Below are 72,089 nucleotides of genomic sequence, written 5' to 3'. Positions count from 1 at the left end.
TTCTTCATATTGCATGAGTCTATCCCTCTACATCATGTCATCTTGCTTAAGGTGTTACTCTATTTTCAACTTAATACTCTAGATGCATGCTGGATAGCGGTCAATGAGTGGAGTAATAGTAGTAGATGCAGGCAGGAGTCGGTCTACTTGTCTCGGACGTCATGCCTATATACATGATCATACCTAGATATTATCATAACTATGCTCAATTCTGTAAATTGCTCAACAGTAATTTGTTCACCCACCGTAGAATACTTATGCTCTCGAGAGAAGCCACTAGTGAAACCTATGGCCCCCGGGTCTATCTTCATCATATTATTCTCCTACTACTTAGTTATTTCCTTTGCTATTTACCTTTCCTTTACTTTCACTTTGCATCTTTATCATAAAAATACCAAAAATATTATCTTATCATATCTATCAGATCTCACTCTCGTAAGTGGCCTTATAGGGATTGACAACCCCTATTTGCGTTGGTTGCGAGGATTTATTTGTTTTGTGCAGGTACGAGGGACTCGCGCGTAGCCTCCTACTGGATTGATACCTTGTTTCTCAAAAGCTGAGGGAAATACTTACACTACTTTGTTGCATCATCCCTTCCTCTTCAGGGAAAACCAACGCAGTGCTCAAGAGGTAGCAAGAAGGATTTCTAGCGCCGTTGCCGGGAAGGTCTACGCAAAAGCCAACATACCAAGTACCCATCACATGCCCTTATCTCCTGCATTACATTATTTGCCATTTGCCTCTCGTTTTCTTATCCCCCACTTCACCCTCGACGTTTTATTTGCCCTCTTTCTCTCTATCCTCCCTCTCTTTTTCTATTTGCCTCCTTTTGCCCGCTTGCTTTTTTTTGCTTGTGTGTTAGTTTGCTTGCTTGTCACGATGGCTCAAGATAATACTAAATTGTGTGACTTCACCAATACCAACAACAATGATTTTATTAGCACTCCGATTGCTCCTCTTACCGATGCTGAATCTTGTGAAATTAATACTGCTTTGCTGAATCTTGTCATGAAAGATCCGTTTTCCGGCCTTCCTAGTGAAGATGTCCCTACCCATCTAAATAGCTTCATTGATTTGTGTGATATGCAAAAGAAGAAAGATGTGGATAATGATATTGTTAAATTGAAGCTATTTCCTTTTTCTCTTAGATATCATGCTAAAGCTTGGTTTTCGTCTTTGCCTAAAAATAGTATTAATTCATGGAATAAGTGCAAAGATGCTTTTATCTTTAAGTATTTTCCTCCCGCCAATATCATCTCTCTTAGAAACGATATTATGAATTTTAAGCAACTTGATCATGAACATGTTGCACAAGCTTGGGAGAGAATGAAATTAATGATACGTAATTGCCCCACTCATGGTTTAAATTTGTGGATGATTATTTAGAATTTTTATGCCGGATTGAATCTTGCTTCTAGAAATCTTTTAGATTCGGCCGCGGGAGGCACTTTTATGGAAAATCACTTTAGGAGAAGCTACTAAACTCCTAGATAATATTATGGTTAATTATTCTCAATGGCATACTGAAAGATATATTAATAAAAAGGTGCATGTGATAGAAGAAATTAATGTTTTGAGTGGAAAGATGGATGAACTTATGAAATTATTTGCTAATAAGAGTGTTTGTTCTGATCCTAATGATATGCCCTTGTCTACTTTGATTGAGAATAATAATTAATCTATGGATGTGAATTTTGTTGGTAGGAACAATTTTGGTAACAACGCGTATAGAGGAAATTTTAATCCTAGGCCTTATCCTAGTAATCCCTCTAATAATTATGGTAATTCCTACAACAATTCTTATCGAAATTATAATAAGATGCCCTCTGATTTTGAATATAATATTAAAGAATTTATTACTTCGCAAAAGAATTTTAATGCTAAGTTGAAGAAAAATTGCTTAAGATTGATGATTTGGCTAGGAACGTTGATAGAATTGCTCTTGATGTTGATTCTTTGAAACTTAGATCTATTCCACCTAAGCATGATATTAATGAGTCTCTCAAAGCCATGAGAATTTCCATTGATGAGTGCAAAGAAAGAACCGCTAGGATGCATGATAAGAAAGATGCCTTTATAAGAGCGTGTTCTTCTAGTTCCTATGAAAATAAAGATGAAGATCTAAAAGTTATTGATGTGTCCCCTATTAAATCTTTGTTTTTCAATATGAATCTTGATAATGATGGGACTGAATATGATCCACCTTTACCTAGAAGGTGTTCTAAGAATTCGGAATTTTTTGATCTTGATGCTAAATTTGATAAAAGTGGGATTGAAGAAATTAAAACCCTAGATGTTGTAAACCCACTATTATGAATTTCAAGGAATTTAACTATGAAAATTTCTCTTTGATTGATTGTATTTCCTTGTTGCAATCCGTGCTAAATTCTCCTCACGCTTACAGTCAAAATAAAGCGTTTACTAAACATATCATTGATGCCTTGATGCAATCTTATGAAGAAAAACTTGAATTGGAAGTTTCTATCCCTAGAAAACTTTATGATGAGTGGGAACCAACTATTAAAATTAAAATTAAATATCATGAATGCTATGCTTTATGTGATTTGGGTGCTAGTGTTTCCACGATTCCAAAGACTTTGTGTGATTTGTTAGGTTTCCGTGATTTTGATGATTGTTCTCTAAATTTGCACCTTATGGATTCCACTATTAAGAAACATATGGGAAGAATTAATGATGTTCTTATTATTGCAAATAGGAATAATGTGCCCGTAGATTTTATTGTTCTTGACATAGATTGCAATCCTTCATGTCCTATTATTCTTGGTAGACCTTTCCTTAAAACGATTGGTGCAATTATTGATATGAAGGAAGGAAATATTAGATTCCAATTTCCATTAAGGAAAGGCATGGAAAACTTTCATAGAAATAAAATTAAATTACCTTATGAATCCATTATGAGAGCCACTTATGGATTGCCTACCAAAGATGGCAATACCTAGATCTATTATTGCTTGTTATGCCTAGCTAGGGGCGTTAAACGATAGCGTTTGTTGGGAGGCAACCCAATTTTATTTTTATTCCTTGATTTTTGCTCCTATTTAGTAATAAATAATTTATCTAGCCTCTGTTTTGGTTGTGTTTTTTTGTTTAATTAGTGTTTGTGCCAGGTAGAACCGTTGTGAAGACTTGGGGAAAGTCTTGTTGAACTTGCTGTAAAAAACAGAAACTTTAGCGCTCACGAGAACTGCTGTCATTTTTATTTGAAGAGTAATATTTAGTTAATTATTTTTTAAGATGATTAATATATAAATTCCTCACGTCCATCAATTTATTTTATAATTTTTTGGGTTCCAGATCGTGCGCTAGCTACATATTCCTACAGACTGTTCTGTTTTTGAAAGATTCTGTTTTTCGTGTGTTGTTTGCTTATTTTGATGAATCTATGGCTAGTAAAATAGTTTATAAACCATAGAGAAGTTGGAATAAGTAGGTATAACACCAATATAAATAAAGAATGAGTTAATTACAGTACCTTGAAGTGGTCTTTTATTTTCTTTCGCTAACGGAGCTCACGAGATTTTCTACTTTAAGTTTTGTGTTGTGAAGTTTTCAAGTTTTGGGTAAAGATTTGATGGATTATGGAACAAGGAGTGGCAAGATCCTAATCTTGGGGATGCCCATGGCACCCCCAAGATAATCTAAGGACACCTAAAAGCCAAAGCTTGGGGATGCCCCGGAAGGCATCCCCTCTTTCATCTACTTCTATCGGTAACTTTACTTGGAGCTATATTTTTATTCGCCACATGATATGTGTTTTGCTTGGAGCGTCTTGTATGATTTGAGTATTTGCTTTTTAGTTTACCACAATCATCCTTGCTGTACACACCTTTTGATACAGCCATACATGATTTGGAATTTGTTAGAATACTCTATGTGCTTCGCTTATATCTTTTGAGTTATATAGTTTTGCTCTAGTACTTCACTTATATCTTTTAGAGCATGGTGGTGGATTTGTTTTATAGAAACTATTGATCTCTCATGCTTCACTTAGATTATTTTGAGAGTCTTAATAGCATGGTAATTTGCTTAAAAATCCTAATATGCTAGGTGTTCAAGATTAGTAAAATTTTCCTAAGAGTGTTTTGAATACTAAGAGAAGTTTGATGCTTGATGATTGTTTTGAGATATGGAGGTAATAATATCAAAGTCGTGCTAGTCGAGTGGTTGTGAAATTGAGAAATGCTTGTGTTGAAGTTTTCAAGTCCCGTAGCATGCACGTATGGTGAACGTTATGCAACAAATTTGAAACATGAGGTGTTATTTGATTGTCTTCCTTATGAGTGGCGGTCGGGGACGAGCGATGGTCTTTTCCTACCAATCTATCCCCCTAGGAGCATGCGCGTAGTACCAAGGTTTTTGATGACTTGTAGATTTTTGCAATAAGTATGTGAGTTCTTTATGACTAATGTTGAGTCCATGGATTATACGCACTCTCACCCTTCCATCCTTGCTATCATCTTCGGTACCATGCATTGCCCTTTCTCACATTGAGAGTTGGTGCAAACTTCGCCGGTGCATCCAAACCCCATGATATGATACGCTCTTTCACACATAAACCTCCTTATATCTTCCTCAAAACAGCCACCATACCTACCTATTATGGCATTTCCATAGCCATTCCGAGATATATTGCCATGCAACTTTCCATCATTCCGTTCATCATGACACATTCATTATTGTCATATTGCTTAGCATGATCATGTAGTTGACATAGTATTTGTGGCAAAGCCACCGTTCATAATTCTTTCATACATGTCACTCTTAGTCCATTGCATATCCCGGTACACCGCCGGAGGCATTCATATAGAGTCATCTTTTGTTCTAGTATCGAGTTGTAATCATTGAGTTGTAAATAAATAGAAGTGTGATGATCATCATTTTCTAGAGCATTGTCCCAAGTGAGGAATAAAAAAAAGAGAAAGGCCATAAAAAATAGAAGGCCCAAAAAAATGAGAGAAAAAGAGAGAAGGGACAATGTTACTATCCTTTGCCACACTTGTGCTTCAAAGTAGCACCGTAATCTTCATGATAGAGAGTCTCTTGTTTTGTCACTTTCATATACTAGTGGGAATTTTTCATTATAGAACTTGGCTTGCATATTACAACAATGGGCCTCCTCAAGTGCCCTAGGTCTTCATGAGCAAGCAAGTTGGATGCACACCCACTAGTTTCTTTTGTTGAGCTTTCATACATTTATAGCTCTAGTGCATCCGTTGCATGGCAATCCCTACTCCTTGCATTAACATCAATCGGTGGGCATCTCCATATCCCATTGATTAGCCTCATTGATGTGAGACTTTCTCCTTTTTTTTTCTTCTCCACATAACCCCCCTCATTATATTATATTCCACCCATAGTGCTATGTCCATGGCTCGCGCTCATATATTGCGTGAAAGTTTATAGGTTTGAGATTACTAAAGTATGAAACAATTGCTTGGCTTGTCATCGGGGTTGTGCATGATGAGAGCATTCTTGTGTGAAGAAAATGAAACATGACTAAACCATATGATTTTGTAGGGATGAACTTTCTTTGGCCATGTTATTTTGAGAAGACATAATTGCTTAGTTAGTATGCTTGAAGTATTATAATTTTTATGTCAATATGAACTTTTGTCTTGAATCTTTCGGATCTGAATATTCATACCACAATTAAGAAGAATTACATTAAAATTATGCCAAGTAGCACTCTGCATCAAAAATTCTGTTTTTATCATTTACCTACTCGAGGACGAGCATGAATTAAGCTTGGGGATGCTTGATACGTCTCCAATGTATCTATAATTTTTGATTGCTCCATGCTATATTATCTACTGTTTTGGACATTATTGGGCTTTATTATCCACTTTTATATTATTTTTGGGACTAACCTATTAACCGGAGGCCCAACCCAGAATTGCTGTTTTTTGCCTGTTTCAGGGTTTCAAAGAAAAGGAATATCAAACGGAGTCCAAACGGAATGAAACCTTCGGGAACGTGATTTTCTCAACGAACAAGACCCGGGATACTTGGACCCTACGTCAAGAAAGGAAACAGGAGGCCATGAGGTAGGGGGGCGCGCCTACCCCCCCCCCCCACCCAGGCGCGCCCTCCACCCTCGTGGGCCCCCTGTTGCTCCACCGACGTACTCCTTCCTCCTATATATATCCACGTACCCCCAAATGATCAGATACGGAGCCAAAAACCTAATTCCACCGCCGCAACTTTCTGTATCCACGAGATCCCATCTTGGGGCCTGTTCCGGAGCTCCGCCGGAGGGGGCATCGATCATGGAGGGCTTCTACATCAACACCATAGCCCCTCCGATGAAGTGTGAGTAGTTTACTTCAGACCTACGGGTCCATAGTTAGTAGCTAGATGGCTTCTTCTCTCTTTTTGGATCTCAATACAATGTTCTCCCCCTCTCTTGTGGAGATTTATTCGATGTAATGTTCTTTTTGCGGTGTGTTTGTTGAGACCGATGAATTGTGGGTTTATGATCAAGTCTATCTATGAACAATATTTGAATCTTCTCTGAATTCTTTTATGTATGATTGGTTATCTTTGCAAGTCTCTTCGAATTATCAGTTTGGTTTGGCCTACTAGATTGATCTTTCTTGCAATGGGAGAAGTGCTTAGCTTTGGGTTCAATCTTGCGGTGTCCTTTCCCAGTGACAGTAGGGGCAGCAAGGCACGTATTGTATTGTTGCCATTGAGGATAACAAGATGGGGTTTTCTTCATATTGCATGAGTCTATCCCTCTACATCATGTCATCTTGCTTAAGGTGTTACTCTATTTTCAACTTAATACTCTAGATGCATGCTGGATAGCGGTCAATGAGTGGAGTAATAGTAGTAGATGCAGGCAGGAGTCGGTCTACTTGTCTCGGACGTCATGCCTATATACATGATCATACCTAGATATTATCATAACTATGCTCAATTCTGTAAATTGCTCAACAGTAATTTGTTCACCCACCGTAGAATACTTATGCTCTCGAGAGAAGCCACTAGTGAAACCTATGGCCCCCGGGTCTATCTTCATCATATTATTCTCCTACTACTTAGTTATTTCCTTTGCTATTTACCTTTCCTTTACTTTCACTTTGCATCTTAATCATAAAAATATCAAAAATATTATCTTATCATATCTATTAGATCTCACTCTCGTAAGTGGCCTTATAGGGATTGAGAACCCATATTTGCGTTGGTTGTGAGGATTTATTTGTTTTGTGCAGGTACGAGGGACTCGTGCATAGCCTCCTACTGGATTGATATCTTGGATCTCAAAAACCGAGGGAAATACTTCTTATGCTACTTTGCTGCATCATCCCTTCCTCTTCGGGGAAAACCAACACAGTGTTCAAGAGGTAGCAAACTCCTACTCCCCGGCTTGCTGGCCCAACGATTCCACATCTAGACTCGACGAACCCAAAGAACGAGAGACACAACGATTTATCCTGGTTCGGGCCACCTTGTGGTGTAATACCCTACTCCAGCTTTGTGGCGGATTGCTGTAGGATCAAAAGTATGTCTAGAGGGGGGGGGGTGATTAGACTACTTGACAAAATAAAAATCTATCCTCTTCTCAATTTTAGTCTTTGGCAGATTTTACCTATCTTAGCACAAGTCAAGCAATCTTAACACAATTCAAGAAAGCATGCAAAGAGTCTATGAGCAGCGGAAAATAAAGCATGCAACTTGCAAGAATGTAAAGGGAAGGGTTTGGTGAATTCAAACGCAATTGGAGACACGGATGTTTTTGTCATGGTTCCGATAGGTGGTGCTATCGTACATCCACGTTGATGGAGACTTCAACCCATAGAGGGTAACGGTTGCGCGAGTCCACAGAGGGCTCCCCCCACGAAAGGTCCATGAAGAAGCAACCTTGTCTATCCCATCATGGCCATCTCCCACGAAGGACTGCCTCACTAGCGGTAGATCTTCACGAAGTAGGCGATCTCCTTGCCCTTACAAACCCCTTGGTTCAACTCCACAATCTTTGTCGGAGGCTCCCAAGTGACACCTAGCCAATCTAGGAGACACCACTCTCCAAGAAGTAACAAATGGTGTGTTGATGATGAACTCCTTGCTCTTGTGCTTCAAATGATAGTCTCTGCAACACTCAACTCACTCTCACAGGATGTGGATTTGGTGGAAAGAAGGTTTGAGTGGAAAGCAACTTGGGGAAGGCTAGAGATCAAGATTCATATGGTAGGAATGGAATATCTTGGCCTCAACACATGAGTAGGTGGTTCTCTCTCAGAAAATGTGTATTGGAAGTGTAGGTATGTTCTGATGGCTCTCTCCACGAATGAAGAGTGGGTGGAGGGGTATATATAGCCTCCACACAAAATCTAACTGTTACACACAATTTACCAATCTCGGTGAGACCGAATAGAGAAACTCGGTCAGACCGATTCAGCAAACCTAGTGACCGTTAGGATTTTTGGTGGGACTGAGATGCAACTCGGTAGGACCGATATGGTTAGGGTTAGGGCATAACGTAATCTCGGTGTGACCGATTACACAAACTCGGTGGGACCGATTTTGGTAATAAGCTAACCAGAGAGTTGGCCAGGTAAACTCGGTGGGACCGACAGCTCATTTCGGTGGGACCGAAATGTTACGAAAGAGAAACATAGAGTGTACATTGCAATCTCGGTGGGACCGATCGCTCATATCGGTAGGACCAAAACATTACGAAGGAAAACCAAGAGATTACAACCCCATCACGGTGTGACCGAGATCCCTATTGGTGAGACCGATTTGCCTAGGGTTTGTGGCAGTGGCTATGACATTTGAAACTCGGTGGCACCGGATAGAAAGAATAGGTAGGGCCGAGTTTGACTTTTGGTTCAGGTCATATGTGGATGTGGGAAGGTAGTTGAGGGTTTTGGAGCATATCACTAAGCACTATGAAGCAAGAACCTCATTAAACAACACCTCATCCCTCCTTGATAGTATTGGCTTTTCCTATAGACTCAATGTGATCTTGGATCACTAAAATATAAAATGTAGAGTCTTGAGCTTTGAGCTTGAGCCAATCTTTTTGTCCTTAATATTTTGAGGGGTCCACTTTCCTCATCCATGCCATGCCATTCATTGAGGTTTTCCTGAAATACTAATCTTGGAATAGCATTAGCTCAATGAGCTATATGTTGTTAGGAATTACCAAAACCACCTAGGGATAGTTGCACTTTCAATCTCCCCATTTTTGGTAATTGATGACAACATATAGATCAAAGCTTCACAAATGATAATAAGAGTGAAAAACATTATTGCTTTGAGAAGTATGTGAAAAGCAAGAGCTCCCCCTGAATTTGTGCATAGATTATGATTTGCTTTGGACTGCAAATGCACAGAGAATTAGGCTCATGGGTTACTCTTCCATGTCACATACATCTTGGTGGAGCGCTCAAAATGATAATGATAATAATTAAATACATGCACTTATCACCAAGAAAATTGAATGATCATATAGGGATAAAATGATAATGTCATCCAACAAGCATTAATGTAGCATATGGTCAAACACATGATAATCCAAGTATCACGTAGACAAAAAGTATCTCAAACAAGCAAAGCAAATAAAGTTCAACCACCAAAGCAAGAGAGAATAAAAAGCAACGCTCTCTCTCGAAGCCTATGATCTATACATTTTTCTCCCCCTTTGGCAACAAGTTACCAAAAAGTTCCTAGAAAATGCATAGCACTAAATCGTCTCTCAGGCTTGGTATTCAGGTGGTTGTGTCCGGATAACTCCAAGAACGAAGGCTTCAGTCAAAGTAGATGGAGCTGATGGAGTAGGTGCTGGAGCTGGTGGCACTGAAGCTGTAGCTGGTGCAGATGAAGTGGCTATGGTGTCTGGATCAGGCACTGCAGCAAACCTCTGAGCTCTAGGCACTCTGGCAAATGCATCAGTGGTTGTCTTGCCCTTCCTCTCCTGCATATCATCCTGAAGTTGCTCCACAACAGACTGGTACTCAGTTACCTTCACATCCAAGTCATAGAACTTTTGCTCCACGATCCTCTCCAAGCTCTCCTGGTTTTGAGTCAGGGTGGCCAGTCCCTTCTCAATCCTCAGAGTGGAGGCAGTCAAGTAGCCAAGCTGATCTTGCTTGCTCTTCAGAAGATACTGAGATGCTTCTTAAGTAGTTGGCATCCTTGCAGCCTTTTCAGCTTTTGCCTTCTCCTTCTTGGCTTGTGCGTGCACATAAGATGGTTCATCCTCATTCATAACCACAGTGTTGTCCTCGAAGTCTGGATGGATAGGCATGTGCTCCTTGTCTAGCAGATATGTACCAGTGCCCATCTTGGAGTTGATCAGCTCCTGAATCTATGGGGCATACCCACAACTCCTCTTTTGATCTGCATCTGTCCTCTTGATAGTTTCAAATATTAGGCTCATGACTTTGAACTTCTGTGGGACATCAAAGATATGAAGCAAGTTTATTGCATGGCCTCTGATAATCTTGTGATCACCTGACTTTGGCAAGAGAGTGTGCCTGAGGATCCAGTTGATAGTAGGCAGGCCTGACAGAAGGTAATATACAGATCCAAACTTATGTGTCTCAAGAGTAGCATCTGGGATCTCCTTGTACATGTGTGCCATGGTGTTGTGATCCTTCTTTTTGTTGGCATAGACATCCAAGTCATCTTCACTCTATTTTGGGGCATTGATCAACTTCGCCCATTCAACAACCGTGGACTGGTACCTTGTACCTTCAGACATCTAGACAATCCTTCCATCTGGGTAGAAATGACCTGTGGAGTAGAACTGCATGATGAGCTCATCATTCCATTTTGCGAGCTTCTGAGCCGCAAACTCATCGACTCCACAAGCCTTGAAACTGTCATGTACACCTGGATAGTGATCCTCATTCTCCTTGATGTAGTCCCAGTCGACCCATCTTATGTCACACACTATGGGCTTCTTGTCAAGCAAGACTGTCTCATACAAGTCCTGATGTTCCTTTGTATGGAACCTGTAGTCCACAGCAGTCCTTCTCTTGGTGGCATATGGATCCGACTCTCTCCATAGCGTTAGACCTGAGTCCTTCCTGATCTTCATGTTCTCAGCAACTGGATGAGCATCATTGTGATCTGGGATTTTTGGCTTCAACTTCCTCAAGACATGTGACTCGTCATCTTCTTCTTTCATTTCAGCTTCAGGCACTGGGGCCTTGTTCTTTTCCTCAGCAGGGATGTTCCTGGTGCTCCTCTTCGGTTTTGGCTTTGGAGCTGGAGTTGCAGCCTTTGGAGCAGTCTTAGGCTTAGATGGAACAGCCCCTTCCCTGATGGCATCACCCATAAGATTCTGAGCTTTGGGTGCTGGTGCAACATCTTCTTCCTCTTCCTCTTCAGAATCTCTCATGATAGAGGATCTCCCAAGCACTATGGCAGTGGTCTTCTTGACCCTCTCTTTCCTCTTCTTCTCTGCCACAACCTGCTCTTTGGGTGCAGATTCCAAAGTCTCTTGAGTAGATGCTCTGGCCTTAGACATTGGAATTCTCTTGGCAGGAACCTTTTGCTTCATGCCTGGCTTGGTGGCACCAGCTGTGCCATATTCCTTCTTCAGGACTTTTCTCTTTGAGATGGTTTCTTCTTCCTCAGCCACATAGTCCTCATCCTCTGACTCTGAAGTTCTTTTCTTGCTGGCCCTGGTGGTAGCTTTGGGTAAGTTGCTTGGGGTGCTCCTGCTGCCATCATCTGAGCTGCTAGAGGGACTAGTGCCCTCACTCAAGTGAACCTGCTCCTCTGACCTGTTCTGGCTGTCACTCTGATCGGACATATTGCAAACACTGACAGCAGACCCTGTGAATAGATATAGATGAGATAGAGTGGATGAGCATCACAAAATGTAGAGGTTTTTGCAAAAGAATGAGTCAAAAACTTAGTTTTAGTTTTCCACAGAAAGCATTTCAGATCAACCGATTTGTAAACTCGGTGATACCGAAGCAGCTGTTGGAACCTAAACTAGTGAACTCGGTCAGACTGAGTCACATTTTGATGGCACCGAGACTGCTAGGGTTTCACAAAATCCTGAACTCGGTCACCCCGATTTGCAATTCTCGGTCAGACCGAAAATTACATGTGCAATGGCCTGAGCCAAATCGGTGGTACCGAGTTCCACAACTCGGTGGGTCCGAGATGGTTTCGACGGAAACCTAGCCCTAAATTTTCAATTCACGACTAAACTATGGAGTGTTTTCGATGGATAGAATGGTTTCAATCGTGGCAAGATACATGGCAAAGCAATGTGCTGGGGAATCGGAGATAGAACAGCACAACGATCGAGTTCATACCCTAGTTCGGCGATGAACTCGCTACGGCGGCAACGGCGGGGTTGATTCCCATCAACAGCGGGGGAGACCAGCGGCAGGAGGCGGCTGGCAATGAGGAAGACGATCCGGAGACCCTGGAGGCAGAGCGGGCTAAGCGCGGGTCGAGGAGGTTTGGAAATTTTTCCAAAATTTGACCCGTGGATATATATAGCCCAACCCTGTCAGTGTGACCGAGTGGAACAACTCGGTGGCACCGAGATTCATAACTGCAAGTAGTTACTGATACTCGGTGTGACTGAAAAGTTCGAATCGGTTGCACCGAAGTTGAAAACCTAGATCGACTTAGTGATCTCGGTATGACCAAAATGGGTGAATCGGTCAGACCGAAACACACAAAGAAGTTTTGGAAGTTTAAGTCTATGACGAATCGGGGACTCCGAGTGCTCCTCACACGGAGTGGTTCGAATCTGACTTGATCAAATTTTGTGATGCAGCATGAATGGAGTTTGAGACAAGAAAATCATAGATAGCTAGAGAAGGTTCTTAGGCATTCTTGTCCATCCACTTGGCCAAAATAAAAGGAAACCAATCAATCAAAACAACAAGTGGATGTCCTCGAATGAGTAAATTATGCAACCAACATGCTCACACAATAAGATGGAAAATGAAATATGTGGCAAGGCATGCACAAGCAATTCTAGCATCTATCAAGCAATTGGCGATGACTAGGTCATCTATATATGAGTATATTGACTTAGGAGTCAAATGAGAACATTTGATCATAGGTCATACTCATTGTTTAAGCACAAGTGGGGTTACCACTTTTACATAAAGCGTTGTTGTGTTCACACCATTAGAGTTGCTTTAACTCAATTGTTAGAGTAAAGCTACCCCTAGATGTGAGATCCCCCCTAAGAGGGATGAACTAACCTTGGGTTTTGTCGATGATGACTTCATGTAGGTGTTGAAGATGTGGATGCTCTATGTTGATGTAGATCATTTGGAGCTATCCTTTGGAGTGAGTTGCACTTTCAATACCTACACGGGTTAGTCCCACAAGGAACAAACTAGAGTATCCATAGACATAGAGTGATGCACACACAAGATGATGCCTATGAAAGCTTTAGGTTACCTTGTCCCTTGTCTTACCAACAAGAGGGTTTGTGACTCCTTGAACTAGTGCAAGATGTGGAATTTGATTGCACTTGTTCTTGCCAAAATGATAAGAGTGAAGTATATTGGCGGAGTCACCCTCAAGAACTCTAGTTCTTCTTCTTCGGGATCCACACCATCTTGATGGGCATCCTCGGAGTTGTAGTTGTACTTGATGAAGTGGAACTTGATGTAGTCTTGGGAACCCACTTGACCAAGGCCTTAGGAGCTTCTTCAAATGCATCAATTTCCTCTTGAAGCTTGTCCTTGCCTTTTTGCTTGTGGCCTTGTGGTGGAAGATCATCTTGAGCATGTGTCCCTTTGGATGAAGTAGGATCATACTTCTCTTGTTTAGGAACAAACTTCGTCTTGGGGTATTGATATTCTTCCCACTCAACTCCATTGGCATTGAACTTTCGTTCAAAACCAATACCTTGATTCTTCCGGTGCCTTCCTTGCTTGCGTACAATTTCCTCGAATTGCTTACTCCCAGCAAGGCTCTTGTAAACACCTTTCTCTATAGTTCCCTTCAATAAGCTATTTTCTTGCTCAAGTGTAACTTGGCTAAGAGAATCATTAGTGGAATCAAGAGAACTACTAGAAGCAACAACATTGGATTTAGCATGATTATTGTTACTACTAGAGGAAGAATCTTTTTTGTTCTTGTTACTAGACTTGACTTGAGGCATGTAAGTGGATAAGAGTAAACGATTGGCAATGTAAGAAGAACTTTTCTTGCGAAGATCATCATTGATTGCCTTTAAGAACTCATGCTCTTGCTCATGGTTGAGCTTTTCAAAACGTAATTTCTCATGAGTCCTTAAAAGTTCTCGATGATCTCCTAAGATAGTTTCATGAGCTAACTTAAGAGTGTTTAGTTCTTTAGTTAGAGACTCAATCTTCTCCTTATCATTGTCATTCGTTTCATCATAGTATTCATCACTATAGTTGTCAACAAGTAACTCATCATCACCTAACAAGTCATCTTCATCACTATTGAAATCAACATACTCGGGGTGTGATACCTTGGGACCTTTGGCCATGAAGCATCTTCCAATTCCTTCATTTGGTGAATCAAATATGTCGTAGGAGTTGGTTGACACAAGTGCTAGTCCGGCAACACCTTCATCTTGAGTATATTCGGAGTCGGGGTGATAGCTTCTCTCGGAGTCATTGTCGGAGTCGGAGCCGGATACCCATTCACCAACATGAGCTTGATGTCTTCATTTTGTGTAGCTCCTTGATGACTTGTCCTTCCTTTCCGAATCCTTACTTCTCTGAGGGTGTCTTTGTTCATATCGATCATCCCTACTCCTTCTCTCCCTTGATGGTGATTCTTCTCTTCTACTTCTTCTTTTGGGAGAATCTTCTCTTCTCTTGTGGGGAGCTGTACACTCATTGGAGTAGTGCCCGGGTCTTCCACAATTGTAGCAGTTTCGCTCTCTACTAGAAGATCTTTTGTCATTGTAGGACCTTGACTTGGAACTTCTTTCCTTGCTTCTACTACTGTAGAACTTGTTGAAGTTCTTCACCATTAGGCTCAATTCTTCATTGAAGGTTTGTTTCTCACTTGATGATGTGGGAGATTCACATGAGGCTTTGTAAGCACCACTTGACTTGTTATGGAGCTCCTCCTTATCCTTGAGTGACATCTCATGAGCAACAATTCTTCCAATGACTTCCGTTGGCTTGAGATCTTTGTAATTTGGCATCATTTGGATCAATGTGCATACGGTATCGTATTTTCCATCCAAGGCTCTTAGGATCTTCTTGATGATGAATTTGTCAGTCATCTCTTCACTTCCTAAGCCGGCAATCTCATTTGTGATAAGAGCAAGCCTAGAGTACATTTCAACGACACCTTCACCATCCTTCATTTTGAACTTGTCAAGTTGACTTTGAAGCACATCCAACTTGGATTCCTTGACGGAGTCGGTACCTTCGTGCATGTCAATCAAAGTATCCCAAATTTCCTTTGCATTCTCAAGACAGCTGATTTTGTTGAATTCTTCGGGGCACAATCCGTTGAAGAGGATATCACAAGCTTGAGCATTGTACTGTAGCATCTTCAACTCATCTGCGGTAGCTTCACGATTCGGTTCTCTCCCATCAAAGAATTCACCTTGCAAGCCAACACACACAATAGCCCAAACGGCGGGGTTATGTCCAAGAATAAGCATTTTCATCTTATGCTTCCAACTAGCAAAATTAGTACCATCAAAGTAAGGACCTCTACGATGGTAATTTCCCTCGCTAGATGCCATACTCTCCTAGGTTGTGAAACCAAGGCTATGACCACCAAAAGATATGGAAATCAAAGCAAATGGAGACCAAAGCTCTGATACCACTTGTAGGATCAAAAGAATGTCTAGAGGGGGGGGGGGTGATTAGACTACTTGACAAAATAAAAATCTATCCTTTTCCCAATTTTAGTCTTTGGCAGATTTTAGCTATCTTAGCACAAGTCAAGCAATCCTAACACAATTCAAGAAAGCATGCAAAGAGTCTATGAGCAATGGAAAATAAAGCATGCAACTTGCAAGAATGTAAAGGGAAGGGTTTGGAGAATTCAAACGCAATTGGAGACACGGATGTTTTTGTCGTGGTTCCGATAGGTGGTGGTATCGTACATCCACGTTGATGGAGACTTCAACCCACAGAGGGTAACGGTTGCGCGAGTCCACAGAGGGCTCCACCCACGAAGGGTCACGAAGAAGCAACCTTGTCTATCCCATCATGGCCATCGCCCACGAAGGACTTGCCTCACTAGCGGTAGATCTTCACGAAGTATGCGATCTCCTTGCCCTTACAAACTCCTTGGTTCAACTCCACAATCTTTGTCGGAGGCTCCCAAGTGACACTTAGCCAATCTAGGAGACACCACTCTCCAAGAAGTAACAAATGGTGTGTTGATGATGAACTCCTTACTCTTGTGCTTCAAATGGTAGTCTCCCCAACACTCAACTCTCTCTCACAGGATGTGGATTTGGTGGAAAGAAGGTTTGAGTGGAAAGCAACTTGGGGAAGGCTAGAGATCAAGATTCATATGGTAGGAATGGAATATCTTGGCCTCAACACATGAGTAGGTGGTTCTCTCTTAGAAAATGTGTATTGGAAGTGTAGGTATGTTCTGATGGCTCTCTCCATGAATGAAGAGTGGGTGGAGGGGTATATATAGCCTCCACACAAAATCTAACCGTTACACACAATTTACCAATCTCGGTGAGACCGAATGGAGAAACTTGGTCAGACCGATTCAGCAAACCTAGTGACCATTAGGATTTTCGGTGGGACTAAGATGCAACTCGGTAGGACCGATATGGTTAGGGTTAGGGCATAACGTAATCTCGGTGTGACCTATTACACAAACTCGGTGGGACCGATTTTGGTAATAAGCTAACCAGAGAGTTGGTCAGGTAAACTCAGTGGGACCGATCGCTCATTTCGGTGGGACCGAAATGTTACAAAAGAGAAACAGAGAGTGTACATTGCAATCTTGGTGGGACCGATCTCTCATCTCGGTAGGACCGAAACGTCACAAAGGGAAACAAAGAGATTACAACCCAATCTCGGTGTGACCGAGATCCCTATCGGTGAGACCGATTTGCCTAGGGTTTGTGGCAGTGCCTATGACATTTGAAACTCGGTGGCGCCAGATAGAAAGAATCGGTAGGGCCGAGTTTGACTTTTGGTTCAGGTCATATGTGGATGTGGGAAGGTAGTTGAGGGTTTTGGAGCATATCACTAAGCACTATGAAGCAAGAACCTCATTAAACAACACCTCATCCCTCCTTGATAGTATTGGCTTTTCCTATAGACTCAATGTGATCTTGGGTCACTAAAATATAAAATGTAGAGTCTTGAGCTTTGAGCTTGAGCCAATCTTTTTGTCCTTAATATTTTGAGGGGTCCACTTTCCTCATCCATGCCATGCCATTCATTGAGCTTTTCCTGAAATATTAATCTTGGAATAGCATTAGCTCAATGAGCTATATGCTGTTAGGAATTACCAAAACCACCTAGGGCTAGTTGCACTTTCAATCTCCCCATTTTTGGTAATTGATGACAACATATAGATCAAAGCTTCGACAAATGATAATAAGAGTGAAAAACATTGTCGCTTTGAGAAGTATGTGAAAAGCAAGAGCTCCCCCTAAATTTGTGCATACTTTATGATTTGCTTTGGACTGCAAATGCACAGAGAATTAGGCTCATGGGTTACTCTTCCATGTCACATACATCTTGGTGGAGCTCTCAAAATGATAATGATAATAATTAAATACATGCACTTATCACCAAGCAAAGTGAATGATCATATAGGGATAAAATGATAATGTCATCCAACAAGCATTAAGGTAGCATATGATCAAACACATGATCATCCAAGTATCACGTAGACATAAAGTATCTCAAACAAGCAAAGCAAATAAAGTTCAAACACCAAAGCAAGAGACAATAAAAAGCAACGCTCTCTCTCGAAGCCTATGATCTATACATTTTTCTCCCCCTTTAGCAACAAGTTACCAAAAAGTTCCTAGAAAATGCATAGCACTAAATCGTCTCTCAGGCTTGGTATTCAGGTGGTTGTGCTGGATAACTCCAAGAACGAAGGCTTCAGTCGAAGTAGATGGAGCTGATGGAGTAGGTGCTGGAGCTGGTGGCACTGAAGCTGTAGCTGGTGCAGATGAAGTGGCTATGGTGTCTGGAACAGGCACTGAAGCAGAACTCTGAGCTCTAGGCACTCTGGCAAATGCATCAGTGGTTGTCTTGCCCTTCCTCTCTTGCATATCATCCTGAAGTTGCTCCACAATAGACTGGATCTCAGTTACCTTCACATCCAAGTCATAGAACTTTTGCTCCACAATCCTCTCCAAGCTCTCCTGGTTTTGAGTTAGGGTGGCCAGTCCCTTCTCAATCCTTAGAGTGGAGGCAATTAAGTAGCCAAGCTGATCTTGCTTGCTCTTGAGAAGATACTGAGATGCTTCTTCAGTAGTTGGCATCCTTGCAGCCTTTTCAACTTTTGCCTTCTCCTTCTTGGCTTTTGTGTGCACAAAAGATGATTCATCCTCATTCATAACCACAGTGTTGTCCTCGAAGTCTGGATAGATAGGCATGTGCTCCTTGTCCAGCAGATATGTACCAGTGCCCATCTTGGAGTTGATCAACTCCTGAATCTGTGGGGCATACCCACAACTCCTCTTCTGATCTGCAGCTGTCCTCTTGATAGTTTCAACTATTAGGCTCATGACTTTGAACTTCTATGGGACATCAAAGATATGAAGCAAGTTTATTGCTATTGGAAATATGCCCTAGAGGCAATAATAAAATGATTATTATAATATTTCCTTGTTCATGATAATTTTCTATTATTCATGATATAATTATGTTATCCGGAAATCATAATACATGTGTGAATACATAGACCATAACATGTCCCTAGTGAGCCTCTAGTTAACTAGCTCGTTGATCAACAGATAGTCATGGTTTCCTGACTATGGACATTGGATGTCATTGATAACGGGATCACATCATTAGGAGAATGATGTGATGGACAAGACCCAATCCTAAGCATAGCACAAGATCGTGTAGTTCGTTTGCTAGAGCTTTTCCAATGTCAAGTATCATTTCCTTAGACCATGAGATCGTGTAACTTCTGGATGCCGTAGGAGTGCTTTGGGTGTACCAAACGTCACAACATAACTGGGTGACTATAAAGGTATACTACAGGTATCCCCAAAAGTATCTGTTGGGTTGACACGGATCGAGACTGGGATTTGTCACTCTGTATGGCGGAGAGGTATCTCTGGGCCCACTCGGTAATGCATCATCATAATGAGATCAATGTGACCAAGTGTTTGGTCACGGGATCATGCATTACGGTAAGAGTAAAGTGACTTCCCGGTAACGAGATTGAATGAGGTATTGGGATACCGACGATCGAATCTCGGGCAAGTAACGTACCGATTGACAAAGGGAATTGAATACGGGATTGATTGAATCCTCGACATCATGGTTCATCCGATGAGATCATCATGGAACATGTGGGAGCCAACATGGGTATCCAGATCCCGCTATTGGTTATTGACCAGAGAGTCGTCTCGGTCATGTCTGCATGTCTCCCGAACCCGTAGGGTCTACACACTTAAGGTTCGGTGACGCTAGGGTTGTAGAGATATTAGTATGCGGTAACCCGAAAGTTGTTTGGAGTCCCGGATGAGATCCTGGACGTCACGAGGAGTTTCGAAATGTTCCGGAGGTAAATATTTATATATAGGAAGTCCAGTTTCGGCCATCGGGAAAGTTTTGGGGTAATCGGTATTGTACCAGGACCACCGGAAGGGTCCCGGGGGTCCACCGGGTGGGGCCACCTATCCCGAAGGGCCCCATGGGCTGAAGTGGGAGGGAAACCAGCCCCCGGTGGGCTGGTGCGCCCCCCATGGGCCTCCCCATGCGCCTAGGGTTGGAAACCCTAGGGGTGGGGGTGCCCCACCTGACTTGGGGGGCAAGTCCCCCCCCTTGGCCGCCGCCGCCCCCCTTGGAGATTGGATCTCCTAGGGCCGGCGCCCCCCTAGGGGCCCTATATATAGTGGGGGAGGGAGGGCAGCGACACCCAAGCCTTTGCCGCCTCCCTCTCCCCTCGTAACACCTCTCTCTCTCTCTCGTTGGAGCTTGGCGAAGCCCTGCCGAGTTCACCGCTGCTTCCACCACCACGTCGTCGTGCTGCTGGATCTCCATCAATCTCTCCTTCCCCTTGCTGGATCAAGAAGGAGGAGACGTCTTCCCCAACCATACGTGTGTTGAACGCGGAGGTTCCGTCCGTTCGGCGCTAGGTCATCGGTGATTTGGATCACGACGAGTACGACTCCATCAACCCCATTCTCTTGAACGCTTCCGCTCGCGATCTACAAGGGTATGTAGATGCACTCCTCTCCCTCGTTGCTAGATGACTCCATAGATTGATCTTGGTGATGCGTAGAAAATTTTAAAATTCTGCTACGTTCCCCAACAATTGCATGGCCTCTGATCATCTTGTGATCACCTGACTTTGGCAAGAGAGTGTGCCTGCGGATCCAGTTGATAGTAGGCAGGCCTGACAGAAGGTAATGTACAGATCCAAACTTATGTGTCTCAAGAGCAGCATCTGGGATCTCCTTGTACATGTGTGCCATGGTGTTTTGATCCTTCTTCTTGTTGGCATAGACATCCAAGTCATCTTCACTCTCTTTTGGGGCATTGATCAACTTCGCCCATTCAGCAACCGTGGACTGGTACCTCGTACCTTCAGACATCCAGACAATCCTTCCATCTGGGTAGAAATGAGTTGTGGAGTAGAACTGCATGATGAGATCATCATTCCATTTTGTGAGCTTTTGAGCCACAAACTTATCGACTCCACAAGCCTTGAAACTGTCATGTACACCTGGATAGTGATCCTCATTCTCCTTGATGTAGTCCCAGTCGACCCATCTCATGTCACACACTATGGGCTTCTTGTCAAGCAAGACTGTCTCATACAAGTCCTACTATTCCTTTGTATGGAACCTGTAGTCCACAGCAACCCTTCTCCTGGTGGCATATGGATCTGACTCTCTCCATAGCCTCAGACCTGAGTCCTTCCCGATCTTCATGTTCTCAGCAACTGGATGAGCATCATTGTGATCTGGGATTTTTGGCTTGAACTTCCTCAAGACATGTGACTCATCATCTTCTTCTTCCATTTCAGCTTCAGGCACTGGGGCCTTGTTCTTTTCCTCAGCAGGGATGTTCCTGGTGCTCCTCTTCGGTTTTGGCTTTGGAGCTGGAGCTGCAGCCTTTGGAGCAGTCTTAGGATTAGATGGAACAACCCCTGCCCTGATGGCATCACCCATAAGCTTCTGAGCTTTGGGTGCTGGTGCAGCATCTTCTTCCTCTTCCTCTTCAAAATCTCTCATGATAGAGGATCTCCCAAGCATTCTGACAGTGGTCTTCTTGACCCTCTATTTCCTCTTCTTCTCTGCCACAACCTGCTCTTTGGGTGCAGATTCCAAAGTCTCTTGAGTGGATGCTCTGGCCTTAGACATTGGAATTCTCTTGGCAGGAACCTTTTGCTTCATGCCTGGCTTGGTGGCAGTAGCTATGCCATATTCCTTCTTCAGGACTTTTCTCTTTGAGGTGGTTTCTTCTTCCTCAGCCACATAGTCCTCATCTTCTCACTCTGAAGTTCTTTTCTTGCTGGCCCTGGTGGCAGCTTTGAGTAAGTTGCTTGGGGTGCTCGTGCTGCCATCATCTAAGCTGCTAGAGGGACTAGTGCCCTCACTCAAGTGAAGCTCCTCTTCTGACCTGTTCTGGCTGTCACTCTGATCAGACATATTGCAAACACTGACAGCAGACCTTGTGAATAGATATAGATGAGATAGAGTGGATGAGCATCACAAAATGCAGAGGTTTTTGCAAAAGAATGAGTCAAAAACTTAGTTTTAGTTTTCCACAGAAAGCATTTCAGATCAACCGATTTGTAAACTCGGTGATACCGAAGCAGCTGTTGGAACCTAAACTAGTGAACTCGGTTAGACTGACTCACAGTTCGGTGGCACCGAGACTGCTAGGGTTTCACAAAGTCCTGAACTCGGTCACACCGATTTGCAATTCTCGGTCAGACCGAAAATTACATGTGCAATGGCCTGAGCCAAATCGGTGGTACCGAGTTCCACAACTCGGTGGGTCCGAGATGGTTTCGACGGAAACCTAGCCCTAAATTTTCAATTCGCGACTAAACTATGGAGTGTTTTTGATGGATAGAATGGTTTCAATCGTGGCAAGATACATGGCAAAGCAATGTGCTGGGGAATCGGAGATAGAACAACACAACGATCGAGTTCATACCCTAGTTCTGCGATGAACTCGCTACGGCGGCAACGGCGGGGTTGATTCCCATCGACAGCGGGGGAGACCAGCGGCAGGAGGCGGCTGGCAACGAGGAAGATGATCCGGAGACCCTGGAGGCAGAGCGGGCTAAGCGCGGGTCGAGGAGGTTCGGAAATTTTTCCAAAATTTGACCTGTGGATATATATAGCCCGACCCTGTCGGTGTGACCGAGTGGAACAACTCGGTGGCACCGAGATTCATAACTGCAAGTAGTTACTGATACTCGGTGTGACTGAAAAGTTCGAATCGGTTGCACTGAAGTTGAAAACCTAGATCGACTTAGTGATCTCGGTATGACCAAAATGGGTGAATCGGTCAGACCGAAACACACAAAGAAGTTTTGGAAGTTTAAGTCTATGATGAATCGGGGACTCCGAGTGCTCCTCACACGGAGTGGTTCGAATCTGACTTGATCAAATTTTGTGATGCAGCATGAATAGAGTTTGAGACAAGAAAAGCATAGATAGCTAGAGAAGGTTCTTAGGTATTCTTGTCCATCCACTTGGCCAAAATAAAAGGAAACCAATCAATCAAAACAACAAGTGGATGTCCTCGAATGAGTAAATTATGCAACCAACATGCTCACACAATAAGATGGCAAATGAAATATGTGGCAAAGCATGCACAAGCAATTCTAGCATCTATCAAGCAATTGGCGATGACTGGGTCATCTATATATGAGTATATTGACTTAGGAGTCAAATGAGAACATTTGATCATAGGTCATACTCATCGTTTAAGCACACGTGGGGTTACCACTTTTACATAAAGCGTTGTTGTGTTCACACCATTAGAGTTGCTTTAACTCAATTGTTAGAGTAAAGCTCCCCCTAGATGTGAGACCCCCCCTAAGAGGGATGAACTAACCTTGGGTTTTGTCGATGATGACTTCATGTAGGTGTTGAAGATGTGGATGCTCTATGTTGATGTAGATTATTTGGACCTATCCTTTGGCGTGAGTTGCGGATCCCCCCTGACTCATCTCTGTCTTCTCGCAGTCCACTCCTTCTTCTGCCTTCTCGCCTCGCCACCTTGCCGCAGTCCCCATGGCGCCAACGATGAGGTTCTCGGCCACGGAGAAGGGGAAGGCTCGCCAGGAGGGGACTGGCTCACCACCGCCCAAGAGGGGGCGGGGCCGCCCTCGCAAGCACGCCGCGACCCCTGCTGTGGTTCCTCGGGGGCGCGGGCCTACTCCTTTGGGGACCGGTGTCGTTCTCGGTGGCCACAGCAGTACTTCCTCTCGTGGCGGGGCCACTCGAGGCGGGGCAACCCTTGCGCCGAGGGGAGGCGTGCCGTGGTTGCCCGGCCTCCTCGGTCATGCTTCCATTCGGCGGGGTGCTCCCGGAGTTCGTTGTGTGGTCAGAGCGGCCGGCCGACACTTGGCTCCAACTCCCGCGCTCCTTTGCCAGTGAGCTGCCAGTCGCGAGCCTCGATGGTTTCTGGTTGCAAGCCAACGGCTGCTGCAACAAGGTCTTGTGGGCCGCGGTGGAGGTTTCCGCCGCGGGCAACGCGGTCCTGGCCCCACGGCTGGTAGATGTTCACCTGCGTGCGCAGCCTGAGCAGGAGGTGCACCCTCCACTTCAAGTACGACGGCATCGCAACCCTCTACGTGAGGATGTTTGGGGAAGATGGTCGCCGTGCAGGGTGCTTCCTCGAAGACAGTGACGACGACGGTGGGCTGGGCCTTGACGATGGCCGCGACAGCGCGGAAGGCGAGCTTACCCTTGGTGACGTCCGCGACTCATCCAGCGGTGTCAGCACCTCCTCCAGTGAGAGCACTAGTAGCGGCGGCTACAGCTAGCTGCCACGCCACCGGGCTCACTCCGAGGACGGTGGCGGGTCATCCTGCCGCGCTCCGGTGAAGCACGATGAAGGCTCCGGCTGAGTCCAGTGGTCCCTTGGAGCCAACCCTCGTGAGCTGCTGCGGTTGTGGGTGCCACTTTTGTTTATCCTTTCTTTTCTTCCTTCATTTTTAAAAAACAAGCATGGGGCCCAGCGGGGGCGTGTAATGAACTATGGTATTTATGCTGTTATGTTATGTTTATTGCTCCGATGCGTACGGTAGGATACTTAGCTTGATACACTTGCAGTAGTTCCCCTCCTCATGAGGGCACGCGCGTCCCACTATCTGGTGAGGCCCTTCTTGCTGTCAACTCGGGAGTCTCCGACCTCAGGGGGTGTCGCGAGGCTACGGAGCCGTTAGAAAGCTCTGCCGGGTGTCTATTCTTCTTTGCGCAAGCCCTCAGGCGTGAGCCCATTGTGGCTCTGTGCACCACGTCATAGTACCCGAGGGCATGGACATCAGGAGGGTTCGTAGATCACGAGCTTGCTCGAGGGCTTCTCGCGAGGATAGAAAATGCCAGAGCTCCAAAGGAGCGGGGCTACGGCAAAGTGTGTTTGCTGCATGGGGCGAGCCCGTCGCACGCACACACCTGCCCAGCCCCCACGCGCGAGACGGGCGAGAAGGAGCGACGGGCAACTGCCGCTCCTCCAGAACCAGGACCAAAATGCAAAAGAGAAAATGGAGAGGGAAGTCGGTCAGGCAACGAAAAGCACTCAACTCCAAATTCACTAAAAGGTTGCAAACCAGATACATAAGGGAAATGAATAGTCGCGTCCGGCACCTAGTCTAGTCTTCTCACCAGTCCAGAGCTAAGTGCTGCCACTAGGATGTGGGAGGGAGCCCCCGAGGCCGGAGGGCGGCACTCTGGAGACTCGGGGCATGTATAGCCCCACTCATTATTATGTGAGAGTGTCACGAGCGGAGACCTTCACAGACACGGGGCCTTGCTTCATGGGTAGAACCTCCAGAGGTGCTGGATGTTCCATGCATTCTGGATGCGGATCTCGTCCTGTGTCTTTAGGTGCGTAGCGCCAGGCCTGGAGGCGCGGGCGACCCTAAACGGGCCCTCCCACATGGGTGAGAGCTTATACAGCCCTTCCCTGGAGAGCACCCACCGTAGCATGAGATATCCCACCTCAAGTGTCCTGGAGCAGACGCCGCGCAGTGGTACCGCCGCAGCGCCTGCTGGTAACTTGCCGCTCGGAGCGAGGCTTGACGGCGGCGTTCCTCCCCCAGCACGAGGTCCATCCCCCGCTCGGTGTCTTGGCACACCTTGTCAAACACCAAGACCCGTGCGGAGTGATGCCTAACCTCATGTGGGAGAACCGCTTCAGCTCCGTAGACGAGGAAGAACGGAGTTGCGCCGGTCGGCTTGGTCGCAGTGGTGCGGATGGACCACAACATGGACTGGAGCTCATCGAGCCAGCCCTTTCCTCAGGCCTCAAGCTTCTTCTTGAAGGTTCTTTTCTTGAGGCCCCTTAGGACCTCCGCGTTGGCGCGCTGAAAGTGCAACTATCCCTGGGTGGTTTTGGTAATTATTAACAACATATAGCTCATTGAGCTAATGCTATTTCAAGATAAATATTTCATGAAAGTTCAATGATTGGCATGACATGGATTAGTATTGTGGACCCCTCAAAATGCTAAGGACACATATTGGCTCAAGCTCAAGGCTCTACAATTTACTTTTAGTGATCCAAGATCACATTGAGTCCATAGGAAAAGCCAATACTATTAAAAGGGGACGAGGTGTTGCTTAATGGCTTGCTTGCTCAAAATGCTTAGTGATATGCTCCAAAAACCCTCAAACACTTTCTTATATCCACATATGTCCCAAATCAAAAGTCAAACTCGGCCCCACTGAAATGTTCTATCCGGCGCCACCGAGTTCACTTGACATAGCCACAGCCACAAACCCTAGTCACTTCGGTCTCACCGATAGGGATCTCGGTCTCACCAAGATGGGATTGCAAACTCTCTGTTTCCCTTCGTAACGTTTTGGTCCAACCGAGATGAGCGATTAGTCCCACCGAGTTCGCAATTCAAACTCTCTGTTTCCCTTTCGTAACGTTTCGGTCTCACCGAAATGAGCGATTCGGTCCCACCGAGTTTGCCTGGCCAACTCTCTGGTTAGCTTATTACCAAAATCAGTCCCACCGAATTTGTGTAATCAGTCTCACTGATATTACGTTATGCCCTAACCCTAATGAAATTGGTCCCACCGAGCTGACATGTCGGTCCCACGAAAAAGCCTAACGTTCACATTTTGAACTGAATCGGTCCGACCGAGTTTTCTGATCCGGTCCCACCGAGTTTGGTAAATTGTGTGTAACGGTTAGATTTTGTGTGGAGGCTATATATACCCCTCCACCCTTCCATCATCAGTAAGGAGAGCCATCAGAACGTGCCTACACTTCAGCATTCATTTTCTGAGAGAGAACCACCTACTCATGTGTTGAGACCAAGATATTCCATTCCAACCATTTGAATCTTGATCTCTAGGTTTTCCCAAGTTGCTTTCCACTCAAATCATCTTTCCACCAAATCCAAATATGTGAGAGAGAGTTGAGTGTTGGAGAGACTATCATTTGAAGCACAAGAGCAAGGAGTTCATCATCAACACACCGTCTATTACCTTTTGGAGAGTGGTGTCTCCTAGATTGGTTAGGTGTCACTTGGGAGCCTCCGTCAAGATTGTGGAGTTCAATGAAGGAGTTTGTATGGGCAAGGAGATCGCCTACTTCGTGAAGATCTACCCTAGTGAGGCAAGTCCTCATGGGCGATGGACATGGTGGGATAGACAAGGTTGCTTTTTCGTGGACCCTTCGTGGGTGGAGCCCTCCGTGGACTCGCACAATCGTTACCCTTCATGGGTTGAAGTCTCCATCAACGTGGATGTACGATAGCACCACCTATCGGAACCACGCCAAAAATCTCCGTGTCTACATTGCGTTTTCTCCCTCCAAACTCCTCCCTTTACCTTCATGTGCAATGTTTTACATTCCTCTACTATACTCTTAGACTTTCATGTGTAGGTTGATTGCTTGACTTGTGGCAAGTTGTTAAAATCTGCCAAGACTTAAAATTGGGAAAAGGCTAGGTTTTTATTTGGTCAAGTAGTCTAATCACCCCCCTCTAGACATACTTTCAATCCTACAAGTGGTATCAGAGCTTTGGTCTCCATTTGCCTTGATTTCCATAGCTTTTGGTGATCATAGCATTGGTTTCACAACCTAGGAGAGTATGGCGTCTAGCGAGGGAAATTACCACCGTAGAGGTCCTCACTTCGATGGTACTAATTTTGCTAGTTGGAAGCATAAGACGAAAATGCATATTCTTGGACATAACCCCGCCGTTTGGGTTATTGTGTGTATTGTCTTGCAAGGTGAATTCTTTGATGGGAGAGATCCAAACCATGAAGCTACCGTGGAAGAGTTGAAGATGTTGCAATACAATGCTCAAGCTTGTGATATTCTCTTCAACGGATTGTGCCCCGAAGAATTCAACAAAATCAGCCATCTTGAGAATGCAAAGGAAAATTTGGGATACTTTGATTGATATGCACGAGTGTACCGACTCCGTCAAGGAATCCAAATTGGATGTGCTTCAAAGTCAGCTTGACAAGTTCAAAATGAAGGATGGTGAAGGTGTGCTGAAATGTACTCTAGGCTCGCTCTCATCACAAATGAGATTGCCAACTAAGGAAGTGAAGAGATGACCGGTAGATTCATCATCAAGAAGATCCTAAGAGCCTTGGATGGAAAATATGATACCGTGTGCACATTGATCCAAATGATGCCCAACTACAAAGATCTCAAGCCAATGGAAGTCATTAGAAGAATTGTTGCTCATGAGATGTCACTCAAGGATAAGGAAGAGCTTCACAACAAGTCAAGTGGTGCTTACAAAGACTCATGTGATGCTCCTACATCATCAAGTTAGAAACAAGCCTTCAATGAAGAATTGAGCCTAATGGTGAAGAACTTAAACAAGTTCTACAAGAGTAGAAGCAAGGAAAGGAGTTCCAAGTCAAGGTCCTACAATGACAAAAGATCTTCGAGTCGTGAACGTAATTGCTACAATTGTGGAAGACACGAACACTACTCCAATGAGTGTATGACTCCCTACAAAAGAAGAGAATATTCACCCAAAAGGAGAAGTAGAAGAGAAGAATCACCACCTAGAGAGAGAAGGATTAGAGATGAACGTTATGAACGAAGAACATCACGGAGAAGCAAGGATTCAGAAAGGAAGGACAAATCATCAAGGATCTACACAAAACAAAGACATCAAGCTCATGTTGGTGAATGGGTACCTGACTCCGATTTCGACAATCACTCTGAGAGAAGTTATCACTCCGACTCCGAATATACTCAAGATGAAGGTGTTGCCGGTCTAGCACTTGAGTCAACCAACTTCTACGACATATTTGACTCACCAAATGAAGGAATTGGAAGATGCTTCATGGCTAAAGGACCAAAGGTATCACACCCCGAGTATGTTGATTTCAATAGTGATGAAGATTATTTGCTAGGTGATGATGATTTACTTGTTGACAACACTAGTGATGAAAACTATGATGAACTTTCTATTAATCATGCTAATCAATATAAAATGATTGACGATGATAAGAAGGAGATTGAGCATCTAACTAAAGAACTAAACACTCTTAAGTTAGCTCATGAAACTACCTTGGAAGTTCATCGAGAACTTTTAAAGACTCATGAGAAGTTACACTTTGAAAAGCTCAACCTTGAGCAAGAGCATGGGTTCTTAAAGGCAATCAATGATGATCTTCGCAAGAAAAGTTCTTCTTACATTGCCAAGTGTTTACTCTTGTCTACTTACATGCCACAAGTTAAATCTAGCAACAAGAGTAAGAAAGATTCTTTTTCTAGTAGTAACAACAATCATGTTAAATCCAATATTGTTGCCTCTAGTAGTTCTCTCGATTCCACTAATGATTCTCTTAGATAAGTTACATTTGAGCAAGAAAATATCCTATTGAAGGGAATTATAGAGAAAGGTGTCTACAAGAGTCTTGCTGGAAGTAAGCAATTTGAGGAAATTGTACACAAGCAAGGAAGGCACCGGAAGAATCAAGGTATTGGTTTTGAACGAAAGTTCAATGCCAATGGAGTTGAGTGAGAAGAAGATCAGTACCCCAAGACGAAGTTTGTTCCTCAACAAGAGAAGTATGATCCTACTTCTTTCCAAGGGACACAAGATCAAGATGATCTTCCACCACAAGACCACAAGCAAAAAGGCAAGGACAAGCTCCAAGAGGAGATTGATGCATTTGAAGAAGCTCCTAAGGCCTTGGTCAAGTGGGTTCCCAAGAGTACATCAAGTTCTACTACATCAAGTACGACTACAACTCCAAGGATTCCCATCAAGATGATGTGGACCCCGAAGAAGAAGAACTAGAGAGTTCTTGAGGGTGACTCTGCCAATATACTTCACTCATATCACTATGGCGAGAACAAGTGTAAGCAACTTCCACATCTTGCACTAGTTCAAGGAGTCACAAACCCTCTTGTTGGTAAGATGAGGGACAAGGCAACCTAATGCTTTCATGGACATCATCTTGTGTGTACATCACTCTATGTCTATGGATATCCTTGTTTGTTCCTTGTGGAACTAACTTGTGTAGGTATTGAAAGTGCAACTCACTCCAATGGATTGCTCCAAATGATCTACATCAACATTGATCATCCACATCTTCAACATCTACATGAAGTCATCATCGACAAAATCCAAGGTTAGTTCATCCCTCTTAGGGGGGATTATCACATCTAAGGGGAGCTTTACTCTAATCAATTGAGCTAAAGCAACTCTAATGGTATGAACACAACAATGCTTTATGTAAAAGTGGTAACCCCACTTGTGTTTAAACGATGAGTATGACCTACGATCAAATGTTCTCATTTGACTCCTAAGTCAATATACTCATATATAGATGACCTAGTCATCGCCAATTGCTTGATAGATGCTAGAATGTTTGTGCATGCCTTGCCACATATTTCATTTGCCATTTTATTGAGTGAGCATGTTGATTGCATATTTTACTCATTCGAGGACATCCATTTGTTGCCTTGATTGTTCGGCCTTTTCTCTTTAGCCAAATGGATGGACAAGAATGCCTAAGAACCTCCTCTAGCTATCTATGATTTTCTTGTATCAAACTCTATTCATGCTACATCACAAAGTTTGATCAAGTCAGATTCGAATCACTCTGTGTGAGGAGCACTCGGAGTTCCCGATTCGTCATAGGCTTAAACTTCCAAAATCTCTTTCTGCATTTCGGTATGACCGAGTCATTCACTTTGGTCACATCGAGTTCACCAAGTTGATCTAGGTTTTCCATCTCGCTGCAACCGATTTGAACTTTTCGGTCACAGCGAGTTGCAGTAACCGCTTGCGATTCTACATCTCGGTGCCACCGAGTTGTTCCACTCGGTCACACCGACAGGGTCGGGATATATATATATATCCACGGGTGAGATTCTGGAAATTTCTTCAAAAGCCCTCAACCCGCGCGTATCCTACTCAGCCTCCTCGGGTCTCTGGATCGTCTCCTCGGCACCAGCGACCTCCCGCCACTGGTTTCCATCGCCGTCAACGGAATGCTACTCCGCCATTGTCGCCGTAGAGAAATCCCGCCGAACTAGGGTATGAGTTCGATACTTTGTGCTATTTCCTTACTCCGATTCCTAGCACATTGCTTCGCCATGATCTTTTCCATGTATGAAAACAATCTATCCAGAGAAAACATCCTTTAGGTTAGGTTTGATTCAAAAATTGAGGGTTAGATCTCCGCCGAACTCACTCAGACTGACCGAGTTGTAGAAATCAGTCTCACCGATTTGGCTTAGGCCATTGCACATGCGTTTTTCAGTCTGACCAAAAATTGCAAATCGGTGCGACCGAGTTCGACTCTCTGTGAAACCCTAGCAATCTCAGTGCCACCGTAGTGTGACTCGGTCTGACCGAGTTCACTAGTTTAGGTTCCAAAAGTTGCTTCGGTATCACCGAGTTTAACAAATCGGTAGTTCCGAAATGCTTTCCGTGGAGAACTAAAACTAAGTTTTTGACTCATCTGTTTTGCAAAACTCTGCACTTTGTGATTCTCATCTATTCTACCTCATCTATATCTATTCACAGGGACTGCTATCAGTGTGCTTGCCAAGATGTCTGACCAAAGTGACAGCCAAAATAGATCTAAAGAGCAAATGCGATTGAGTGAGGGCACTAGTCCCTCAAGAAGCTATGATGAGGGCAGCAGGAGCACTCCCAGTAATTTGCCTAAGGCAGCCACCAGGTCAAGGAAGAAGAAAACCTCAGATTCTGAAGATGAGGACTATGTGGCCACTGAGGAGGAAGTCAACTCCAAGAAGAAGGTGCTGAAGAAAGAGTATGGTACTGCTACAACTACAAAGCCTGGTTTGCACAAGAAGGTCCCTGCCAAGAGGGTGCCAATCTTAAAGGTCAGAGCGTTAACTGCTGAAACCTCTAAGCCAACTGGAGAGGCTGCTGGAGAGGGAAAGAAGAGGAAGGAGAGGGGCAATAAGACCACTGCCAGAGTGGTTGGTAGATCCTCCATAATGAGAGAGCCAGAATAAGATGAAGATGAAGAGGATGCTGCTCCAGCACCCAAGTCTTAGAAGCTCATGGGAGATGCAATCAAGTCAGGAGTTTCAACATCAAAGCCCAAAACTGCTCCCAAAGCAACAGCTCAAGCTCAGAAGCCTTCTAAACCCAAGAGAAGCACCAGAGGCATTCCCGATGAAAAAAAGAACAAGGCCCCAGTGCCTGAAGCTGAAGAAGAAGATGCAGAAGCCCAAGTGCTGAGAAAACTGAAACCAAAGATTCCAGAACACAATGACACTCATCCAGTGGCTGAGGACATGAACATCAGAAAGGATGCAGGATTGAGACTTTGGAGGTAGTATGATCCATATGCTGTAAGAAGGAGAACTGCAGTGGACTATAGGTTCCACACCGAAGAATAGGAAGATTTCTATGAGACCATTCTGCTTGATAAGAAGCCAATTGTCTGTGATATGAAATGGGTCGATTGGGAATTCATTGATGAGAATGAAGACTTCTTCCCAGGTGTACATGAAAGCTTCAAAGCTTGTGGATTTGATGAGTTTGTGGGTCAAAAGTTGACCAAATGGAATGATGAGCTAGTTATACAGTTCTACTCCACTGCTCATTTCTATCCAGATGGCAGAATCGTGTGGATGTCTGAAGGTACAAGGTACCAATCAACTGTAGATGAGTGGGCCAAGTTGATCAATGCCCTAGAAGAGCAAGAGGATGATTTTGATGTGTATGCCAAAAAGAAGAAAGACCACAAATCTATGGCAAACATGTACAAGGAGATCCCTGACAAAGCTTTGGAGACACACAAGCTTGGATCTGTGCACTATTTGTTATCTGGTCTGTTGCTACCTCTTGAGCTTGCGTTGGATTTCCCCGAAGAGGAAAGGATGATGCACCAGAGTAGCGTAAGTATTTCCCTCAGTTTTTGAGAACCAAGGTATCAATCCAGTAGGAGGCCACGCTCAAGTCCCTCGTACCTGCACAAAACGATAGCTACTCGCAACCCACGCGATTAGGGGTTGTCAATCCCTTCACGGTCACTTACGAGAGTGAGATCTGATAGATATAATATTTTTGGTATTTTTGGTATAAAGATGCAAAGTAAAAAGTAAAGGCAAAGTAAAAAAAGCAAAGCAAGATTAAAGTGATGGAGATTAATATGATGAGAATAGACCCGGGGGCCATAGGTTTCACTAGTGGCTTCTCTCAAGAGCATAAGTATTCTACAGTGGGTGAACAGATTACTGTTGAGCAATTGACAGAATTGAGCATAGTTATGAGAATATCTAGGCATGATCATGTATATAGGCATCACGTCCGTGACAAGTAGACCGAAACGATTCTGCATTTACTACTATTACTCCACTCATCGACCGCTATCCAGCATGCATCTAGAGTATTAAGTTAAAAACAGAGTAACGCCTTAAGCAAGATGACATGATATAGAGAGATAAATTCATGCAATATGAAATAAACCCCATCTTGTTATCCTCGATGGCAACGATGCAATACATGCCTTGCTGCCCCTTCTGTCACTGGGAAAGGACACCGCAAGATCGAACCCAAAGCTAAGCACTTCTCCCATGGCAAGAACTACCAATCTAGTCGGCCAAACCAAACGGATAATTCAAAGAGACTTGGAAAGATAACCAATCATACATAAAAGAATTCAGAGAAGATTCAAATATTATTCATAGATAGACTTGAACATAAACCCACAATTCATTGGTCTCAACAAACACACCGCAAATAGAAGATTACATCGAATAGATCTCCAGAGAGAGGGGGAGAACTTTGTATTGAGATTCAAAGAGAGAGAAGAAGACATCTAGCTACTAACTATGGACCCGAAGGTCTGAGGTAAACTACTCACACTTCATCGGAGAGGCTATGATGATGTAGAAGCCCTCCGTGATGACGGCCCTCTTCCGGGGGAGCTCCGGAACAGGCCCCAAGATGGGATCTCGTGGATATAGAAAGTTGCGGTGGTGGAATTAGGTTTCTGGCTCCTTATTCTGATCGTTTGGGGGTACATAGGTATATATAGGAGGAAGGAGTACGTCGGTGGAGCTCCGAGGGGCCCACGAGGCAGGGAGCGCGCCCTAGGGGGGGCCACCCTCGTGACCGCCTCTTTTGTTCCTTGGAGTAGGGTCCAAGTCTCCTGGATCACGTTCGGTGAGAAAATCATGTTCCCGAAGGTTTTATTCCGTTTGGACTCTGTTTGATATTCCGTTTCTTCGAAACACTAAAATAGGCAAAAAACAACAATTCTGGGCTGGGCCTCCGGTTAATAGGTTAGTCCCAAAAATAATATAAAAGTGGAAAATAAAGCCCAATATAGTCCAAAATAGTAGATAATATAGCATGGAGCAATCAAAAATTATAGATACGTTGGAGACGTATCAGGCATCCCCAAGCTTAATTCCTGCTCGTCCTCGAGTAGGTAAATGATAAAAAGAGAATTTTTGATGCGGAGTGCTACTTGGCATAATTTCAATGCAAATCTTCTTAATTGTGGTATGAATATTCAGATTAGGAAGATTCAAGACAAAAGCTCATATTGACATAGAGAATAATAATACTTCAAGCAAACCATCAAAGAAATTATGTTTTCTTAAAGTAACATGGCCAAAGAAAGTTCATCTCTACAAAATCATATAGTTTAGTCATGCTCCATTTTCGTCACACAAGAATGCTCTCATTATGCACAACCCCGATGACAAGCCAAGCAATTGTTTCATACCTTAATAATTTCAAACTCATAAACTTTCACGCAATACATGAGTGTGAGCCATGGATATAACACTATGGGTGGAATAGAATAATGATGGGGGTTATGTGGAGAAGACAAAAAGGAGAAGGTCTCACATCAACGAGGCAAATCAATGGGCTAGGGAGATGCCCACCGATTGATGTTAATGCAAGGAGTAGGGATTGCCATGCAACGGATGCACTAGAGCTATAAATGTATGAATGCTCAACAAAAGAAACTAGTGGGTGTGCATCCAACTTGCTTGCTCATGAAGACCTAGGGCACTTGAGGAGGCCCATTGTTGGAATATACAAGCCAAGTCTATAATGAAAATTCCCACTAGTATATGAAAGTGATAACATATGAGACTCTCTATATGAAAAACATGGTGCTACTTTGAAGCACAATATATGAGACTCGCTATATGAAGAACATGGTGCTACTTTTAAGCACAAGTGTGGAAAAAGGATAGTAGCATTGCCCCTTTTTATTTATTTTCTTTTTTTGGGCCTTCTTTTTTTTATTTGGCCTTTCCTTTTTTATTTTTTATTTGGCCTTTCTCTTTTTTTATTTGGGACAATGCTCTATTAATGATGATCATCACACTTTTATTTATTTACAACTCAATGGTTACAACTTGATACTAGAGCAAAGATGACTCTATATGAATGCCTCCAGCAGTGTACCGGGATTGCGATGAATCAATAACGACATGTATGAAAAATTATGAACGGTGGCTTTGCCACCAATACGATGTCAACTACATGATCATGCAAAGCAATATGACAATGATGAATGCGTGTCATGATAAACTGGATGGTGGAAAGTTGCATGGCAATATATCTCGGAATGGCTATGGAAATGCCATAATAGGTAGGTATGGTGGCTGTTTTGAGGAAGATATAAGGAGGTTTATGTGTGACAGAGCGTATCATATCACGGGGTTTGGATGCACCGGCGAAGTTTGCACCAACTCTCGATGTGAGAAAGGGCAATGCACGGTACCGAAGAGGCTAGCAAGGATGTAAGGGTGACAGTGCGTATAATCCATGGACTCAACATTAGTCATAAAGAACTCATATACTTATTGCAAAAATCTACAAGTCATCAAAAACCTCGATGCTGCGCGCATGCTCCTAGGATGTGTAGGAAACGACCATCGCTCGTCCCCGGCCGCCACTCATAAGGAGGACAATCAAATAACACCTCATGTTTCAAATTTGTTGCATAACGTTTACCATACGTGCATGCTATGGGACTTGCAAACTTTTAACTCAAGCACTTCTCAAATTCACAATTACTCTACTAGCATGACTTTGATATTACTACCTCCATATCTCAAAACAATTATCAAGCATCCAACTTTTCTTAGTATTCAACACACTCAAAAGAAAGTTTCAAAAATCTTGAATACCAAGCATGTTATTATTAAGCAAATTACCATGCTATTAAGACTCTCAAAATAATTTAAGTGAAGCATGAGAGATCAATAGTTTCTTTAAAACAAATCCACCACCGTGCTCTAAAAGATCTAAGTGAAGCACATGGAGCAAAATTATAACGCTCAAAAAATATAAGTGAAGCACATAGAGTTTTCTATCAAATTCTAATTCATGTATGGATCTCTCAAAAGGTGTGTACATCAAGGATGATTGTGGCACACTAATAACAAAAGACACAAATAATACAAGACGCTCCAAGCAAAACACATATCATGTTGGTGAATAAAAATATAGCTCCAAGTAAATTACCGATGGAAGTGGACGAAAGAGGGGATGCCTTCCGGGGCATCCCCAAGCTTTGACTTTTTGGTGTCCTTGGATTATCTTGGGGGTGCCATGGGCATCCCCAAGCTTAGGCTCTTGCCACTCCTTGTTCCATAATCCATCTCAAGAATTCACCCAAAACTTGAAAACTTCACAACACAAAACTTAAAGTAGAAAACTTGTGAGCTCCGTTAGCGAAAGAAAACAAAAGACCACTTCAAGGTACTGTGATGAACTCATTATTTATTTATATTTGTGTTAAACCTACTGTATTCCAACTTCTATATGGATTATAAACTATTTTACTAACCATAGATTCATCAAAATAAGCAAACAACACACGGAAAAACAGAAACTGTCAAAAACAGAACAGTCTGTAGTAATCTGTAGCTACCGCAAGATCTGGAACCCCAAAAATTCTAAAATAAATTGATGGACGTGAGGAATTTATATATTAATCATCTGAAAAAATAATTAACTAAATAGCACTCTCCAAAAAAATGACAGCAGTTCTCGTGAGCGCTAAAGTTTCTGTTTTTTACAGCAAGTTCAACAAGACTTTCCCCAAGTCTTCCCAACGGTTCTACTTGGTACAAAAACTAATTAAACACAAAAAACACAAACAAAACAGAGGCTAAATAATTTATTTATTACTAAACAGGAGCAAAAAGCAAGGAATAAAAATAAAATTGGGTTGCCTCCCAACAAGCGCTATCGTTTAACGCCCCTAGCTAGGCATAAAAGCGAGGATAGATCTAGGTATTGTCATCTTGATTCTTAATTCTTTTAGCGATGTTATGCTCGAATCCGGGAGGTTCCTTATGTTTCCCTTCATATTCAGAGATCTTGAGATCTAAAGAATCCAATCGCTTATTGGAAAGAGTAATCAACATATTCATGCGGTGAAGATTTCCGCTAACGCTCTTAAGAGGTTCAAGAGATTTCTGTAAAATCTTAGTTACTTCGCAAATTTTCTCAAAAACTTGCATTTCCCCTTGGGTATGATGGGCCCCTTTTGTTGAGGTAAAGTTCCTACTATACCTTCTATAATTTCATGCGCGATACTGGGATCAATTTTAATAAAATTGCCTTTAGCAACACAATCCAAAAGTTGTCTATGAGACATATTAAGCCCAACATAAAAGTTGCGAAGCAAAATTCTGAAGTTTACTTCTAGGGTGCATTTACGATAAGATTCCATTATTCTAAACCAAGAATCCTTTAAGTTTTCTCCTTGCTTTTGTTTGAAGTGAAGGACTTCAAACTCGGGGGACAAAGGAGCAGAAAGAGGACTAGCCATGAAGACAAGCAAACAAACTAGCACACGAGCAAACAAGGGCAAACGGGCAAAAGAGGCAAATAGAGAGGGAGGATAGAGAGAGAGAGGGCGAATAAAAATGCAAGGGTGAAGTGGGGGAGAGGAAAACAAGAGGCAAATGGAAAATAATGTAATGCGAGAGATAGGGATTGTGATGGGTACTTGGTATGTTGACTTTTTGCGTAGACTCCCCGGCAACGGCGCCAAAAATTCTTCTTGCTACCTCTTGAGCTTGCGTTGGATTTCCCTGAAGAGGAAAGGATGATGCAGCAGAGTAGCGTAAGTATTTCCCTCAATTTTTGAGAACCAAGGTATCAATCCAGTAGGAGGCCACACTCAAGTCCCTCGTACCTGCACAAAACGATAACTACTCGCAACCAACGTGATTAGGGGTTGTCAATCCCTTCACGGTCACTTATGAGAGTGAGATCTGATAGATATAATATTTTTGGTATTTTTGGTATAAAGATGCAAAGTAAAAAGTAAAGGCAAAGTAAAAAAGCAAAGAAAGATTAAAGTGATGGAGATTAATATGATGAGAATTGACCCAGGGGCCATAGGTTTCACTAGTGGCTTCTCTCAAGAGCATAAGTATTCTACAGTGGGTGAACAAATTACTGTTGAGCAATTGACAAAATTGAGCATAGTTATGAGAATATCTAGGCATGATCATGTATATCGGCATCACGTCCGTGACAAGTAGACCGAAACGATTCTGCATCTACTACTATTACTCCACTCATCGACGGCTATCCAGCATGCATCTAGAGTATTAAGTTAAAAATAGAGTAACGCCTTAAGCAAGATGACATGATGTAGAGAGATAAATTCATGCAATATGAAATAAACCCCATCTTGTTATCCTCGATGGCAACGATGCAATACGTGCCTTGCTGCCCCTTCTATCACTGGGAAAGGACACCGCAAGATCGAACCCAAAGCTAAGCACTTCTCCATGGCAAGAACTACCAATCTAGTCGGCCAAACCAAACGGATAATTCGAAGAGACTTGCAAAGATAACCAATCATACATAAAAGAATTCAGAGAAGATTCAAATATTATTCATAGATAGACTTGAACATAAACCCACAATTCATCGGTCTCAACAAACACACTGCAAAAAGAAGATCACATCGAATAGATCTCCACGAGAGAGGGGGAGAACTTTGTATTGAGATTCAAAGAGAGAGAAGAAGCCATCTAGCTACTAACTATGGACCCGAAGGTCTGAGGTAAACTACTCACACTTCATCGGAGAGGCTATGATAATGTAGAAGCCCTCCGTGATGACGGCCCTCATCCGGCGAAGCTCCGGAATAGGCCCCAAGATGGGATCTCGTGGATACAGAAAGTTGAGGCGGTGGAATTAGGTTTTTAGCTCCTTGTTCTGATCGTTTGGGGGTACGTAGGTATATATAGGAGGAAGGAGTACGTCGGTGGAGCTCCGAGGGGCCCACGAGGCAGGGGGCGCGCCCTAGGGGGGGCACCCCCCCACCCTCGTGACCGCCTCTTTTGTTCCTTGGAGCAGGTTCCAAGTGTCCTGGATCACGTTCGGTGAGAAAATCACGTTCCCGAAGGTTTTATTCCGTTTGGACTTCGTTTGATATTCCGTTTCTTCGAAACACCTAAATAGGCAAAAAAAACAGCAATTCTGGGCTGGGCCTTCGGTTAATAGGTTAGTCCCAAAAATAATATAAAAGTGGAAAATAAAGCCCAATATAGTCCAAAACAGTAGATAATATAGCATGGAGCAATCAAAAATTATAGATACGTTGGAGACGTATCATCTGCCCACTATCAACACCATCTTAAGGCATACTCTGTTACTCAAATCTGGAGATCACAAGATGATCAGAGGACATTCCATCAATTTGCTGCAAATCTTTGATGTACCACAAAAATTCAAGGTCACGAGTCTGATTTGGAGACAATCAAGAGGACAACTACTGACCAGAAAAGATCTTGTGGGTATGCTCCACACATTCAGGTGCTCATCAACTCAAATATGGGCACATGTACTTACTTGTTGGACAAGGAGCATTTACCGTTGCACCCAGATTTTGAAGATAACAAAGTTGTGATGAATGAGAATGAACCTTCATCAGCACAAGCGCAAGGGAAGAGAGCTAAGGCAAAGGCAGAAAAGGCTGCCGGGATGCCAAGTGCGGAGGAAGCATCTCAGGTATTCTTAAAGAGCAAACAAGATCAGCTAGGTTATCTGATACAAGCAACATTGAGGATTGAGAAGGGCTTGGCCACCTTGACTCAGAATCAGGAGAGCTTGGAAAGGATTGTTGAGATAAAATTCTATGATCTTGACCTCAAGGTGACTGAGATACAGACTGCAGTTGAGCAGCTCCAGGAGGAAGCAGAGGAGAAGAGAGGGAAGGCAACTACGGATGCTTTTCACCATGTGCCAAGGAGTCAGAGGTCAGCTGCAGTGCCAGTATCAGATACAAGAGCTACTTCATCTGCACCAGCAGCGACAGCTTCAGTGCCACCTCCAGCACCTGCTCCATCAACTCCAACTACATCAACTGATGCCTTCGTCTTTGGAGTTCTCTCTACACCACCTCCCGAAGACCAAGCCTGAGAGACGCATAGCACTATGCATTTTCGAACTTTTTGGTAACATGTTGCCAAAAGGGGAGAAATGTATAGATCATAGGCTTCGAGAGAGAGTGTTTTGCTTCTATGTCTCTCTTGCATTTTGGTTGAACTTTATTGTGTGCTTGTTTGATACTTTATGTATGTGTGAGATACTTGTATGATCATGTGTTTGATCATATGCTACTTTAATGTTTGCTTGGATGACATTATCCTTCATATCCTTATATGATCATTCACTTTGCTTGGTGATGAGTGCATGTTTTAATTCATATCATTTCGAGCTCTCCACCAAGATGTATGTGACATGGAAGAGTGACCCACAATCCTAACCGATTGTGCATTTGCATTCAAAAGCAAATCTTAAATAGTGCACAAATTTAGGGGAGCTCTTGCTTATCACATACTTCTCAAAGCGACGATGTATTTAAATCTTATTATCATTTGTCGAAGCTTTGATCTATATGTTGTCACCAATTACCAAAAAGGGGGAGACTGAAAGTGCAACTCTCCCTGGGTGGTTTTGGTAATTATTAACAACATATAGCTCATTGAGCTAATGCTATTTCAAGATAAATATTTCAGGAAAGTTCTATGATTGGCATGGCACAAATTAGGATTGTGGACCCCTCAAATTGCTAAGCACACAGATTAGGATTGTGGACCCCTCAAGCTCAAGACTCTACAGTTTACTTTTAGTGATCCAAGATCACATTGAGTCCATAGGAAAAGCCAATACTATTAAAAGGGGATGAGGTGTTGCTTAATGGCTTGCTTGCTCAAAATGATTAGTGATATGCTCCAAAACCCTCAACCACTTTCTCATATCCACATATGTCCCAAATCAAAAGTCAAACTCGGCCCCACTGAAATGTTCTATCCAGCGCCACCGAGTTCACTTGACATAGCCATTGCCACAAACCCTAGTCATTTCGGTCTCACCGAGATGGGATTGCAAACTCTCTGTTTCCCTTCGTAACATTTCGGTCCAACCGAGATGAGCGATCAGTCCCACCGAGTTCACAATGCAAACTCGCTGTTTCGCTTTCGTAACGTTTCAGTCTCACAAAAATGAGCGATTCGGTCCCGCCGAGTTTGCCTGACCAACTCTCTGGTTAGCTTATTACCAAAATCGGTCCCACCGAGTTTGTGTAATTGGTCTCACCGATATTACATTATGCCCTAACCCTAATGAAATCAGTACCACCAAGTTGACATGTCAGTCCCACCGAAAAGCTTAACATTCACATTTTGAACTGAATCGGTCCGACCGAGTTTTCTGATCCGGTCCCATCGAGTTTGGTAAATTGTGTGTAACAGTTAGATTTTGTGTGGAGGCTATATATAGCCCTCCACCCTTCCTTCATTAGTAAGGAGAGCCATCAGAACGTGCCTACACTTTAGCATTCATTTTCTAAGGGAGAACCACCTACTCATGTGTTGAGACCAAGATATTCCATTCCAACCATTTGAATCTTGATCTCTAGCCTTCCCCAAGTTGCTTTACACTCAAATCATCTTTCCACCAAATCCAAATCTTCAAGAGAGAGAGAGAGTTGAGTGTTGGGGAGTATATCATTTGAAGCATAAGAGCAAGGAGTTCATCATCAACACACCGTCTATTACCTTTTGGAGAGTGGTGTCTCCTAGATTGGTTAGGTGTCACTTGGGAGCCTCCATCAAGATTGTGGAGTTGAACCAAGGAGTTTGTACGGGCAAGGAGATCGCCTACTTCGTGAAGATCTACCCTAGTGAGGCAAGTCCTTCATGGGTGATGGCCATGGTGGGATAGACAAGGTTGCTTCATCATGGACCCTTTGTGGGTGGAGCCCTACGTGGACTCGCGCAATCTTTACCCTTCGTGGGTTGAATTCTCCATCAACGTGGATGTACGATAGCACCACCTATCGGAACCACGCCAAAAATCTCCGTGTCTACATTGCATTTGCTCCCTCCAAACTCCTCCCTTTACCTTCATGTGCAATGTTTTACATTACGCTTCTATACTCTTAGAGTTGCATGTGTAGGTTGATTGCTTGACTTGTGCTAAGTTGTTAAAATCTGCCAAGACTTAAAATTGGGAAAAGGCTAGATTTTTATTTGGTCAAGTAGTCTAATCACCCCCCTCTAGACATACTTTCGATCCTACATGTGCTCAGCCTGGCCATTGCTCCTCGGGTGTGCTACTAAGGCGTAGCATATCTATGTTCCAAGGCTAGCACAATATGTTTTGAAGAGGTTACTAGTGAACTACGAGCCGTTATTGGTGATGATGCGGTTAGGGACTCCAAAGCGGATCACGAGGCCCTTGATGAACTTGACCGCTGAGCCGGCCGACATGGTGTGGACTGCTTCCACCTTCGCCCATTTGGTAAACTTGTCGATGGCGACATACATGTAGCGATAGCCCTCGGGCGCTCGGGGGAATGGACCCAAGATGTCCAGCCCCCAGACGGTGAACGGCCACGAGAGTGGGATGGTCTGGAGGCCCTGTGCAGGCTGGTGGATTTTCTTGGCATGGAACTGGCAGTCTTCACATGATCTCACCAGCTCAGCTGCGTCGGTGAGCGCCATGGGCCAGTAGAATCCGCTGCGGAATGCCTTGCCCATGAGGGTGCGCGATGACGAATGATGCCCGCAGTCTCCGCCACGTATGTCGGCTAACATCTCGTGCCCCTGTTCCCTGGAGATGCATCGAAAGGAATCATCATTTGGTCGTTTTCGGTAAAGCTCACCGTCCCGAATGCAGTAGGCTGTGGCCTGCCGAGCTACTTGTTCGACGTCTTCTTCCTTCTCTGGCAGGGTCCCCTGAAGCAGGTACGCCTTGAATTCTTCAGTCCAGCACCCCTCCTGAGGTTCGAGCGCAAGGAGCAAGCACGCTCCTGAGGTTGGGCCACAGACCGGGGCTCCCGATGTTCTGGTGGGAGCTCCTCCTAAGGCAACGCTGGCTCCACAATAGGAGGGGCTGCCGAGGGCTTGAAGAGCCCAGAAATTGCCTCTCCATCTTGCGTACCTCCGCCAGGTATGCCTCCATGTGTTCATCCTTCGGCTCGTACACTTTGTTGGAGAATTGACGAGGAGCTAAGAGTCACCTTTGATGGTGAGGCGCTTCACGCCCAAAGCGGTTTTGGCTTTGAGGCCGGCAATCAAGCCTTCGTACTCTGCAATGTTGTTGGAGACCTTTTTGCCGTGTTGGAAGCAGGGTTGCATGGCGTAGTAGAGCTTGTGTTGGGTAGGCGAAATGAGCACAGCTCCAGCCCCCGCGCCCTGTCGAGCGAAGGCGCCGTCGAAGTACATGACCTAGACGTCCCGTGCTTCATCCCCTGGTGAGAGCGTCCGGTCCTCACCCGCCTCTGGTCCTGGGGCATCGGTCCATTCTGCCACGAAGTCGACGAGCGCAACCCCCTTGATGACCCTGGTGGTGCTGAACTCCACCTGAAACGCCTGTAGTTTGATGATCCATTCGGAGACCCTACCTGCGGCATTGGGGCTCCGGAGTACCCTCTCCAGTGGGTAGGCCGAAACGACCTTGATGGGGTGTCCTTGGAAGTAGTGGCACAGCTTGCGCAAGGCGATGAGGAGCGCAGGCAAGAGCTTCTGTGGCATGGGGTAGCGTGCTTGCGCGTCCCACAGTACCATGATGACGAAGTACACTGGGTGCTTGATGAGGGCAGGATTGTCGGTGTAGGCTGAGACCTCCTGTGGCTGAGACGCCTCCTGAGGATGGCGGACCTCAGGGGCTTGGTCGCCTGTTGGCGCTGCCAGGGCCTCAGGAGTGTCGCCTTGAGGCTGTGCTGTCTTGACCGAGTGCACGGAGTCGCGTGGCAGGCCCCTGGACTGGCGCTCCTTCCTGACTGCCACCAGGGCCGTGCTAGCTGAGTGCGGTGTGGTGGCCAAGTAGAGCACCAGGGGCTCGAGTGGGCGCGGCGCCACCATCACCGGCGGGCTGGTGAGGTATCTCTTGAGATCTTGGAATGCAGCATCGGCCTCCGAAGTCCACTCGAACGCCCCCTTCTTCTTCATCAGCTTAAAGAATGGGAGGGCGTGCTCCCCCAACTTGGAGATGAAGTGTCCTAGCATGGTCACGCAGCCCGCCAGCTTTTGCATTTCCTTGAGGGTCTGTGGAGGGCTCATCCTTTCTATCGCCTTGACCTTCTCTGGGTTTGACTCGATCCCCTGTGTGATACCAGAAAGCCCAACAACTTTCCGGAGGAGACACCGAACACACATTTCTCTGGGTTGAGGCGCAAGTCCACCCTGCGCAGGCTGGCGAACATCTCTTTCAAGTCCTGAATGAGGGTCCTTGCCTCCCGAGATTTCACCACTATGTCGTCGACGTAGGTCTTGGCGTTTCTCCTGAGCTGCTGGCCCAGGGCGATGTGCATGAGCTGTTGGAAGGTCGCCCCAGCGTTACGCAGCCCAAAGGGCATGCAGGTGTAGCAGTACACCCCACATGGGGTCAGGAAGGCCGTCTTTTCGACATCTTGCACTGCCATCTTGATTTGGTGATACCATGAGAATGTGTCCAGGAAGCACAGCAGGTCGCATTCGGCAGTGGAGTCGACGATCTTGTCGATGCGCGGTAGCGGGAAGGGGTCTTGAGGGCATGCCTTGTTGAGGTTGGTGAAGTCGACGCACATCCGTTCCTTCCCGCCTTTCTTAGGGACCACGACGGGGTTCGCCAGCCATTTTGGGTATCACACCCCCCGAATGACACCAGCATCTTGCAGCTTGTGGGTTTCTTGGACAATGAACGACTGCTTCTCTATGGACTGCCACCGTGCCTTCTGCTTCACCGCACGTACATTGGGGCATACATTGAGGTGATGCTTAATCACCCCCTTTGGACTCCGGCCAGGTCCTTGGGCTCCCATGTGAACACCTCCTTGTTCGTGCGCAAGAAATCGACCAACGCCTTTTCTTGGTCTAGGGCGAGGTTGGCCCCTATGGTGAAGGTGGCTCCTGATGCCCCATCTTGATCGACCTGCACCTGCTTCGTCTTGACCCGGTCCTAAGAGAACAACTACTTCTTCTTTGCCGGAGCAGCCCCCGGGGCCTCAAGGACCTCTCCCACTTCCGGCCACGCGGCAGCCACGACCCTAAAGGCGAGATTGAGAGCCGTCAGTTCCTCCTTGGTGTCCCCTGCCACGGCGAGGATGCCACTGCTCCCTGGCATCTTCATGAGGTTGTAGGCGGGGTGGGTCGCTTCCATGAACTTGGCTAAGGCCGGGTACCCAAGGATGGAGTTGTACGGGAGGCCGATACGGGCGATGTCGAAGTCGATGAGCTCGGTGCGGTAGTTGTCGCGGGTGCCGAAGGTGACGGGGAGGCGGATCTGCCCTAGGGGGCTAGTGGAGTCGTCGATGACCTCGGAGAATGGCTTGCTGGGGCGGAGCCGGCCATGTGACACATGGAGCAAGCAAAAAGCTTCCACAGAGAGAACATTGAGCCAGGCCCCGCCATTGATGAGGGTCTTAGTTACCGCCACGTTACAGATGGGGGGGGGGGGTGCAGAGCATCGAGAGCGCACCCGCACCCATGGTGGTCACTGGATGGTCTTTCGAGTCGAAAGTGAGGTCGGCCTCAGGTGCCGCCCACCCCGGAGGAGCTCCCTATCGCACGCATGCGGCACCTGCTTGACGAAAGAACTGCTTGATATGGCGATCCAAGGGAGGCGCCTGAGAACCACCGAGGAGGGCTGCGACACCATGGGGTGGCGGTGCCATTAAGTGCGCGATGAAGAGCCCTCGCAGCTCCTCCCAGGAGGCCACAGAAGTCCACGGCAGACTGAGAAGCCAGGCACGCAGTACGCTAGTGAGGGCCATGGGGAACCAGTTCGCCATGACCTTGTCGCCGCCGCCCTTCGCCCAGACGGCCTCCTCGTATGCCTGGAGGAAGCCTGCCGGGTCCGCCGCGCCATCGTATCACGGTGGCAGGTCTGGCCTAAACTTGGGTGAAACCTCGGACGCCCTGGGCGCCTCCGCGCACGCTGGCCGATCCAGCTGGAGGGGCGGTGCCTGCCATGGAAGCCGACGAAGGGATGAAGCGGGCGGAGAGTCGGGGCGGACGGGAACACGGAGCTTCAACGCACCCCTACCTGGCGCGCCAAATGTCGGGTTCAAGGCTCCGCAGACCCTTGAGAGGTTCGAACACTAGGGTGCGTACAAAGAGCTCCTACTCCTCGGCTTGCTGGCCCAACGGTTCCATAGCTAGACTCAACGAACCCAAAGAACGAGAGACATAGCGATTTATCCTGGTTCAGGCCACCTTGCGATGTAATACCCTACTCCAACTTTGTGGTGGATTGCCTCGAGGGGCCGAGGATGAACTAGTACATATGATGAACAACCTCAGGAGGTGTGGTGTTCTTGAGCTCAACAAGCCAGTGAGTGAGAGGATGGTCTGAATGATCCCCCCTCTATGGTGGTGGCTAAGTCCTATTTATAGTGGCCTTGGTCCTCTTCCCAAATGTTGGCAGGAAGGGATCCCACAATGGCCAATTTCGAAGGGAGACAACTAGTACAAGTTATCCTAACAAAAGTAGTCTTCGCCTGCAAAAGGCTCTGGTGGTGACGTTACCGTGGGCTTCGCCACGACCTCCGTCCTACCGTCCTGGCGGTCTTGGTCTTGTTGTACCAATACGGAAACCTTTGCTTGATTCCTCGGGACTCCGTGCCTATGCTTGCCTCCTTAGCACCAAAGAGGAAACTGGTACACTGCGCCCGCTGGCTCCAGCCTAGCCTTGGTCGTGCATAGATAGCTCCGCTCTTCGGGAGCCAACCTAGTGAGGCCGCCCCCAGGGATGTCTTGGTGTCGTCTGCCTCGCGAGGCTTGGCCCCTCATGAGGGTCTTGTGTTGTTGCTGCCGAACTGGGCCGTACAGGGCCGCTGATGGAGCCACGCCTCGGGCCGCGGGCAGGCAAGTCTGGGCACCCCCGGTCCCAGAACACTGACATTATTATCCAATGATATGTGGCTATCCTATGATGTTTGAGTAGATCCATTTTGTCCTATGGGTTGATTGATGATCATGATTGGTTTGAGTTATATGTTTTATTATTGGTGCTGTCCTATGGCGCTCTCCATGTCGCGCAAGCGTGAGGGATCCCCGCTGTAGGGTGTTGCAATATGTCCATGATTCTCTTATGGTGGGTAGTGTGAGTGATAAAAGCACAGACTCGAGTAAGTGGGTTGTTGCGTATGGGAGTAAAGAGGACTTGATACTTAATGCCACGGTTGGGTTTTACCTTAATGATCTTTGGTAGTTGTAGTTGCTTGCTAGAGTTCCAATTATAAGTGCATATGATCCAAGTAGAGAAAGTATGTTAGCTCATGCCTCTCCCTCGAATAAAGTTGCAATAATGAGTATCGGTCTAGTTATCGATTGCCTAGGGACAAATAACTTTCTTGTGTGACAAAAAGCTCTCTACTACAACTAACTTAATTGTTTCTTTATCTAAATAGCCCCTAGTTTTTATCAACGTGCTCTTTATTATCTTGCAAACTTATCCTACACCTACAAAGTACTTCTAGTTTCATACTCCCTCCATCCCAAAATTCTTGTCTTGGAGTTGTCCAGATACAGATGTATCTAATACTAAAATGTGACTTGATACATCCATATCTAGACAAATCTAAGACAAGAATTTTGGGGCAGAGGGAGTACTTGTTCTAGGTAAAGCAAACCTTTAGTGTGCGTAGAGTTGTGTCGGTGGTCGATTGAACTTGAGGGAATATTTGTTCTACCTTTAGCGCCTCGTTGGGTTCGACACTCTTACTTATCGAGAAATACTACAATTGATCCCCAATACTTGTGGGTTATCAAGACCTTTTTCTGGCGCCGTTGCGGGGGAGCAATAGTGTGGGGTGAATATTCTCGTGTGTGCTTTTTTGCTTTATCACTAAGTATATTTTATTTTCTGTTCTAAGTTGTTCTCTATCTTTAGTTATGGATATGGAACACGAAATACCAAAAAAATTAGGTGTACTTGCTACTCATGGAGATGGGGAACCTCCTAAAACCCTCGATGCTTGTTATGTGGAAAATATTAAACACTACTTTGATAATCCTGAGAAAACTCCATTCAACTTGATAATGGGAGACACGTTGGATCAACGTGAATACTTTAGGGATTATCGCTTGACTTAAAAAGGGAAACTCTTATGGGATGAAATTGAAATGTTGCAATGCTATGCTTGGAATTTATGCTTGAGATATGATTATAGTTGTTGCTCCAGGATGAAGGCTCCACACCTTCCCTTTTCATGTGAATTTAATGATAATGAAACCTTGCATTCTTATGCTAATGGCATATATGATTACTATGATGTGGAACGAATAGAAGAATTTGTTGCTTTTAAGGGTGCTTATGAAATTGAATTTTTGTTTGAAAAGTGTGAAAATTATGATGATGCTGTTTAGAGACCTGAAAAATTATGAATATAATACCGATATTAATGAGTTTATTGAGAAAGTCTCCGCTGTCCAACAAGAGACTAATATTTCACAGGAATCTATGGAAGAAGAAATTGATGACATTGTGAGCTCATTAGATGAAAAAGATGACGAGGAGAGCGAAGAACAAAAGGAGGAAGAGCGGATTAGCTACTCGTGCCCACCTTCTAATGAGAGTAACTCTTCAACTCATACATTGTTTAACCTCCCTTCGTGCTTACCGAAGGATGAATGCTATGATGATTGCTATGATCCCTTGGATTTGTTTGAAATATCCCCTTTTGATGAAATTGATGCTTGCTATGCTTGTGGCCATGATGGCAATATGAATTATGCTTATGGAGATGAACTTGCTATTGTTCCTTATGTTAAACATGAAATTGTTGCTATTGCACCCACACACGATAATCCTGTTATCTTTTTGAATTCTCCCAACTACACTATATCGGAGAAGTTTGCACTTATTAAGGATTATATTGATGGGTTGCATTTTACCATTACACATGATGATTTCGATAGATATAATATGCATGTGCTTGCTGCTCCTACTTGCAATTATTATGAGAGAGGAACTACATCTCCACCTCTTTTTGTTTCCAATACGATAAAATGGCAAGAACCTGTTTATACTATGCATTGGCCTTTACTTTGTGTGCATGAATTGTTCTTTTATGACATGCCTATGCATAGGAAGAGAATTAGACTTTGTTGTTGCATGATATATATTACTTTGTGCTCAATGTTAAACTACAAATCATTGTTAATTAAAATTGGCTTTAATATACCTTGGGATCCGGGTGGATCAATTACTTGAGCACTTTATGCCTAGCTTAATGGCTTTAAAGAAAGCGCTGCGAGGGAGACAACCCGAAAGTTCTAGAGAGTCATTTACTTCTGTTGTATGATTTTATAAAGTTTAAAAGCATAAAAATATAGAGGTGAACTTATTAACTTTTTCAAAAAGAGAAGCGATTGAAAGGTTATGCATTGGAGAAGTGAGGGTCGACCTTGAACACTTGTGTTCATGCTCATGGAAACAATGTATAATTTTTCATGGAAGTTTCTCACAAAAATAATCATTCCCTTGTACAAATCCATTGTATTATAAAAATAATGTGCCAAGATTTTCCTTTAGGATGATTAGATTGCTTGTTTGGTTTGTTTAGTGCAAAAACAGAAACTTTTGCCGTAGTGTGTGAATTTTCATTTTTTACTAGAATGTCAAAAGTTTCTGAAATTTTTACACGGTACTGCTATGATTTTTTGTTTTGCCCTAATTTTTAATTTTTGGAGTTACAAAAGTATCATCAATGTTCCTATTGCTATAGACTGTTCTATTTTTGATGCATTGTTTTGCGTGTTTTGATGAATCTATGGATTGTATCGGTGATATAAGCCATGTTGAAGTTAGAGTACAATAGTTATAATGCAAAAATAAAATATGGATGGGTTTGCAACAGTACTTAAAGTAGTGATTTGCTTTATTATACTAACGGATCTCACGAGGGTTTTGTTAAGTTTTGTGTGATTGAAGTTTTCAAGTTTTGGGTCAGATCACGATGGATGAAGGAATAAGGAGTGCCAAGAGCCTAAGCTTGGGGATGCCCGAGGCACCCCAAGGTAATATTCAAGGACTCCCAAGCAACTAAGCTTGGGGATGCCCCAGAAGGCATGCCCTCTTTCTTCTAATGACCATCGGTAATTTTACTTAGAGCTATATTTTTATTCCTCACATGATATGCACAAATTCTTGGAGCGTACTTTATTTTTATTTTCCCTTTTTATTTTATATATGCACCATGCTTGTATGAGACAGTCATTGGTTGATTTATAGAATGCTCTTTGCACTTCACTTATATGTTTTGAGTATGGCTTTATAGAATGCTTCATGTGCTTCACTTATATCATTTGAAGTTTGGGTTGCCCATTTCTCTACACATAGAAAACCGCCATTTGTAGAATGTGCCCTTTTGCTTCACTTATATTTGTTAGAGCATGGGCAAATATTTTGTAGAAAGAATTAAACTCTCTTGCTTCACTTATATCTATTTAGAGAGTCAACAGGAATTGGTCATTCACATGGCTAGTCATAAAATCCTACATAAAACTTGTAGATCACTGAATATGATATGTTTGATTCCTTGCAATAGTTTTGTGATATATAGATGATAATATGTGGGAGGTACTAGTGCATGATGGTGGTTTAGTAAGAACATTGGTGTTAAGGTTTGTGATTCCTAAAGCATGCATGTATAGTCTCTCGTTATGCGATGAAATTGGAGCATGATTTATTATTGATTGTCTTCCTTATGAGTGGCGGTCGGGGATGAGTGATGGTCTTTTCCTACCAATCTACCCACTAGGGGCATGCGTAGTAGTACTTTGCTTCGAGGGCTAATAAACTTTCGCAATAAGTATGTGAGTTCTTTATGACTAATGTGAGTCCATGGATTATACGCACTCTCACATTTCCGCAATTTGCTAGCCTCTTCAGTGCCATGCATTTCCATTTCTCACCTCGAGAGTTGGTGAAAACTTCGCCGGTGCATCCAAACCCCGTCATATGATACGCTCTATCACACATAAGCCTCATTATATCTTCTTCAAAACAGCCACCATACCTACCTGTTATGGCATTTCCATAGCAATTCCAAGATATATTGCCATGCAACTTCCATCATTATCATATACATGACTTGAGTGTTCATTGTCATATTGCTTTGCATGATCGTAAGATAGCTAGCATGATATTTTCATGGCTTGTCTGGTTTTTTGATATCTTTGCTATGCTAGATCATTGCACATCCTGGTACACTGCCAGAGGCATCATATAGAGTCGTCATGTATTAGTTTTATCGAGTTGTAATATCAAGTTGTAAGTAAATAAAAGTGTGACGATCATCATTATTAGAGCATTGCCCTAGTGAGGAAAGGATGATGGATACTATGATTTCCCCACAAGTCGGGATGAGACTCTTGACCAAAAATTTTAAAAAAGGAAAAAGAGCCAAAAAGAGCCCAACAAAAAAAAGAAAAAAAGAGAAAACAAAAAATGAAATGAGAGAAAAAGAGAGAAGGGGCAATGCTACTATCCTTTACCACACTTGTGCTTTAGAGTAGCACCATGTTTTTCATATAGAGAGTCTCCTATGTTGTCACTTTCATATACTAGTGGGAATTTTTCATTATAGAACTTGGCTTGTATATTCCCATGATGGGCTTCCTCAAATGCCCGAGGTCTTCATGAGCAAGCAAGTTGGATGCACACCCACTTAGTTTTCAGTTTGAGCTTTCATACACTTATAGTTTTTAGTGTATCCGTTGCATGGCAATCCCTACTCCTCGCATTGACTCCTCGCATCCCCAGACTTGCCTGCCTACGGCCAATAGCGTGGCTGGGCTGCCAGGTCTGTACGGCCCATCTTCATCGACAAGGCATTCAAGACCCTTGCATGGGGACAAGCCTCGCGAGGCGGACGACGCAAGACCTCCTCAGGAGCGGCCTCGCCAGGCAGGCTCACGAGGGGCGGAGAGATCAAGGCAAGGTGAACCTTGCGAGGTCCGCGTGACGTGAGCCATGACGATCGAGACCAGGCGGGCGCCAGGCGGGCGCCAGCGCGCAGTGTCCTTGTTTCCTCTTTGGTTCGAAGGGGGCAAGCGTAGACGCGGAGTACCGAGGCATCAAGGAAAGGTTTCCATATTGGTGCAATGAGACCAAGACCAGAAGGACGGCAGGACAGAGGTCACCATGGGGACCAAGACGGCGTCATCACCAGAGCCTTTGGCAGGCGAAGACCACCTTTTGTCAGGATAACTTGTACTAGTTGTCCCATTTTGAATCGTCCGTTGTTGGCTCCCTTCCCGCTCAATATTTGGGGAGAGGACCAAGGCCTATATAAGTAGAACTAGCCACCACAGTGAGGGGGACAAAGAAGAGAGACGAGAGAGAACCAGAGCGGATCCAAGATCATCTAACCCACACAAGAACACCTCAACCTCAGGAGGCTGTTCTTCCCCTTGTACTCTTCTTCATCAGCCCAAGAGGCAATCCACCACCAGCACACTGGAGTAGGTTATTACACGACAACGGTGTCCCGAACCAGTATAAATCTTGTGTCTTTCTGTATTGTGAGTTAGTTGAGTTCATCTGCGAGATCTTAGAGAGCTAGGGCATGGATCGATAGGGAGAAAACCTTTTCGCGCACCCTAGTGTTCGAACCTCAAGGGTTTGCCGGAACCCGTGATCTGACATTTGGCGCGCCAGGTAGGGGTGCATCGGAGTCTCTTCCCCACCAATCGACCCGTTGACGCTCCGTGGCCCCGATGTCTGGCGACCCAAGGGCCGACTCTGACTAATGGGCAGCCTGGCCAGCCCGAGCGGCGCCACCTGCCCATGAAGACCTCAACCCCGCGCTCCAGGCGGCGTGAGCGCCGCCTAACGCTGTGGAGCACGGGCGGCGCGGCCAGGCGTCATCCACCCCCACTCCATGACAAGCGCGAGCCGCTACAAGGGCCGCAAGCCACGCCGAGGCAACGGCGCCACACACCCGGCGGGAGCAGGCGAACATGCGGGCCGCGCTCATGGTGGCGCGGGAGTTGCTGCGGTGCCGGCTGATGGAGAGCGGACGCGACACGTTGCTGGAACGTGTCGCTGAGCTGCTGGATGCAATGGCGTCAGGAGCACCGCCTTTCTGCTATCTGGTTCCTCCTCGAGCCGCTACTGGACCTCACGACGGGCCACGCCGCAACCGCATGCCCTCGGGTGCGCCCGAGGGCTTCACCAACACCAGGACGGCCGGCGGCGCCTGGGGCCCTGTTACCCCCGTGCCGCTTCTGGTGAGCATGGGCGTGAGCATTGCCCCCCATGGCCCCAGCGAGGCATCGCGCTATCACCCTCAGGACGCCGCGCTGGGGTGGGCGACGTGGAGCGTGGGGCACTACGGCAAGTTGTTTGGGGTGACAGCCCCGGAAGCCTATGTGCCCTGCATGATGGACCAAGAGTACATGTCGGAGGACGACCCTGGATCCTTTCTCGGGCCAGGTTGGGAGGAGGAGGTATTGGGAGCCAAAGCCTTCCAAGAGCCGCTGGAGAGCCTCGCCAACCGCGCCATCGGCAATAGATATATGGTACCACTAATCCGTCAGGAGCAAGCTTACACTAACCATGAGTCACAGATAAACCAGGCCACGGTGCCGAACGGTGGCTCTGGCACGGTGATGCCCGCCCCGACAGGAGAGACCCGCTAGGGGCTGCGCGGAAGGGGCCAAGAGCAAGGCCCCTCCCCGTGTCGCGGGGAGCAAGGCAACACCCGGAGGTAGGCCCTCTGCCGGGGTGGCGACTGCGACCCTTCCCCAGGCAGAGGACCCGTGGTTGTCGAGGGCGCCGCTGGCGTCCCCTCTGCCCTTGTTGGACTGTCCCGGTTTCCGGTCATCCCAGCGATGGTAGGGGGTGGCGCAAGGCGGGGCCCTCGCCTGGCGATATGAAGCAAGGCCGGTACCTGTGAAGCAAGGCCCAGTGCTAGTGAAGATCGCCGCCCGTGACACTCTCACGTAATAATGAGTGGGGCTGTACATGCCCCAGAGTCTCCGGAGAGCTGCCCTCGGGCCTCGGTGGCTCCCTCCCACGCCTAGTGGCAGCACTTAGCTCCGCGTTGGTGAGGAGACGTCGAAGACTAGACTAGGCGCCGGAGGCGGCCATTTGCTTTGGATCTCTTTTCTGTAACCCTGCTTCTGGATTTGGATTTAAGTTGGAGTTGAATTTTCATTTGATGCGCGCGGGGGGGGGGATGCCTTTTCTCGTTCGAGTTATTTCTCACAGTCTCATTCTTGCCTTATTTCGGAGTTCGTGCCAGTCGCTCCCCTCTCGCAGGCCCCTCGCGAGCCGGGCTGGGCATGAAGCACACAAGCCACACACATGTCGAGCCGTGGCCGCCGCTCGCTTATCACACGGCCCTCTCGGGCGTGGTGACGAATTCATCATGAGCTCCTCAAAAATCCGCAATCTCTCGGGTCAGTTTTGGGCTTGTCCAAGCTAAGGTAAAACCGCAACGACACCCTTGCCCCGGCGTGCTAAAACTCATGAAGACACAAACTCAATTTAGCACGAAAGGATAAAAGCTGCGATTGTTTACATGACGGGCTCCCCCTATCAAAATGCTCTTACAGTCTTCCATGGCCACGCCCATGTTTTTACAGGATAAATAACAGGGAAACAAGGAATCGGCCGGATACATCACTCGTTGCATCCCCCATGCCATCTTCAGACGCGCCACTGGCGTCGCTGTCACCATCGTTGGCGTTGCCTCCACCTTCGCCGGCGTCGATGACTCCTGCATCCGCCGCAACCACAGCCCCGTCATCGTCAGAAGCGAAGGCCCTGACCAGCGTGTCCATGTGGTCTTCAACCCACCATGCCTAGTTGCCCCGGTTGGCTTCCGGCACGGGAGCGATAGCGGCATCAAAATCGAAGTCAAGATCAATGTTCCGGAGGTGCTGAAGACGCGGGAGAACGCACGCGCAAGCAGACTGCGACTTCTCTCCTCCACAAGCTGGCAAGTCTTGTTACACCGGGCTTCTAGGCGCGTCACCACATTGATGAAGAATGTCAGGTCACTGGCGTAGTCATTCGAGTGGGGAGGCGGTGCATTCTCATCACAGATGAAGCCCAGGGCGGCATTAGCCCTCCTCCAGAGCCCCTGAAGCATGGGGGCGTGCTCGCGCTCCAGCGTCCGCCGCTGAAGCACTTCCTCCTTGTTTTGCCGTGCGATGACCTCGGCGTCATCAACCCGCCTATGAAGAGAAAGCATCTCGGCGCGGGCGGAGGCCAAGTCTGCCTGCGCCATGACCAGGGCGGCGGTCGTGGCCTCCTCACACCTCTCCGCCTCATCTGACCTGGGCCGGAGAGCGGCGGTCCTGCCAGCTGCCTCAATTCCCACAAGCTTCAGCTTCAAGACGTGCTGACCTTCAAGATCTGCGCGAACCTCGACAACCCAGCGGTCGACTTCCTCCTGGACTCGGGCCTCGCGAGCCCCGACGACATCCTCCGCTTGAGCAACTTGATGCTCCCTCGTCTCCAGTTGCTCAAGCTTGAGGCTGCGCTCCACGGCTTCCAGAGCCAACACCTCCTCGCGCTTCCGAACCTCATCTTCCTCGGCAGGCGTCCCCCTTAGTGCCGCGAGGGCGGCTTTGCGTGCCTCCACTTGCTTCTCGAGGGACGCACTCCATGCGTGGAGCTCCCACGCGCGCTTCTCCGCAGCCTTGTGACGACGGTCAGCTTCACGAGCCTCCTCCAGAGCTCGGGAGCAGGCCTCACGGGAGGCCGCGAGGGAGGCCTCGGCATTCACGTTTCTAGCTCGCACTAGTGGCACCCGAGGTTGATGGTCACTTTCAGCTTGTGCCACTCCTCCGCCGACCGAAGACCCTCGGCCTCAAGGCGCGCGTCGACACGCACAAGCTCTTCACCGAGCCGGTTCATCACGTCTGTCGCCTCCTAGAAGAGCTCATGATGAACGATGCTCCACCCGTGCTCGAACTCAAGCACACGGCCCATCTCGCCCTCCGCCACGGGGGCTGTGGGTGACGCCTGGCGTGGCGTGTCCCCTCTCAGCAGGGGGCTGGGGGCTGGCGCGACCTCAGGCGCCAGCCGGCCCTCACGAGGGGCCCGAGCCGAATAAGGCCCGCTGCTTGAATAACACCCTAGGGTCGAGGCCAGCTAGCTGCTGACCATGACCAGGGGGAGCCCTTGGCACGCCTACTGCGCTTCGAGCGAGGCCGCGAAGGAAGGACGATGAAGGCACGAGCTCGGGGTGCGTTGATAACGAACCAACTCCCACGGCTGACCCCACATCATGGGCGGCGCCCGAAGCTGCGGCGCTGGAGCTTGGCGGGTGCGATAGGACGAGAGGGAGCTGCTTCTCAGGAGATTTCACAGCCTCGGCAGAAGGGGTCCTGGGGGAATAACCGTCAGGAAGGGAAGACGGCTCACAGAAGATCACGAAAATAAGGAACTTACTCGTCGACGACAATGTACTTTCGTCGCTTTAACGGCCCGAAGATACCGCTGCTGCTCGAAGATCCTTTCCTCTTGCGGAGCTCCTCAAAGTCCATGCAAAGCTAGCCGAAGCGCTGAACATGGCGCCCAGTGCGGGGTGAATCCGGAGAGGTGCTTGGGGGAATGACTTCAGGGGTGCCTGACTGCGGAGAACAGTCAGGCGCCGTCTCACTGCGACCTCTCGAGGCCTCTGGAGTTTCGGCCTCGGGAGCCGCTTGCTGCCTCGCCTCAGCAACGACGTCCCAGAATCACGGGGGCCTGAGGACGACGCCTCGGGAGCCCCAGGCGGTGTCCGCACATCAGCACTCGTGCCGCCAGCCTCCGGCGGCGCTCGTCCCCCTGCACCCACATTCGGGGCGAGATCGGCGCCAGCAACAAAGAGGGGAACCATGTTGGCAGGGTTCTCGCGAGACCCCACCAGGCCGTCTAGGCGCAGCCCCCACTCGTCAAAGGAAGGCATGCTCCCCGCGAATTCAGCCTTGTTCCCACAACGATACAGCAGACAGTTCTTCCCAGGAAAGTTGTCTGGCTAAGGGACACCTGTCAGGACCTTGAGCACCATTTGCCGCGCCCCAAGGGGGAGACCGGACTCCTGAAACCTCATGTGGTCTTGGCTGCTGAGAAAGGTCCATATCGGGCGAGAATGGCGTTGAAGAGGAGCAACCCGGCGCCTGATAAACTCCGTCACCCCCATCGGCATGGTCACGCCGCGATCCTTCACCATCCTTAGCCGGAACCAGAAAGGAGCGAGGCGGGGGCTCGCGAGCCTCTCATGGCCCCAGCCAGAGTGGGGAACAGCAGACGTTGACAGGGCGTGGAGCAGGGGGCAGAGCACACCAGCATCGACAAATACCCACCGTGTCCGAAACTCGCTCGTGGATGGAGGAAGCTCGAAGTCGATCCCCGTGCCCGCCGTCGTGGCCACGGCCTGGAAGCTCACGCACCCCGAGCTTTGCCGGGGATCGGTCAGATGCAATGAGAAGAAATGGTGGAGAAGGGCCACCAAAGGAGCGATGCCCACCATGGCCTCGCACACAAAGGTGAAGACGGCAAGGAGAGTCATGGATTGGGGGTCGAGATGCAGCATATGGATCTGGTAGTGTTCAAGCACTGCGTTGAAGAAGGCAGAGAAAGGGGGAATCAGGCCTGCCCAAAGGGCGTCGATGAAGATTGGGACCTCGGTGACCGTCCGAGCGATGCGAGACGCGGGCCAAGCCACCGTCTCCCCCACTCGTTTAAGCTGGTGGCGAGCATGGGACGCACCTTGTCCATGGCCTCGTCGTTGAGCACCAAGGATCGGCCGATGGCAGGCTCGACAGCTGGAGCCGCACTTGGCAGTGACAGTGGCTTCTTCCCCTTGTCAGCTTGTTTTGGCGCCATGGTGATGAAGCAGGTGGAGTGCATGTCAAATTGGAGAGGAGGGGCAGAGTCTCGAGGAAGCAAAAGGACTGTGGAAGCAAGACGTGGGAAATGGGAGAATAACTGTGTAGGTTGTGAGGGCCGCGTAGCCAGACGGATTCAAATGCAGCATGGGGAAGCGGAGACGCCCATGTCCAATCAACCACCACGCGTCAACCGAGGCCGCAGGCTTTGGGGACCGTGGCGCTCCACGCTTGACCCTTTGGCTTCGCCTCGAAGCCAAGCCCGAGCGCGCCTTGGGCCTGGGGGCTACTGTCGGCGTCCTGGGAACGGGGGTCCCCAGACTTGCCTGCCTGCGGCCCACGGCGTGGCTGGGCTGGCAGGTCTGTACGACCCATCTTCATAGATAAGGCATTCAAGACCCTCGCAAGGGGCCAAGCCTCGCGAGGTGGACGATGCAAGACCTCCTCAGGAGCGGCCTCGCCAGGCAGGCTCACGAGGGGCGGAGAGATCAAGGCAAGGCGAACCTCGCGAGGTCCGCGTGACGTGAGCCATGACGATCGAGACCAGGCGGGCGCCAGCATGCGTAGTGTCCTTGTTTCCTCTTTGGTGCCAAGGGGGCAAGCGCAGACGCAGAGTACCCATGCATCAAGCAAAGGTTTCCATATTGGTGAAACGAGACCAAGACTAGAAGGATGGAAGGACGGAGGTCACCATGGGGCCCAAGACGGCGTCATCACCAGAGGCTTTGGTAGGGGAAGACCACCTTTTGTCAGGATAACTTGTACTAGCTGTCCCCTTTCGAATTGGCCATTGTTGGCTCCCTTCCCGCTCAATATCTGGGGAGAGGACCAGGTCCTATATAAGTAGAACTAGCCACCACAGTGAGGGGGGGACGAAGAAGAGAGACGAGAGAGAACCGAAGCAGATCCAAGATCATCTGACCCACACAAGTTCACCAAGCACAAGAACACCTCAACCTCAGGAGGCTGTTCTTCCCCTTGTACTATTCTTCATTAGCCCAAGAGGCAATCCACCACCACCACACTAGAGTAGGGTATTACAGCACAACGGTGGCCCGAACCAGTATAAATCTTGTGTCTTTCTGTGTTGTGAGTTAGTTGAGTTCATCTGCGAGATCTTAGAGAGCTAGGGCGTGGATCGATAGGGATAAAACCTTCACGCGCACCCCAGTGTTCAAACCTCAAGGGTTTGCCAGAACCTGTGATCCGACAAAAGGCTAGAAAATAGGAACGCGAAACAGAAGAGAAACATAGAGAGAAAGAGAGAGAGAGAGATCCCATCTCGGAGGGGCTCCTGCCCCTCCGCCGCCATGGAGGACATGGACTAGAGGGAAACCCTCCTCCCATCTAGGGGGGAGGTCAAGGAAGAAGAAGGAGGGGGCTCTCTCCCCCTCTCTCCCAGTGGCACCGAAACGCCACAGGGACCATCATCGTGATGATGATCTACACCAACAACTTCGCCGCCATCATCACCATCTCTCTCCCCCTCTATGCAGTGGTGTAACCTCTCTTTTACTCACTATAATCTGTACTTAAACATGGTTCTCAATGATATATATTATTATCCAATGATATGTGGCTATCCTATGATGTTTGAGTACATCCGTTTTGTCCTATGGGTTGATTGATGATCATGATTGGCTTGAGTTGTATGTTCTATTATTGGTGCTGTCCTATGGTGCTCTCCGTATCACACAAGCTTGAGGGATCCCCGCTGTAGGGTGTTGCAATATGTTCATGATTCACTTATGGTGGGTGGCATGAGTGACAGAAGCACAAACCCGAGTAAGTGGGTTGTTGCATATGGGAGTAAAGAGGACTTGATAGTTTCCTCAGGTGCTGGTTCATCTATCACTGAAGGTAGGTGCTCTCTTTGCGAGCCATTAGTTTCATTGAACCGCACATCTACAGTTTCAACAACCTTGTGAAGAATGTTGTTGAAGACTCTGTAGGTGTGTGAGTCCTTTCCGTAACCAAGCATGAAACCTTCATGTGCTTTCGGTGCAAATTTTGAGTTGTGATGAGGATCTCTAATCCAACATTTAGCACCGAAGACTTTGAAATAACTTACATTGGGTTTCTTGTCAGTGAGGAGTTCATAGGCATTCTTTCTGAAGAATTTGTGAAGATATACTCTATTGATGATGTGGCACATAGTATCAATTGCATCAAACCAGAAACGACGAGGTGTCTTGTATTCATCAAGCATAGTGTGAGCCATCTTAACAAGAGTTTTGTTCTTGCGCTCCACGACGCCATTCTGCTGAGGAGTATAAGGAGCAGATAACTCATGAGTAATACCAAGTTCATGAAGATAGTCATCAAGACCAGAATTCTTGAACTCAGTTCCATTTTCACTTCTGATGTGCTTGATCTTCACACCAAAGTTGGTTGAAGCCCTCGAGGAAAATCATTTGAAGACTTCCTGCACTTCATGTTTGTAAGTGACAATGTGTACCCATGTGTAAGGAGAGTAATCATCAACAATAACAAAGCCATATAGAGATGCATCATTTGTAACAGCAGAATAATGATTAGGGCCAAAAAGATCCATATGAAGCAATTCAAATGGTCGAGTGGTAGTCATGATTATCTTTGCTGGATGGTTGACCTTGGTCATCTTTCCAGCTTCACAGGCTCTGCATAAGTGATCCTTGAGGAATTTGACATTCTCAATGCCAATGACATGCTTCTTCTTCGCAAGCGTGTGCAAATTTCTCATGCCTGCATGACCAAGTCGTCGATGCTAGAGCCAGCCTTCTGAAGCTTTTGCAAGTAGGCACATGGCTGGTTGTGGTCCTGTAGAGAAATAAACAATATACAAGTCTCCTCTCCTAAAGCCTTCGAAGACTTTGGAATTGTTAGCTTCCATAAGCACAACACAACGGTACTTGCCAAAGACAACAACCATATCAAGATCGCAAAGCATTGAGACAGACATGAGGTTGTATCCTAAGGACTCGACAAGCATGACTTTGTCCATGTGTCGATCCTTTGTGATCGCAACCTTACCTAGACCCAATACTTGACTTTTGCCTTTGTCAGCGAAGATGATATGCTTTAGATGCGATGGTGATAAGGGAGCATCCATCAATAGATTCTTGTCACCAGTCATGTGATTTGTACATCCACTATCGAGGACCCACTCAGTGGCTTTGGGTTGATCATCCTACAGATGAATTAGTGCAACTTACGAACTCATATACTTCATCAGTGAAGAATATGAAATCAATTCATCAGATCAATTTCATCAAGCAAGAGAACAGATAGAGCAGTAGGAGGACGTGAGAAATGAAAATTCATTTCTTCATGATTAGCCTCCATCCTTTCAGGCACTCTCAGGTCTCCAGCAAATTCTTTAGACGATTACGTTCGTCTGGAGACCTGACCCTGCAGAAGAGATTAGTTCTTTTTCTTCACCACCCACATCTAAAGAGGTGGCAAAGAGTTCATCACTCTGCGAGCTCCATATGAGAAAGGTGGAATAGACGCCAACCCATTTCGTTTCACATAAGAGGGGTTAGGATAAGCATATGAATAAGCAGAGAAATTCTTCGAGGACTTATGAACATAATGATTAGAAGAATAATGCTCATATTCATAGCCCTTATCTCTTCCCTGCGAAACAGAGTTGTTAGCACGACGATATTCATATGAGGACTTTGATCCTTTTGAGGAATTTGGTCCATGTGAAGAATTTGACCTAGGGTTCCTATTCTTCACAGGTGGTGTCCTGAGGACATTCACCTGAAGACTTTCAAGGAACCTTTTGGGAACCCAAATTTTCTTCATAGGAGGACCGTTCCTGCAGTTAGTACCAACATATCTAGCAAATATTTCACCATTCTGATTTTTGAACAGTTTATAGTTGGAGTCAAATGACTCATCATTAGAACGAGGAGATTCACATGCAAAGACAGATAAGTTAGATGGATCAACTGGAGGTCCCTTTGCAGCAACCCATGAGGTTTTGGGGTACTTCTCAGGCTTCCAATATGTACTGTCAGCATTGAGTTTCCTCTCAAAGGCAATACCCTCTTTCCTAGGGTTCCTGTTGAGGATCTGCTTTTTAAGCACATCACAAAGCATCTGATGCCCTTTGAGGCTTTTGTACATGCCTGTCATGTACAATTCCTTTAGCCCTGCATCTTCAGTGATACTAGCAATGTCCTCAGATGAGGAATTGGTGATAGCAGAGGCAGGTGAAGAATTTGAAATATTAGCAACATTTGAACATTCAGGTGAAGAATTAGCAGATTCACGTTCAATGCACTTCAAGCATGGAGGAACAAATTCTTCCTGAGAAGCACTGATTTGTTGAGCAAGTAATGAATCGTGCTCCTTCTGAAGATCTTCATAACTCACTCTTAGCTTTTCAAGATTTTGCTTTCTTTGAAGAAATTCATACGAAAGCTTCTCATGATCAGATAAGAGAGTGTTATGATGACCTTGAAGGGTGTCAAACTTAGACTGAAGCCTCTGAAGACTCTCAGCCAAAGCTTTGGACTGATCCATTTCTTCTCCCAACATATCATCACTCTTATTTAGCATGTATTGAACTTTTTCCATAGCTCTTTGTTGTTTAGTGGCAAGGGAAGAAAGTTTGACATAGCTGGGTCCAAGTTCATCACTAGATTCATCATCACTGGATTCAGATAGATAGCATTCAGTTACCTTAGCATCTTTTTCCATAAGGCATGATGCAGAAGATGGTGATTCTGATTCGAATGTCACCGCTTTGAGAGATTCCTTGAAGTCCTCAAACCAATGATCATGATGGGTTTGATGACCTTCATAGACCTCAGAGAGACGGTCCCAGATAAGCTTCGCATGATCAAGATGCATGATATTCCTGAACTGATTTTGAGACAGACATGAGCAGATGACATCCTTTGCCATGAGGTTGAGAAGAGTGTACTTGTGAATGTCATCAGCTTCCTCCATCTTGCACAGATCGGCCAGACCAATCTCAGTGACGGTCCACAGCTCACTATTCATCGCCATGAGTCGCTTCTTCATCATGGCCTTCTACTTGGGATACTCATGACCATCAAAGATCGGGCATGACACAATCTTCATTCCTGTGGTCGATATAACTGAAACTCCAGGCGGTTAAACCAAAATCACACAGAACAAGGGAGTACCTTGCTCTGATACCAATTGAAAGTGCGTTATATCGACTAGAGGGGGGGGGGTCAATAGGCGATTTTTATGAATTCTTCAATGAGGAATTTGCAGGTGAGGAAATTCCTTAGCGAAGAAGTACTAGCAGTGGAATAAGTACTCAATAGTAAACATAACAGAGCACATGCATAGTCATCATGATGAAATGAAGACAAGCACAGAGTACAGAAAGCGTAAACACAGGATAACACAGGATGAAGACAAACATACTGAAGAAATTGAACTGAGAAAATTGAGAAAGTCCTCAGTCAAAGTCTTCAAACACAGATACGAACAAGCACTCAACACAGTTATGAGGAAATGAAAGAGTTGAGGAAATAGAACCAGTGAGCTTGGTGAAGACAATGATTTGGTAGACCAGTTCCAAGTGCTGTCTCAGTTGTACATCTGGTTGGAGCGGCTAGGTATTTAAACCTGAGGACACACACTCCCGGACACACAGTCCTCACCATATTCTCCTTGAGCTAAGGTCACACAGACCTCGCCCAATCACTCGTGGTAAGTCTTCAGGTGACTTCTGAACCTTCACAGACTTGGTCACTCGGCGATCCACAATTCCTCTTGGATGCTCTAGACCTTGATGCCTAACCGTCTGGAAGAAGCACAATCTTCAAAGAACGAGCGTCGGATCCACGCAGGATCAATCTCTTCAGTGATGCTCAATCACTTGGGGTTTTTAGGTGTTTGGATTTTCCTCACTTGATGATTTTCGCTCAAAGTCCTCAAAGGATGGGATACTCTCAAATGACAAGTGTCAGTTTCTCTCGGAGCAGCCAACCAGCTAGTGGTTGTAGGGGGCGGCTATTTATAGCCTAGGGAGCAGCCCGACATGATAAGACATAAATGCCCTTCAATAATATGATCGTTAGGTGGGTAGATATTTTGGGACAGCTGGCACAAGGCACATCAACGGTTGGAAATTCGAGTAGCAAAATCCTCAGGGCTATCATGTTCCTCACTGTGTAGGCAATCCGCACTGGCGAATTCCTAACTCCTTAGTCAGAACAAATTCCTCAGAGACCAGAAGAACTTCGTCTTTGTCACTGAAGAATATGACTGAACTATATGAGATTTCCAATGGCTTCACTCGAAGGGATTGGTAGGTGTAGGATTTTGAGTTGAGCATCACATGGAAATTTTTCCTTAGTATTTCCTCGACCCCCTTTAATAGTACGGTGTTTCCTATGACTCAAGAAAGAGAAAATGAAACTACGAAAAGGAAAGTATTCACGCTTCATGTTCCTCGGATGAATACCAAGTCTTCAGGATTGCACCAATTTCTTCACTTTCAAAGTCTTCAGAAAGTCTTCAGAAATACAAAGTCTTCAGTCGAAGAACTTCATTTTTAGGGGTCGACTTTCTCTGTAAATATCAAACTCCTCATAGACTTATAGACCTGTGTACACTCATAAACACATTAGTCCCTTAACCTATAAGTCTTCAATACACCAAAATCACTAAGGGGCACTAGATGCACTTACAGTAGGTATGGTGGCTATTTTGAGGAAGGTATATGGTGGGTGTATGATACCGGCGAAAAGTGCATGGTAATAGAGAGGCTAGCAAATGTGGAAGGGTGAGGGTGCGTATAATCCATGGACTCAACATTAGTCATAAAGAACTCACATACTTATTGCAAAAATCTATTAGTTATCGAAACAAAGTACTACGCGCATGCTCCTTGGGGGATAGATTGGTAGGAAAATACCATCGCTCGTCCCCGACCGCCACTCATAAGGAAGACAATCAATAAATAAAGCATGCTCCGACTTCATCACATAACGGTTCACCATACGTGCATGCTATGGGAATCACAAACTTCAACACAAGTATTTGTCAAATTCACAACTACTCAACTAGCACGACTCTAATATCACCATCTCCATACCGCAAAACAATTATCAAGTATCGAACTTCTCATAATATTCAATGCACTTATATGAAAGTTTTTATGATTCCTAAAAGAAAATTACCATGCTGTTCTAAAGGACTCTCAAAATAATATAAGTGAAGCATGAGAGATCAATTATTTCTATAAAATAAAACCACCAACGTGCTCTAAAAGATATAAGTGAAGTACTAGAGCAAAAACTATATAGCTCAAAAGATATAAGTGAAGGACATAGAGTATTATAATAAATTCTGATTCATGTGTGTCTCTCTCAAAAGGTGTATGATTGTGGTAAACTAAAAAGCAAAGACTCAAATCATACAAGACGCTCCAAGCAAAACACATATCATGTGGTGAATAAAAATATAGCTCCAAATAAAGTTACTAATGAATGAAGACAAAAGAGGGGATGCCTTCCGGGGCATCCCCAAGCTTAGGCTTTTTGGTGTCCTTGGATTTTACCTTGGGGTGCCTTGGGCATCCCCAAGCTTAGGCTCTTGCCACTCCTTGTTCTATGATCCATCAAATCTTTACCCAAAACTTGAAAACTTCACAACACAAAACTTGACAGAAAATCTCGTGAGCTCCGTTAGTGAAAGAAACAAAACACCACTTCAAGGTACTGTAATGAACTCATTATTTATTTATATTGGTCTTAAACCTACTGTATTCCAACTTTTCTATGGTTTATAAACTCCATTACTATCCATAGATTCATCAAAATAAGCAAACACCACACGAAAAACAGAATCTGTCAAAAACAGAACAGTCTGTAGTAATCTGTATCAAACGAATACTTCTGGAACCCCAAAAATTCTAAAATAAATTTATGGACGTGAGTAATTTATCTATTAATCATCTGAAAAAATAATTAACTAAATATCACTTTCCAATAAAAAATGGCAGCAATTCTCGTGAGCACTAAAGTTTCTGTTTTTTACAGCAAGATCAAAAAGACTTTCCCCAAGTCTTCCCAATGGTTCTACTTGGCACAAACACTAATTAAACACAAAAAACACAACCAAAATAGAGGCTAGATAAATTATTTATAAACAGGAACAAAAAGAAAGGAATAAAAATAAAATTGGGTTGCCTCCCAACAAGCGCTATCGTTTAACGCCCCTAGCTAGGCATAAAAGCGAGGATAGATCTAGGTATTGCAATCTTTGGTAGGAAATTCTTCAATAAGACACCTATAACTCCTAGGAGTTTCTTTATTTTTATTAATTATCAAACTCCTAGGCACGAAATCGAGAAAATCATTTGTAGCAAAAGGTTCCTTAAGGATAGCGAGAAAGTTGGGGTGAACACTTATGGATTTGAGGTCCGCATTTCCCTTACTAGAAGTTTCACCCTTATTTTTAGGAACATACATAAATTTGGCAATCTTAGAATTAGAAGGAGTGTTTTTCATGAATAAAAGGTAGACCCTAGGTAGGTAATAATATCCTCAATTTTATCAATTCTAGTGGAATCTTGATCTATTTTTCATTAACCATAGGTTCCTTTTCTTTAAAAAATTTAAGAGCAACTCCTACATTAGATACGTATTGGGTAATTTGGTTATGGATCTTTCTATCCAAATTTTCAATCAACTCTACGGTGTCAACTTTATTTTCAACAATTTCAAGCCGTTGCATCACATGATCCAAAGTTAAAATAGTTCCATTAACCAAAAGAGGTGGTGGGCCAAACAAATCTATCATAGCATTATAAGAATCAAAAGTATGGCTACCCAAGAAGTTTCCTTCGGTAATGGTATCAAGAATATATCTATTCCAAGGAGTGATGCCTACATAAAATTTGCGCAGAAGAACGGAAGTAGATTGCTTCCTAATAGATCTATTTTGCGCATTGCAAATTCTGAACCAAGCATCTTTTAGATTTTCTACCTCCCTTTGTTTAAAATTAAGGACCTCATTCTCGGGATACAAAGGAGTAGATAAAGGACTAGCCATAATGACGAAGCAAGCAAAAGAAAGGGCGAAAGGAAAAAGAGGGCGAATAAAACAGCAAGGGTAAAGTGGGGGAGAGGAAAACGAGAGGCAAATGGCAAATAATGTAATGCGAAGGATAAGAGTTGTGATGGGTACTTGGTATGTCTTGACTTGGTGTAGATATCCCCAGCGATGGCGCCAGAAATCCTTCTTGCTACCTCTTGAGCATGTATTGGTTTTCCCTTGAAGAGGAAAGGGTGATGCAGCAAAGCAGCGTAAGTATTTCCCTTAGTTTTTGTAACGCCCCAAGACCGGAGCTTCAGATGCCTTCCAGGGTTTTCGGGTTTTTTTGTGTGTCTTGTTTAGTTCTTTGCATCATGTGCATTGCATCATGTCATCATGCCATCATGTCATTAATCTTTGCATCTCAAATCAACTAAATAAATCGTATGGATCTTTGATCCATTTAAATTGAGGGAATTCACATGGTGAGTTCTCTTTATAACATATCCTCCCGATATTAGGGAGCTATATTAAATATTCCATTTTTGGAATCACCCATGAACACACTTGCAAAATATTTCCCCATGCCTTCGTCCCATGCATCATCTCCTTCTCCTTTCCTTTTATTTCCTCTCTTTTGATAGTCCCATTTTCCCCTTCTCTATTAATGTCCATTCTTTTCCTATAAATTCTAGACTGTGCCAGGAACACCTCCTCCAATTTTTAGATCCTTTGGACTTGTTTTGGTTGGATTCAAAAATGGCTCAAGTTTGAATCTAATTCAAACTTGAATTATTTTTCTATCTCTAAAATATTGCCAAACCATTTTATTCTATTTGTGCAAAGTTCCGGCGCTCCAAGTATATTTTATTTTCTGAAATATTCTTTCCCTAACCCTCTATTTATTTATTTTTCTTCTCTCTATTTGTTTTTTGTTAAAGCAAATCAGAGAGGAGTGAGAGAGAGAGCAGTAGGCCCATTCTCCTTCTAGGCCCAGCCGGCGCCCTCCCCATAGGCGCAGCCCCTCTATACTGGGCCGACCTCTAAGGCCCAACCTGCTCTAACCCTAGCTGCCCCGATCCCCTCCACTCGATCCCCATCTCTCCCTCTCGTTCTTGTCCACCGCCGCCACTCTCACCACGCACGCACAGAGGAGCGAAGCCCGACTCCCCCATCTCCCTCGCAGCCCCACTCGATCCCCTCGGCCTCCCTCCTCCTTCGATCCAGGGATTCAGGCCGGAGCCCCGTCGGCCTCCTCGTCGCCGTCGCGCCCACGGCGCCACCAGCAAGGCCCTGTGCCCCCAGACGTCGTCCTCCGGCACCCCAAGTCCCGCGCGACGCGCCAAGTCTCCATGGTCGCGCCTCCTTCGCTGCCCGGACCAGTCGTCCTCAACCCCGCCGAGCTCCATCGCGCCCCCACGCCCTCAAGTGTCTCGCGCAGCACCGTCATCCATCTTCTCAGCCGTGCCACCGCCGTTTTGCAGGAGCTCCGCCTCCCTAGCGAGAACAGCCACCACCGGAGTTGTTCTTCCTCCGTGCGCCGTCGTCGAGTTGCCATGGTCTTTACCTCTTGTGCCTCCTCCCTCCCGTGCACAAGCCCCTCCTCTGCCATGGCCTTCCTCCTCCTGTGTCTGCAGCGATGCTGTGCTGCTGCAGCTGCTCTTCCTGCGTGCCGCCTCCCTCGCCGAGCCCCGTGGTGTGGCCCTTCTGCGGCAACTAGCGCCCCTCCATGGATGACCTCCACCATAGTTGCAACACCCGGAGCAAGACGACTACAACCCTGCGGCTTTCAGATGTATTGTTTTGGCCTTTTGCATATCACTGTTGAACCGAGGAGACTAGCACCGCCAAGTCCAACGACAAACCCCGAAGATTTTTGAACGCGCCAAGTACCACTCATGTTGGCAAGACCCATAAGTCGGACCCCGAACGATCGACGTCTCATGGACCGTGTACAACTACCGTCGCCCCGAAGGCGTTGGAGTCATCAAGTACCTCTCCAAACGAACGTGAATGACTACCGTCGCAAGAACGGGACCGAAAAGTCCGAAGACCACAAGTACCACGACACCATGACATGAACGTCTACGGAAACTCGTGCAACGATAAACATGTACCACTACCGTCGCCAAGATCGCGAGAACCTCTACCGTCGACCCTAGAGCATTCGAGAACGACTACTTCCACTACCGTCGTCGCGAGAACGTCTACTTCCTCTACTTTGCACCGTACGAGTACTGTTCCGCTTGCACGCTTCGAAGGTATAACCTCGAGACGATGTCCGTGAATCAATGCTTGCGGTGTTTGAGGTGCTCGTGTTTGCACCGTGTCCAAATTGTCACTCGTTTCCTTGTCGCCAACTCGTGGGACACCCGGAATCTGGAAGCGCCCCTCCATCTTTTGCACGCATCTGCACACTTTTCCTTTGCTTCGTATCTCAGTCGAGTTACCGGAACTGGAATGTTGTTGTGGCACCGTTTTTGTTATCGTTGCTGTGGCACCCTTTTCCTTTCCACCACGGTGACAAATGCTTCATAATGCTCTTGTAAACTTTTAATAAAAATTGCATAAACTTGTTCATGTCATCTGCATCATGATAACAACAATTAAAATCTTTAGTTTGTTGTTGCATTAAATTACTAAGGCATATGGGGATTTACCGGATTCGGTATTTGTTATATCCGGCCCCATTTAAATTGTTTAGATGGTGTAGTTTTATTATGCCTCACCTCTTGCCATGTTAACCAACATTAATATTGTTGAGTACCTAACCGGGAGTGAACTAAATAATTGGTGTGGTGTTCCGTAAATATGCAACTCGTTGCATATTGGGCTCCACTTAACTTGTAGTTTTGTTTGTGCACTTTGCCATGCCATGCCTCATTAAACCGGACATGCATCATACTTGGTTGTGCATCATGCCATGCTTATGTGGTGGTTGTTTACTATGTTGTGTGCTTCTTTCCGATGTTGCTTCTTCGGGTTGGCTCCAATAACGTCGTGTTTGTGAGGATCCGTTCGACTACGTCTGATTATCTTCTTCAAGGACTCGTTCTTCTTCCTTGCGGGATCTCAGGTAAGATGACCATACCCTCGAAATCACTTCTATCTTTGCTTGCTAGATGCTCGCTCTTTTGCTATGCCTATGCTGCGATACCTACCACTTGCTCATCATGCCTCCCATATTGTTAAGCCAAGCCTCTAACCCACCTTGTCCTAGCAAACCGTTGTTTGGCTATGTTACCGCTTTGCTCAGGCCCTCTTATAGCGTTGTTAGTTGCAGGTGAAGATGGAGGTGTTCCTTGTTGGAACATGTTTATTGTTGGGATATCACAATATCTCTTATTTAATTAATGCATCTATATACTTGGTAAAGGGTGGAAGGCTCGGCCTTATGCCTGGTGTTTTGTTCCACTCTTGCCGCCCTAGTTTCCGTCATATCGGTGTTATGTTCCCGGATTTTGCGTTCCTTACACGGTTGGGTTATAATGGGAACCCCTTGACAGTTCGCCTTGAATAAAACTCCTCCAGCAAGGCCCAACATTGGTTTTACCATTCGCCACCTAGCCTCTTTTTCCCTTGGGTAGACCTGCCCAAGGGTCATCTTTATTTTAACCCCCCCGGGCCAGTGCTTCTCTAAGTGTTGGTCCGAACTGAGCTGCTTGTGGGGCCACCTCGGGGAAACTTGAGGGCTGGTTTTACTCGTAGCTAGTCTCATCCGGTGTGCCCTGAGAACGAGATATGTGCAGCTCCTATCGGGATTTGTCGGCACATCTGGGTGGCTTTGCTGGACTTGTTTTACCATTGTCGAGATGTCTTGTAACCGGGATTCCGAGCCTGATCGGGTCTTCCTGGGAGAAGGAATATCCTTCGTTGACCGTGAGAGCTTGTGATGGACTAAGTTCGGACACCCCTGCAGGGATTTGAACTTTTGAAAGCCGTGCCCGTGGTTATGGGAAGATGGGAATTTTTTAATGACCGGTTGTAGAGAACTTGACACCTAACTTAAATAAAATGCATCTACTGAGTGTGTAGCCGTGATGGTCTCTTTCCGGTGGAGTCCGGGAAGTGAACACGGTGTTGGAGTTATGCTTGAACGTAGGTTGTTCTAGGATCACTTCTTGATCATAGTTTCTCGACCGCGCTTTCCTTCTCATCTCGCTCTCATTTGCGTATGTTAGCCACCAAATATGCTAGTCGCTTGCTGCAGCTCCACCTCATACTTTTACCCTTCCTATAAGCTTAAATAGTCTTGATCGTGAGGGTGTGAGATTGCTGAGTCCCCGTGACTCACAGATACTTCCAAAACCAGTTTGCAGGTGCCGATGATACCGTGCAGGTGACTCAACTGAGCTCAAAGGAGGAGCTCGATGAAGATCGTGTTCGTTATGGTGTTCTGTTTCCAGTTGATCAGTAGTGGAGCCCAGTTGGGACGATCGGGGATCTGTGTAGCATTTGGGGTAGTCTTCTTTTATTTTGGTTCCATAGACGGACCTTGTTTGTATTTGGATGTTGTAATGCTTTATTCATGTATTGTGTGAAGTGGCGATTGTAAGCCAACTATGTATCTCTTTCCCTTATGTATTACATGGGTTGTTGTGAAGATTACCTCACTTGCGACATTGCTTTCAATGCGGTTATGCCTCTAAGTCGTGCTTCGGCACGTGGGATATATAGCCGCATCGAGGGCGTTACAGTTTTTGAGAACCAAGGTATCAATCTAGTAGGAGACCACACGCGAGTCACCTCGTACCTACACAAACAAATAAGAACCTCACAACCAATGCGATAAAGGGGTTGTCAATCCCTTCATGGCCACTTGCAAGAGTGAGATCTGATAGAGGTGATAATAATAATATAAATATTTTTGGTATTTTTATGATATAAATTGAAAGTAAAGATTGCAAAATAAAATAGATTGGGAACTTGTATGATGGAGAATAGACCCGG

The sequence above is a fragment of the Triticum urartu genome, chromosome 5A (genome assembly GCF_056163025.1).
Source record: "Triticum urartu cultivar PI428250 chromosome 5A, HENAU_Tu73, whole genome shotgun sequence".
Lineage (NCBI taxonomy): Eukaryota > Viridiplantae > Streptophyta > Magnoliopsida > Poales > Poaceae > Triticum > Triticum urartu.
This window is presented reverse-complemented; position numbering follows the sequence as displayed.